The 72089-nt window shown below is 40.2% G+C and overlaps 4 protein-coding genes across 4 annotated transcripts; 1 reads left to right on the top strand and 3 right to left on the bottom strand.

The window, feature by feature from the left end:
- The first annotated feature begins 1141 nt into the window (after positions 1–1141).
- On the top strand, positions 1142–2275 carry LOC128743071 (fork head domain transcription factor slp2-like). The gene has a single exon (XM_053839590.1). The coding sequence runs from the start codon at positions 1142–1144 to the stop codon at positions 2273–2275; it is 1134 nt and encodes a 377-aa protein (XP_053695565.1).
- Positions 2276–30051: 27776 nt separating this feature from the next.
- LOC128740560 (uncharacterized) lies at positions 30052–31071 on the bottom strand. Its single transcript, XM_053836109.1, has one exon. The coding sequence runs from the start codon at positions 31069–31071 to the stop codon at positions 30052–30054; it is 1020 nt and encodes a 339-aa protein (XP_053692084.1).
- Positions 31072–38249: 7178 nt separating this feature from the next.
- On the bottom strand, positions 38250–39269 carry LOC128743711 (probable RNA polymerase II nuclear localization protein SLC7A6OS). The gene has a single exon (XM_053840337.1). The coding sequence runs from the start codon at positions 39267–39269 to the stop codon at positions 38250–38252; it is 1020 nt and encodes a 339-aa protein (XP_053696312.1).
- A 25414-nt stretch (positions 39270–64683) lies between these two features.
- LOC128740556 (probable RNA polymerase II nuclear localization protein SLC7A6OS) lies at positions 64684–65706 on the bottom strand. The gene has a single exon (XM_053836104.1). It carries the CDS (start codon positions 65704–65706, stop codon positions 64684–64686), a length of 1023 nt encoding a protein of 340 aa, XP_053692079.1.
- Between the last annotated feature and the right edge of the window lie 6383 nt (positions 65707–72089).

Genomic DNA, 72089 nt, shown 5'->3' with positions numbered 1-72089 from the left:
GACAGGACCGCGATTAAACAGGGGCGCGCGCGCTCGCTCGTTCGCTTGCTCGCTTCGGTCTAGAATTTCCAGCCGCCACAACGCGTACCGTTCTCCGCTGCAGTAATTCAATCAAAATTTATTTACAAAATATTTATTTCCTCCCTTTCATTTCAATTCGGCACCAAAAAGTCGCCTCCGGATGGGGAATATGATTCCGTTCGACTATCTCGAGAACTCTTCTTGGATGCACCACCAACACCAATCGGAAATTCATGATTCGCCATTCCTGGCTGGCCGCGGCACGCACAACAACATTCGCACCAACACCAACACAACGACGAACCGAACAGGGAAAAAACTTTATTTATTTATATTGAAATTTCTTGTTTGAATCAAAACGTGTAAACAAATTGTACATCTTAACCCCCGACGTTTACAAACTGTGCGACGCATATTTGGCCAACAGCCAGCGTAAAACCGGCCCGGATCGCTTGTTTCGAGGGCGTGGTTTGAAGAAATGCAATGGTAAGCGCTCACTAATACCAGTTTGCACAAGGTAGATCGGAGACTGCGCGAGAGAACAGATCCGCTGGCGACTTTCATGAATGGTATTCTCTCCGACTTCGGAATAATTTGCTCATCTGAGAGACAACAAGCATGTATATGTGTACTGCTCGCTCGAATCAAAGTGCATAGTGTGAAGAATGGGATTGGAAAAACCCACCGCTGATTGGTCGAAAACGGGGGCTGCATTGTACGGTGATTGGCTTTGCGGTTGTATGCTTTTGACTTTGTCGTTCCGATCGGTGGTCGTATAAAAGCTGTCAGGAGGGGAAGTGCATAATCAGTCACGAACCTGTAGCCATTCGAGAAGCATCGTTTCAATCTGTGCGAGACAGACAGTTAACGCAGTCGTATTCGGTTTCGAAGTGAAAACCAGTTTTTAGCATTCGATAGAAACGAGTTTGGATAGTGAGTTTACCAAAACGGAGGAAGATTTGTGTATGCGAAAAGCCTTTTGCAGGCTGTCGTCAGCATCAGTTTCAAACATTTACCTAAAATTCAAACATTTACCTCATGAGTGATCTGAGGAAGTGCAGTTAAACAATATCAAAGACAACGAACGATTTTGATTAGTGTATCAAGCGTGGAGTGAACTATGGTCAAAATTGAATCAGAGATGATGAACGGGCAAACAGTGTTTAGTGTGGCCAGAGCGCCGCTAAAGTCCAGCTTCTCGATCAACTCGATCCTGCCGGAAACTGCCATGCAGACTTCCCCGGCACAAACTCCGTCGCCGTCGCCTCATTCGTGTCATTCACCGATCGGATCAGAAGAGCAGGATCACGATTTCACCGACACTGAGTCGGATCTGGATGTGACCGGAACTCCGCCGCCAATGGATTGCAGCAATAAAGAAAAATCAGATGATACCGAAGAAGGTGCCTCCAGTCCCAAGGATGGTGAGAAGAAAGGCAACGAAAAACCGCCGTACAGTTACAATGCGCTGATTATGATGGCCATTCGGCAAAGTGCTGAAAAACGATTAACGCTAAATGGAATCTACGAGTACATCATGCGTAATTTTCCATACTATCGTGATAACAAACAGGGTTGGCAAAACTCGATTCGCCACAATCTCAGTCTGAACAAGTGCTTTGTGAAAGTGCCTCGCCATTACGACGATCCGGGTAAAGGCAACTACTGGATGTTGGATGCATCGGCGGATGATGTGTTCATCGGAGGATCGACTGGAAAACTGCGCCGCCGAGCAAATGCTACCCGCAATCGGATGGCTGCCTTCAAACGATCCTTTGTGGGTCCAATGTATCCACCGCTCGGCTATCCTCAATTCAATCAGTTCATGTATCCGTCACCAGCCCACGCACAAACGGCTCTGTTAGCGCAAATGTACTCCCGATTTTCCCCGTACGCACCTAGTATAGCACCGAAACCAACGCTACCACTTCCGCTGCCACTTTCCGTCGGTGGTCCCGGTTTTGGCATGGATCGGCTGCTTGCCGCCGGAGTTCCACCTCAGTTGCAGCACCAGCAAATTACGCCTCACCAGCAAGCCCAAGCCGAACTGTACCAAAGAATTCAGTATCAGCAACTCCTTCAGCACCACGCAGCTCAAGCTCAGGCTCAAGCGCAGGCGGCTCACATGCAGCAGCTAAGTCCCACCGAAAGCCACCGCCAGCAACATTCACCGAACCTGCCCAGCCAATCTCAGCAACCGCAAGGTTCCCCGACGGGGCCTACCATCTTCAAGCCGATCCCGAGGCACAGTTGAGAGTCGCCAATCGTCGATGAGGATACCTTCTAGTGCAAATATTTATTTATTAGTTTAAACCAAGTCTACTTAGGATTCTGCTACAGAAGAATGATGGCAAACGCCACACCAGTGATATCTAGCATTGCTGTTTTCAACTTTCCGCGTCAACCCGCGTTTGAAGGAAACTTGGAACGTGCTCCATTATAGTGACTTAATTAGTCCCGCAGATTATGTTTTTTTCCATGAAAAACAATTGTTGAGTAACTATGACTTCTAACGTAGTTGTTAATGCACTGATATTTGTTGCAATTGTATGATATGCATTCGAGATGAGAATTCAAAGCCGAAAAATTGTAAATAATAACCAATTGTACATTCATTTAGTAACGAAAGTATTAGCAATTTTTTAGCAGTTAAGCCTGATCAAGTATATAATTTATATTTTTTCCAAAAAAGATCGAAATCAAATCAAAGTATAAAATATAAAAAAAATCTATTGAAATATTACGACATCCTCTTATCAATCCGAGCGTAAAAAGAAAATTCGTCCACCACAACAAATAAACTGCGCAAACTCAACGTCTGGAAAGCAGCAGAACCACAAAACGGTAAGTCAATTTACTCAATCCATTCCACTTCAGACGGGGGCTGTGCTAATTTTTCCGCCTTGCTTCCTTTCGGAAAACATTTTGCTGGTTGAGCAACTGGTGGCTGCTGGTGGCCACCCTACTGATACGGTGTTGTGATGCTCATTCAACGGGTATTGGTATTGAATTTAGTCAATTCATTATCATTTAAGTATAACGACAACAAAGTCCCTGACTAGCGGGGCGTTGGTGGGGGAACCCTAACTAGTAAATTTTCCGCACCCCAAATATATCGCCAAGGGGGAAAACTCCGTCGGATCGTGGGAAAAGCCTCCCCTGTCTTGTGCTGTGTGTGCAGTCGAAATTCCCGTTTGTTGGCGGATGATGACGACAAGCCGTAAACAGCAAGAAACCAGGAAGAGCTAAAGAGCTATTTGTTTTGCCCAAAATAAAACAATAAAATCGAGGTGAATCCGAATGAGGCAGAAGGGCAACGAACGACGCAGGACACGCAGGAGTGCATTGTTGGATCCTGCCGTGGTGTTGTAGGATACCAAGCAGGAACTGTGCGGATTGTGCGAGCGTCGTAGCTTTTGTGACCGGGACCGGATGGTGAAAAATGACGCGTTTTATTTTGACAGCAAGCACTCAGATTAATTATATGAACTCTCGGTGCATTTTGCCTTGCCGTGGTTCCGGAATGGAGGATCGGAATGGAAATTGAGGCACGAAGTGGGGCTTAGTTTTTTGTTTGGTAATTTTTTCCTCAACAACGACGACGACGATGACGGTTACGAAATTTCTAAGGAGATTTAGGGTACAGTGGGGGAAGCGAATAATAATTCTGATTTGCTGATTTTAATTTCTGTACGATTTATTAATGAAATTACAGTCAGAAAAAATATGCGTAACATTCTTTCTGAACTAAACATACTTCAAACGTGATTTGTAATGATTCATAATGAGCTATTGATTTAATTGCATAATTTGCTCTATTATTTTAACTTTTAGTTTATATACTCTAAGCTAATGGACAAATTATAACTATAGTTTAGGGTGGTGAATGAACATTAAAATTGAAAATATCTCTTTGGTTGTAATACAGTGGGATTTGGCATGGTTCGATTTTGGCATGCCTCGATTTTGGCAACAAAAGTATCCGTCTTTGGCAACACAAAATATTTTACTTCCAAAAATATGATTAAATATCAGTCAGTTTCCGCATACATACTTTAAATTACGAAAAAATATTGCCCTAATCATGTTCATGAAAAAAAGTTTGCGGTTTCGAACAATAATATTTTCATTGCCGTAGGACTACGTCTTACCGCAGGTCACCAAAAACTTACCTGCACCGCACGGATAGCTCTTGATGGATTTTGTAAACATAAAAAGGTTGCAATCGTTGATTAATAACATTTAGTCAATTCATAACGCACCTACATTCAATTTTTTCATATTAAAAAGGGTCTCGATTTTGGCACGGTTTCGATTTTGGCAACATAGGCGACACGCATTTGTTGCCAAATTCGAAATCCAACTGTACTATCCAATCGACGCTCAACACAATGAGTAAATCAATACAAATTGCCACTTGTTTATAAATTCTTGCTTTTGAAAGTAGTGTGCCGATTTAAGCGAAACAAAAAATTATAAAAATTGCTCACAATAAGCCAAAAATACTAATTGAACGGCGATGAAATTACTTAGTGAAAATTATAATAACTACTATCCAAATATTGTTTCAAATTTTCAGCAAATTTAATAAATGAAAATTGTGGCGGTGTTTCGAAAACTTTTTGGCTTTGTTACGTAAGCTGCGGATTGTCCTCCTAGTAAAATTCTAAGCCTGTGTTCTTTGAATAATTCTTTTAAATGATATCCTCGACCAATTCTACCAGCGGAGAAGATTCAGTTATTAGGTTCAAACATATTTTAATATTTCCTTTTTATTTCATACTAAATATTTAATTAGGTAAGCTATTTTAGGAAATTTTCTGGAAAAAAACAAGCTTCCTATGTTACATTCTGGGAATTCCCCAGCATCAACAAATTAACTAGCTGCAAATGAAGCTTCGTTTTTCCCAGTTCTTGAAAGTTGAAGCATTTAATACACCTGACACGCCCTAATTTATGTTTGTAAAGGCAATTATCTTCTAACAAAGCAAGCCGTTACTCTATAGTTCGTTTAACTACCGCCGACCTTACCTGTGACGGACTAGCTAATTCAACTACCCGAGAATGGGCTAAAACGAATCGCTAGTGGAGGTAAACTAAAGGGGTTTCTCATCTCCATTTTAGTATAGCACGTATTTTAGTTTTGGTACTACTAAATTTACATCGGGCAGTTAGTGGTACTACCTAGATGCGAATTGTGGTGAACTTATATTTAGCATTTACTTTATTGACTCCTTTGTCAGATTAAGTCGAAAACTAACATCACAATAAAAACCTATGATCAGGGTTGCCACATGCACAGATTATTCTGTGTTTAACAGATATTTGAAAGAAATCGCCTGTACAGAATCTGTATGCATAGAATACAGATTATCGCCAAATTACACAGATTAAACAGATTTTTGAGCTTTTACAAGAGAGTGAAAGGGACAGAAATAGTCAGCAAAATAACTCTCTATCTCTTTCACTCTCATTGTTTTGTATTGGACAGATTTTTGCACAGATATTTTTCCTCGCCGTGCAGATTGTCAGATTTTTCCAACAAAAAACACAGAATTATATGTGGCATCCCTGCCTATGATAGCAACAATTAATAACTAGAAATAATCTCGGAGAAAAAAATGTGATTTCAGTCATATTAATGGTTGTCCTGCGTACAAAAAGATTGTCATCGTTTCCAAGAGAAATTTGCGATTGAAATAAAAAATTGATGGTTATTTAAAAGTTAATACACGAGTTCTTCACTTTTATTATACTAATTTATACATTATACTAATATTTTTTGATTCAAATACAATATCGTTTTGAAACAACCATACTTTGAGTTTGTTTTGAAAAATTTAGCTATACTTAATACAATTACCAAATTGTTTGCAAAAAAACTGGAATTTTTCTTCTTCGTGATGAAGCAGAACATCGTATCGAACAAAACTGGAGCAGATCGGCTCGTGTCGAAAGAATTCAGGTAGAGTTTGAAACGTGTCATATCGCTTCTCATCTGGTAATAACCACCATAACTTGTCATTGACTTTTCTTGTAAAGTCAATGAGGGCGTTCTTAGTGACAAAAAAACTGCATCGAACAACACTAGTGTACTCCATATGTATACTACGTCTTGGGTAATGGCAGTGAACGAAGTGTTCATAAGCGTAGTATACCGGAGCAAGAATTTGAGTAGGTGTGGTTAGCAATCAACGTGCTCAGCCTTAAGTCTACTGCTTGTAAAAAGGCAGTTGATGACTTTTGAATAGGTATTCAAATTTAAAGGTATCAAAATCAAAATTTAATATTAGGAATCAAGTAAAAGTTCGAGTATTAACTTTAATTTTATAAAATAAAATCAATAAAATAAATTTTTTTAACATTATAATTTAATTTAGTGCAGTCCAGCTTGCAAGACAGTTGCATTCCCCAATCGCAAACCGTACAGCTTTACTGACTGCACTGCTGCAAAAGTCAATTGACAGAAGAAATTGCATCGGGAAATACCTCATCACTATACTAGGAAGGTCAGGTAGCTACTAAGAGAAAAGAACCATTTACATGACACTACAGAAAGTGACTTGGAATTAACTCTGCTTGCTGTCAAAGAAGGCGTCGGTGGTATAGGATAACAGCAAGAAGCATGCTTCTGTTGTATTGCTCCCAACAGGTAGCATGAATAGGTCAGCCTCGCATCGAGCAACATTTTTACTTAACCTTAAATAAAGAAAAAAACCTGAGATGTGTGTTATGTCCTAAGACAATAGTATCACTAGTTCTTATGTTAGCACCAGGGATGGTTCGATCACTTTGACTCAATTTTGATTCATTTGACAGTACCGTCTCAGCCGAGCCAAATATGACAATGTTATATATGGGACATTTGTAGAACAAGTTTTAATCTACAATTTTTCTGAACAAAGTTTTGCTGTATCGTTTGTGGTTACGGTGCTACAACGCTAGTAACTCATCAGTGACTAAATGAACGTTCATTTAGTCACTAATAAGATACTAGCATTGTAGCGTCGTAACTACAAAAGATACAGCAACACTTTATTCAGCAAAATTATAGATATTAAGTTGTTCTACAAATATCCCATACGTAACTTTGTCATATTTGGCCCCGTTAAGACGGTACTGTCAAATGAATCAAAATTGAGTCAAAGTGATCGAACCATCCCTGGTTAGCACTAAAGAAACTGACTAAAGAAGTGACATTGGAACTCATTTTCGGTTCGTCGAAACCAAGTGGACATGAAAATTGATGTAAACTTCTGGATCTTTCGCTCGAAAACTTGTGGAGTATCAGTCGATGATCGCGGGGGAAAATATTAACTGCAAGCAAACGGCAACAAATATCATCGTATCATCACGAAATCGATCCGTGATGCCTAACGAAAACACCAGGCAATCATATTTGTAGCGTACAGTTCATAAAATCGCCCAAATATTGAACTCGAAAAAATATTGTTAGAACTTTTTCTAGCAACTTTGAACAGAGTCACGCACAACAATCATCGTTGAGCAAATTAGATTTAATGATGACAGGTGACCGCGAGTGACTGAACTCCAATGTCATTTCTTTAGTCAGTTTCTTTAGTTAGCACTAAAGAAGCTTTAGTGAAAAAAAGACAGTCGAACTCACGATTACATGCCATCATTAAGGGGAAATGAGCAGGAAAACAAAACTGCAATCAAACGGCGATAAATCTTATATTATTTATTATCGCAAAACCATTTCTGGTTGACTTGTTGTTTTAATTAATTAATTATAGACGCTTTAACCCTAATGGTCATTCGCGTCTTTCGGGTTGACGTAGGAAAGCAGCTACTAATCATATTTGTAACAAATACATAGTTGATAATCATTTGTAGAATTTTTTTCGAGCAGCATTGAATTAAGTCACGCCAAAAAATTTTTGGAGTGCAGAAAGAGTTTTCTTTTCAGTCCATTAGGTTAAAGAAGCTGACTGAAGAAATGACATTGGAACTCAGTCACTCGCCACCACCTGTCATCATTAAACCTAATATGCTCATTGATGATTGTTGTGCGTGACTCTGTTCAATGTTGCTCGAAAAAGTTCTAACCATATTTTTTAGAGCTCAGCATTTAGTCGATTGACGTCGATTTTGAAGTCCACTAGGATTCGACGAACAGTTAATGAATTACATGTCATTTCTTTTACAAGCTTCTTTAGTATTTCTCTTCTGGTAGTAGGTCGTAAAATGAACTGACAACATTGCTGATATTGGTATTTCTCGTGGAGCAACTGCGTTTTGTCAAAGTACCAATGCAGGGAGATCAATATCAGCAAGTTACCATGTTTCTTGTCAAGTAAAATGGTCTATAATGAAGATAATTCAGTGTAAATAGAAAATCTAATAGGTGTCATATGTACACTCTAAAAAATCAATATGCTCGTTCTCATGAAGACACTGCCCAGTTAGCTTCTAGGTACGCTGGTGGTCGAACAAGCCAGTCGCCGTACATTCGAATCTCGCCTTGGCACTTCATGCTAGATAGAGTCAGTAAGACCTTTGCACTAGCCCCGTAATTGTCATGTACTCTAACAACCGGCTGCGAAGATAAAGAACGGCCAAATTTTGGAAAGACGTTCAAGCCATTGCTTTTTTTGCTTCTACGTGAAAAATCATGAAAACTTCTGCATTGCAATTGACATATAGGTACTTCAGTTCCTACTTAACGGTAAAGTTAATGGAATTTTGCTAGGATCGCAGTATGAGTGCAAGTTACTAAGAATTCATGCGAATGTTACATGAAAAGCGCATCTATCTACTCACTGATAACAAACAATACTAGTAAGAATATCATGAAATTTAGTTTGAAACTTCTTCTGAAAAAAAGCTTATAACCTACTCGCGAAAAGTTACAACAACTGCTTGATTAGTTCTGGAGTTATGAGGAAATTCGTATTTCATTTGTATGGGAGCACCCCCTCCTAAAAAAGTAAGAGATCCTAATTCATCATAGAAAAAATTCATGTTTATTATTTTGACATTTGACGATTCATGGTAAGTTTGATCTGTTTTAATATATCGGAAATAATGAATACTAACGTGTTGAGTGTTTAATAACACAATTGTAAATGTATTGTAGTAAGACCACAAACTTTTGTGGTAAGTTTGCGGTAAGACTGTATGGATGCTGGTCTTACCCCAAGTACCGATCTTACCCGCATGACCCCCTACCTTAAAATAATTAAATATCTAAAAAACTACAAGGTATACAGCCCTAAGGGCTGTACGAAAGGGTGACGTAGGACTATATCAGGTCATTAGATCAAAGACTAATGTAAACTGCATTTAAGCATATGTATGTTTATGAGAATCTGTGAATGCCATTGTGTAAGTGAATGTTTAAAAGAGAAGAGCGAAATATTCAGTTTCAATTCTTCATTAAAAGCAATGGTGGTTTTGAAAATACGTGGACGGGGGTTCATAACGTACAACGCCTGCAACCATTGAGATATAGAGATTTCTTTTAAAAATCACTTATGTGCATCATAAAGATTGAAATAGTAATGAATGACCAGCCCATAGATTATTGTATTAAATATGATTATGCGTAGCATGATATGTTTCAATAATCTTACTTTAACTCGTTGTGGCTTTCAAAAGGGCCATTGGTTACAAATAACATTAAAGCCAAAGCACGTTCATCGTAAATATGACGTGCCATTCGAATGTCATTCTCTTTTGACATGAATGGCAACAGGCACGTAAGTTAGCGGCGTCGATTCACTGTCTTTTGTTTCGAGAAGGTTTTACTAATTTACTTTCACACCTTACCGCTTGTTATATAGTAGAAAATATGGCACATACGCAAAAATTTCTGTTTTATTTGTATAAGAGTCCTTATCCTCCTATTCATTTCATCTATCCAACGAATTGTTCAGTTTCACACAGTAGTTCAGTAGTTATTAGCATTTGAAATCTTTCATTCAACGTTACACTTCTATTTTCGTTTTCACAAAGTGCTACCCAGTCCCAGTATAGTAAACAAAGACGTAGTCCTACGTCAAAATGGCAAAGTGGAACCAGATTTTTCGCTTTCACTATCTATACCTTTAAAAATGGATTTCTGTCTGTCTGTCGGGATGTTCCTTGTAGAATCGAAAACTACTGTACCAATCGGCGCGAAAATTTGCATGTAGAGGTTTTTGGGGCCAAAGAAGGTTCTTATGATGCCCCGCCACTAAGAGGAGGGCTCCCATACAAATGAAATACAAATTTCCTCATAACTCGAGAACTAATTAATCAAATGGAACCATATTTGGCATGTGGGTGTTTTGGAGGCATGAATTTTTTCTATGATGAATTAGGATCTCTTACTTTTTTAGGAGGGGGTGCTCCCATACAAATGAAATACGAATTTCCTCATAACTCCAGATAACAAACGGAACCAAATTTAGCATGTGGGTGTTTTTATAGGCATTTTTTTTTCTATGGTGAATTGAGACCCTTCTCCGCTTTAGGAGGGGAATTATATACCCTCCCCCTTCAATAGTGGGGGGCTTCTATACAAATGAAATACAAATATCCTCTTAACTAAAAATTTGGCATGTGGGGGGTTTTGGAGGCAGGATTTTTTTATGATGGTTTGAGACCTCTCACCCCTGTGGTAGGGGGATAAGAACTCTCACAAATAAAACAGAAATTTTTGCGTAACTCAAAAACTAATCGAACTCGAGATATTTTAGACTCTTTCATAAAACATTAGTCAATAACAAGACCACCAGAAACTATCATTAGTAACATTAGATGATTCAGGGCGAGACGGACACAGGCCACGAGTGTTGCCGGCGACCTGCCGTCGAAAGTGCCGGCCACTGCGGGGGCAGTCCCCCGAAGAGATCACCTCTATCTAGGTTTATTTATTTTCCTAGATCTACTGACCTCTATTACTTTCCTTCAGTTGGGTCACCCCTGCGAAATGGTACTTTCCACGAAAAGATTTTCCGTGAAATGGTACATCCCGCGTAAGATTATATGAACTCCTCAGAAATTTACAAATTTACTCGAGCTTGTGATAAAGGTCATCCGAGATTCAGGATTTATGTACTAGACAGTTTAATTTGTGGCAATACGAAGTTTGTCGGGTCAGCTAGTATGATATAAAGTTTGACCCATCTGATGGTGAGTGAAATTTTGCCGGGACATGCTCGGAAGGTTACTGGAACATTGATTAAAATAATAAAATCTTACCACAATTATAATATATATAAAAAATATAACAATCGCATCGTTTGCTAACACCACTATTTCACTATTTTTTATGAAACATTCTTATTTAGAACAGTGAGATACACAGACAATGCTCACGCCATGCGAATTTTTTAAATTTTTTTTTTGCATATTGTAAATTATTCCACATGAATTGACAAATGAATTCTGAAGTGTAAATTAAAAGTCAGATGACTAGCATTATTCCCTTATATGAATATATATTAGATATGAAAATAGCCGGAATCTTCAATCATACCCAACAATAATGTATCCTTTATACACACAATAAACGGTACGTCATCTAAACTATTCTTTATAACCAAAAAAATATGGTTTAAATTGAATTCAAATATGTGTCTCAGTATTCAATGCTTGTTATCTCACTCTTCCAACCTATTATGGAACAGTGAGACAAAAAGACAACTTCACGTTTGGGGCTGTAACTAATTTAGCTTATAACCAACACGACCGAAACTTTTTTCAGACAACTAGAATAATATGCCTTTCAAATGGAGTAAAGAGCTCATTGGTAGCTATCACCAAGTTTTTTTTAATTTTGGAAAAAAGTGTCTCAATGTAGACGTCTCTCCCCTACTGTAAATAAATAAAAATGCATTGCATATTTCGGATTTATGGCCAACTTTTTGGATCAAATATTCCTACGTGCAGCGGTAAAATGGAATTTGAAGAAATATTTCGCTGGTTTTGTTAAGATTTCTTGATTAAAGTTTAATTTTGCATAGCTGCTAAAATAGGTTTTGAATATTTTCTTTTTCTGTTAGGTATTATTTATTTATGAATTTTAGAAATTTAAATCTGTTGAGCATATAAAGTGAGTACGTAATCTCATGCAAACCAGCAGCGTCAGTTTGCAGTTGCAGTTATAGCAGAATGTTAGCCGAAATATATTCCATTCTAAAATGTACTTCAATCTGCTTGAAGACAAAATATAGGTAGGGTATGTTGCTGCTTCGTAATAATTACCTATTCCCGTCCTATCCAACACAAATTATTAAAAATATCAGCATTTTTATGATACACAATGCATTCCCTAATATTTTATATTATTTTATATTATACGCGATCAATCAAAGTGAACAAAGAACTATTTAAATGCTTTTTATCATTAAAGAAGTCCTACCTGTCAAATTTCCTACGTTTTTTCGTGCGACGAAGAAGAAAATATCGACTGTCGTTTTAATTTCCGTCATTCATAAATGAAAATAACTTATGCAAGGCATTGTCGTTATTCTACAGCCAGGAAAATTTGCCTGACCTGCAGAAATTTTGCAGAATAACATTTGTCATGCCGTCCTACACAAATACATTCGCGTTAGCTTCGTAAACATTGTTGTGATTTTTAGTTCGGACGATGAAAAATTTTGATGGACGGATTTTAAAACGGTACGACGAATTTAAGAAATAAAGTCAGTTGCGTAATTTCAATAATATACTTTAATAATCGCTTTTCAGTGATTTCAAAGTTCACGGATCGGTAAGGTAAGTGTGTTTTAGTCAAATCAGCACAAGAACTCTTGGAGTATTCATTAAATCCTCCCAACAAATGATGAAAATTAGAATGGCTTTACTTACTACGACGGGAATTAGAAATAAACCCTATGCAAAAATACAGCTCTGAAAGCTCTAAAATCTGTTGCATGCACTTCTAAATTAGTCTGGGACTGTGTAAAACTACTTCTACAACTATCTAAACACAGCAGGGTAAACCTCTTTTGGGTTCCCGGACACTATGGTAATGAAAGAGCAGACGAGTTAGCTAGATCTGGATCTGCTATGGAATTTATAGGCCCCGAGTCTGTGGGGTATCTAACAGTACGTGCAAGATGGAACTGAAAAAATGGGAAGAAATAAAGCAGGTCAAATCCCAAACAACAATGTAAGTTTTATTGTACCTCTATGGTGGTTTTCATGACCAATTTTGGTCTTGAAAGCCATCATAAGAGTGTTATAAAACCCAAATTGTTACTTGGGATTGAACTGGAATAATACTCTATCAGCCCGCAAAACGGTTTAATCCAAATGCCTCAATCGCGCAAAAGCTATTGAATCTTTGAAAGACAAATTTGAGTACTTTTAGCTGAATGGTTACTGGGCATTGTCCAAGTAAATATCATCTAAAGGTAATAGGAAAGCTTAATGATGATAGATGTTGTTTCTGAATAATGCCGTGCATTCACACAGGATGAGCATTTTCACACTCTAGTGAAAGTGCTCATCCTGTGTAAATGCACGGCATTATTCAATAAAAAGCCCAAATTTTTTGATAAAGGTCTATTGAAGCCTTCAGAAATATGAGCTAGTTCTCCTCAGAAAGTAGTACAATTTATTCTCAACATACTACGATATTGGGATGATGCCTTCAATTAAAATAACAATTGCTAAATTACATAGTAGTCATTCATAAGTAAAGGCATACAGCAAAAGAGGACACACCACAATAGATTAAAGAACTAATCGCAGTGGTCCAAGGTCCCCAACAAAGAAAATAAATATAGGTTCACGATGCCTCCACTCTAGGGACCTCGGTAGGAACCATACCACTACTACAGGCAAACCAATGATGATAGACTTTCTCTTTAACAAAATTCGAATTTTTAATGGTACCAACCGTCGTTTTTAGTAAGATTAAGAATGTTTCAATCATATTATGCGCGTGTGCAGGTATATTTCTTCTCTATCACTGATTTTGACCAAAAATTTGATACTAAATGCGCCACAACTGGTACGCTTACCCAATAAGGTGAATTACACTTATTGATAATGCAGTTTTATGGATGTTTCTTCAAGTCTCCTTCAGTCATACTTCAAAAATGTTAATCAAATAAGATAAAATTCACTTGAGGAATAACATCATAAAACCTGGTAGACTTTGCAATGCTTTGATAATACTACTATAAGAAATAAATAAAACCAATTTGTTATTGGATCATTACTTTGGGTTTCAAGTCAATTTATTATTATTAGTCCAATTTTACTCTAACTTCAATTTTTAACCTGATTTCAAGTTCCACTTCATGTCAGATTTTATTTCGAATCCAAATTCATATCAAATTTTAAGACTTATTTCATGTCAAATTTCCAAAGTTAAATTTGCACTCCAAATTAAAACCCAATTTCAAGTACAATTTTTGGCATAGTTTTAAGCCTGGAAATTAAATAAAAAGAAAACTTATCCAATTTAATTCTACTATGTATACATGGTGAAAAAGTTTTCTTTTTATTTAATTTCCAGGTTTCGTATTCTACTAAGACGCTACAAAAACTTCAGTCAATCATAGTTTTAAGTCCAAATTCTAGTACAGCTGCTAACTAAATTGGTTCAAGCTTAAGTCCGACTTCATGCCATTTTCAAACAAAATTGCCAGTTTAATTTGAAGTCCAAATTTGAGTCCAACTGCCAGCTCAATATGAAGTAAAACTTCAAGTTCCAATTGGTCCAAAATTAAATCCAATTTCATGTCAAATTTAATGCTAATGTTAAGTCTAATTTCATGCCCAATCTGTAGTAAAATTTCAAGTTCAATTTCTAGTCTAATTTAATTTCAATTTCAAGCTCAACTATAAGTCAAAGTCTTATTTCGAGTAAAAATTCCTGTCCCATTTGAAGTCCTTCGGACGTAGTCATAGTCGTACGTCTGATAAAATGTATGCACAAAAGTACTCATACAAATCGTCCTATAAATCTTAAGATACTGATGTAACGGATGGATAATTTTACGTGGAATTACTCCATATCCAACAAACTCATGATAAAACTATATAACGAGTCTATATTTTCTATCAACACTACTGTCTCAACATTGTACGATGTCTAAATGATTTATTTTGATCTCATCATTGCCTTTTCCTGTGGGCTAGTAAAACGAAATTCAGGTGAAAAAGGTTCTTCCGGTTTGAATTCCAGCGAGGAGTAACCTTGAAAGCTTAATCGTAGTTTGAAACCCGCAGTACAAAAAACGTACCTCTCTATTAGCAGTAATCTTTGGCCTATATATGATTCAATTTTCGTTCATAAATCATTCTTCTCAAATTGATAAGCATTATTTACATCCTCCCACTAACAGTGTTATGACTTAAGCTTCATTCAAACACGCTCTGTTTAGGACCACTTCCCGTCATTAGCAGCCCAGGGATGCTGCTGAAATGAATGGAGTGTACGGCAGGAAACAATATAGGTAGGGTGGAAATGAAATTTTAAAGAGAAGATATTAGTTACACAGGCAACTTAATTATTGTTTGTGATGTAGATTCTTTTACTTTTTTCTAAAACCTCGCAGTCAAACAGTATACCTAGTGTGTCTGAAAATAAGAAAATTTTTGAAGTTTGTGTCAAAATCTACGTCAGTTGGTCAATTTTGAATGTACGATGCTAGCTATTAATTCTGCAACATGACGAATGCAAACAAACGTTAGCAAACTTTAACTAGGAATAGTAGACTACAATTCCTTCACCTTTCTATTCGTTAAATTCGATTTATTTGATAAATTTCGCGATTTATATATGATGGAATACATTTCTATTCTAAAATTTTTATTTCTCACTCCCATAAACCTACGCCTCTCTACCGCAATGTGCAACCCATTACTAGTAGCACGACAAAACCACGTTTATCATTGTTACACTTGGCAAAAGCGAATTTATGTTGCAGAATTCCCTATCCCTAGTTCCATGGCCGGAGCCAAAATGCGATAAAATACGAATCGAGCTCTCGTTGTGTGCTCGCGGGACGTGAAGAAACAGTTCAGTAAATTCAACACGCCCACGCAAATGTTGAATTACTGACAGTAGCAGTAATTGCGAAAAGACAACGGCGAAATTGAGCACAACATACAACAAACACAAGCGGCAACGGCAACCTGCAGCGGCCGTTCAATCGTCGTCTGGATCTGGACAGTACGGGGGACGTCGCCGTCATCGTCCGGCGGTCAACTAGCCCGTGTCGTGTTGGTTTGGTCCACCTTAATGTCTACGGCTTAGTTGCGTTCAAGTGGCAAGTGCGTTCAATGGCCCTACTTTGGACACAGGGGAAACGTCTTTCATAATAATCGTCTTCACCGTCGTCATCCTTATTAAGCTTACGACGTACTCGATTATGTAGTTCGCTTGGTAGGGAAGTTTGCTTAAATCAACTAAAGTGAGTCAACGTAGTGTTTCTGCAGAATGCAGAGTCGGATCGGTTGTAGAGAAATTTATAATGATAATGCTGGCGGATTCTCGACCCTGGCAGTCCGGAGTAATCTATTAGGGTACTCATGTCAGTTAAAGCATCGATTTCGTTCCGCGAGCACATCCCTCTTACGCAGTGTGTTTACGTTGTCGTAAATAAGAAAATTGTAAAATAGATTAGACCAGAAATAGCTCTAAATTGAACCTAACAAAAGATGTATCAAAACAGTTCACTTGAAGTGCGCGCGAGAACCATAAAACATATCACAGAGCGCGCATCATTCTTTTCAACATCTTTTATTCGTCGTCGTCGTCGTCGCTAAACTGCTTTGCTATTCGGATGTGCGACTCGCCATGCAACAACGGCGCAGACTGGCAGGTCGCTAAATTGGATAATAAGCTGCTTTATTTACGTTTGTTTGCATACAAAACAAATTATAACAATAATCTCGATTTCTCGTTCGGCAGAAGAAATTCATCATTTCTGCTCTAGGAATGTGTTGATAACAAACTTGAGATTTAAATAAGTAATAGGTAGTTCCGGAGTGATTCGCGATAAGGGCGCAACTAACAAAGTGTGAACAATGAGAAATATCACTGTGATAATTTGCCAGTACATTTTCAAATCTTAATTTAAATAAAAGTTACAAAAATCAAGTTTAAAGACATAAATTGGTGTAAAATAAATCAATCTTATAATTTCACAACAATACTGCATAAAATTTGTGCATTCAAGCTCAAAATCTAAGTTTTATAGTTGAACCCCTTGGAATGAGCCTCAAAGCATTTTGACAATGAGATTCGCCCAGCCCTGTTTCGCCTTGTTTTGATTTTTTTATTTAATTTCGCCTGTTTACAATGCGCCTGTGTTTTGAAAACAACGCAGTTTAGCTCTTTACTATCGCCTGTTTACAAAACAATTTGCAAATAAGCCTGTCACTTCATAACAATGCGAGGGGCTAAACTGCAAACTGTCTTTTGTTTTGGTTAAACATTTCTATCGCCCATTACTAAAAACTTGTTTTAAATCATTCTAACGATTAAAACAGAAGAAAGGGTTCTTGCCAAGGATATTATCAGTCTTTTTAAGGCTGATGGTGTGATAAAACGATTTGTTTACAATTTGTAGTTGAGCCCCAATCGCGAATCACTCCGGAGTTGCTTTCAGTACGCAAACTGAGCGGTGTTGGGCAGCGGTTGTTATGAAACCGAAGAAAAAAATAGGTTAATGGCAAACGACTTAAAAATAACGTAGAGGTGCTTATATATCAACAAAACAAAAAGTTCTATTTGGTATTTAATTTACAAATGCAAAAGTGCATAATGAGTTTAAACGAACTTTAATAGTATGACGCGATAATTAAGAACCGTTGGGCGAGCAAACCTAGTCATAAGCCAATTTTTGCTAACCAAACCGCTACCTTTTTTACACCAATCATTTCTGGGGTTTTTTGGAAGCTATAATTATGAGGATTTAGGCGCTTCTGTGCTTAAGCCGTATCCCGCAAATCTCCAAAAACTACAATGAACTTGCATGTTTGCAACTTGCATGGTTAAAGAGGCATTCGAACACGCTCTGCCGTTGTGCCTGCCAATTTTGTTTTTCGTTTTAACTCGGACGCAGCCAGGAGTCGGAAGGATTATACTTCTGCTCCTGCAGTGATAATTTTACTCTTGAAATGATGATAATTGCCATAGACGACGCAATCGTTGCGCTACCTATGGTTTAGGCAACATCATTTTGAACTGTTGAGTAATTATTTTGGTCTTATCAAACCTAGCATAGTGAATTGGGTTATTGAGTTTTCTTGTTTTCGAATGCTTATTTTTTAGGGGGTTTATAGTCGTAAAATATCATTTACAAGTGAATTACAATTAGGTAGTAACCTGAAAAGCTGCGTTGCAACGCACCGCACACAGGAAGCAGTTTGCGGTACAGCAACTTCGCCGAAACGCAACAAAAGACGACCTTATTGTGCGCATTGTGTGCTTTAAATCTTTTAATCAGAAGTATCCTCAATTTAAAATGATGTCCAACACACCAATTAATCCCGGCTTTTCTTAATTTAAAGCATTTATTCCTTCACCATGCGCTTGTCTGCTGGCGGTTTACCAAGCCATTCAGTGAGGCATCCAGCCCGAAGACCAGACCGGCCGGCTTCAACATCCGTGTCACACGGAGGGAACGGAGAGGATCAACGTTGTACGGCACACTCATGTATCTGCCGCCGAACGGCGAAGACAGCAACGCACAGGCACGGATCTTCATGCTCTTCAATTATTTATTTCGGAAAGAAATGCCCATTTGCATAATTCACCGAGTCAATTCGCCGGAATGGACACTTGACCTTGTACTTCCTTATTAAAAGAAGCAACTTCAAGCGGAATGATGATCGGCTCGGTGGACGGGGTGAACCAAATCAAAACCAATGGCCTCGTTAAGCAGCACCGAAAAGTATTCTTTGTTTACGGTATGAAGCTGCCAAAGCTACCACCAACATGGCAATTAATATAAAAAAAAATTGTTAGGATTAAAATTAGTGAAGCTTTGTGGAATGAATTAGTAGACTTATACTTCGACCAGCTAAAATTATATCTGGTATCACTTCGCACAAGCGAAGAGCGAAACGTAATTCTATTTTTATTGCAGCTACTTTCGACACGGGTAAAAATGGAACACCAAAATTTGCGATTATGCGGAATAGACCGTTTCACATGAAAGATAATTCGTCGTTTTTTGCTCCCTTTATGTTCTAGGTTTCAGTTCTAACCTCACCTTCTCTAGAAGAAAACTAAATAAATGTCCACTCGACAGATATTATGTTATACATTTTTACAATTTTTTATTCTGGTAAAACAAGCCTAATTGAACTATAGAACAATGTACTCCCGGAAAGCATTTCAAGTGCATACTAAAGGTGGAACACGAAAAAAAATTAACTACGGCCTGATAAATGTGTACGCACCGACGAATGACAAACTCGATGACGTAAAAGAGGAGTTTTATGATCTTCTCGAGAGGACATATGGACAAGATAGTCATCGGCAGGCTTGGCATACACTTTTCGCTTTGATTTTGCTCTTTTGATTACTGCTCCTCATCCAAGCAGAATTTGAAAAAGTGGTGTATATCCCAAGTAACATTTTTGTTGTATAATAGATTATTAAACTGTTGTACAGCTAATTCCCGTGGAACAAGTACTTGATAAGCTATTATACAACAAAAATGTTACTTGGGTATGGCATTTGTAGTGCTAGTAATTATCTATATTATTGCTGAAGAAAGTGAAGTTTTATCTTAAGTATTTACGGCGCGGTGGCTGGCAAAGTGTGAACATGTGCATTCCATAACCCCTGTTCATTAATTCCTATTCCTACCTCCTCGAGGTGCCGGCTGGGGTAACTTCGGTTGTCGTATGCTAACAGGAAAGGGGGCACAGTGGCTCCCGCCCACATTAAGATGGCAGCCCCATCAGCGGGATAAGGACCTTAGGTTAACAGCCTACTGTACCGGAACACAAAAAAGTTACCGAAAATGAAATAAGAAATCTCTCTGGATTATTGGCAACGTCCTTTAGCATGAAAACACGGACACGAATCGGAACATGTAATATACTGACCCTTGCCCAGCAGGACAAGCTGGCTCAACTTACAAGGGAAGCTAGCTGCCTGAAGCTTGAAATCCTGGGGCTGAGCGAGGTCCGCTGGCCGGGTAGTGGCGAACACAGGACATCATCCGGGCAAGTCTTGCTCTACTCTGGCATACGAGGTGAAAATGCTACTCGAGAAAGAGGAGTTGAATTCCTACTGAGCCCAGGGGCACATGCGGCCCTGATGAAGTGGCAACCGATAAATGAGCGAATAATCGTTGCCAAGTTCAGAACACGGATTAGGAACCTGATAGCAATCCAGTGCTATGCGTCAACAGATGCTGCCAACCTGCAGGAGAAAGAACGTTTTTACAGCCAGCTGAACAGCGTGGTTGAGAAAATCCCGAAGGGGGACATCCAAATCCACGGGCGACGTGAAGATTGGCTCAAACAACGCGGACCTTGAACGCGTCATGGGACGCCATGGCCTAGGAGAGATGAGCGAAAACGGGGAGCTGTTTACAGAATTCTGTGGTAATAACAACATGGTCATTGGTGGATCGCTCTTCCCCCATAGACCAGTACACAAAGTCACGTAGGTTTCCGCGACGGCCGAACAGAAAACCAAATCGACCACATCTGCATCAGCCGGAAATGGCGAAGGAGCCTTCTTGATGTACGCCAAAGGGCCTTTGTCGAACAACTTGAATCTCGAGCCTCGGAGTTGCCACCTGGTGGAACCGTCGAAGAGCAATGGACCGGTATCAAGAACGCCTTCAAAGCGCGCAGTGGGCGGAGGGAGTGGATTTCGGATGAAACTTGGAGGAAGATCGACGAGCGGAGAGAGGCGAACGCCGGCATTGAGCGAACGCGGACCAGATCGGCTAAGACAGCCGCCCGTTAACGATACGCCGAACTGGAGAGGGCTGTTAAACGCGCTTGTAGGCGGGACAAGAGAGCCTGAACTAACTCCCTGGTCGAACAAGGAGAAACTGCCGCCGCCAATGGTGATATCCGTTTGTTATACGATATTTCTCGCCGCCTTAGTGGTGCCAGGACGAATACAAAGATGCCGCTATAGAACAGAGCTGGTCATCTACTGACTGACCGTACAGAACAGCTTAAGCGATGGACTGAACATTTTGAACAACTCTTCCGTGGTTTTAAATGTCAAAGACCTACAAAACCAGCAGCGTATGACTCTTACAGTTCGTCGAATTAATCGCGTGAACTCGGAGACGCCATCGCTGGATGAAATTGTAGCAGCCATCAAGTGTATGAAATCCAGTAGAGCGCCAGGGATAGACTGTATTTCAGCCGAAATGCTCAAAGCTGACCCATCTTTGTCAGCCCAGTTGATGCATCAGCTGTTCAGCAATATATGGGAAACCGCAACTTTTCCGGTGGACTGGATGCAGGGCATATTGGTCGAAGTTCCTTCGAAAGGAGACCTAACTGAATGCGGTAACTGGCGTGGCATCACGTTGCTCTGTATTACTCTCAAAGTACTCTGTAAGGTAATCCTCAACCGGATCCAGGAGAAGATCGACGCTACTCTCCGGCGGCAGCAAGCTGGATTCCGTGCTGGCCGATCATGTGTAGACCATATCACAACGCTCCGCAATATATTAGAGCAGATCAACGAATTCCAGGGCTCTCTTCTGCTGGAGTTCGTTGGCTTCGAAAAGGCGTTCGACCGACTCAACCACGAAAACATCTGGGGCGCACTTAGGCGTAGAGGAGTTCCATATAAGCTAGTCCATCTCATCGTGTCTCAGTACGAGGCGTTCTCGTGCAAGGTTTTGTCCGTCCGATCCCATAAGAGTTACTGCTTGCGTGAGACAAGGCTGCATTTTGTCAGCGCTTCTGTTTCTCATCGTTATAGAAGAGATATTAGTTGGACGCAATTGACAGTAGACCAAATCGAGGATTGCCTTGGAATCCTCAAACTCTAATGTATAATTTAGTCTTCTTCAGGGATTGAATACTGTCTGATCTTTGTCAAGTATCGGTGTCTCGTAGAAATTACTTGTTGTTAAAATTGTTTTTGTCGCACATCCGTTATTTTGTCTAATTAACTGGAACATTGCACCTGTTTTTCCTGTATGCACACTGACGATCTTACGTTCACTAACTGTAGTGTGTATTTTATGTTGTTTATGATGTTCATGGAGAATGTACCGACAAATGGTAAAGCCGACGATGCTAAGGACGAGTTCTATGATAAATTCGTGAGGACCTATGGAGAGGGCCCAAAACATGACGTGTAGATCATCATCGGAGATGCAAATGCGTAGATCAGGAGCGAGGAACTCTTTCATCCTGTCATTGGAAAACATAGTCTTTATGTGTCGCCATGGCCGGAGGAATGGCCACCTATAGCAGGTACTTTCCATGTCTGAATATTCTGAAATACACCCGTAGGCATCCAAATGAAGACTCTTGGATTCACATCGATTATGTCTGGCTTGATGGTCAACGCTTTTCGGATGTCCTCGATGTATGTTTTTTTTCAGGGACCAAATATCGACCCCTGGCCCCTTTTTCGACGTGTGTAAGATTCGCGCAAGGTTTGTCGACGCGGGGAATGCTCGCACTGAGAGGACGGTACGTTTCGACATCCAGCAATTGACGGTAGAGGGCTTGGCACCGGAATACGTCAGAAAGCGTAATCATCGAATCGCAGAAGAGCAGGAAAAAAGGACAGATTTAGTGAGCTATGGGGGAACCTCCATGATGCCATTGAAACAACTGCGAGAGGGGTGGCAGGTACGACGCGTGGAAGACAGCACAACAGCTGGTTTGATGCCGAATGCCAGGAAGCGACAAATGAGAAGAATCAGGCCAAGTGTCGCATGCTCACTGCGGCTCACGCCAAAACAGAGAACCTACCGTCTAAAAAACGCGAGTACGTGTAGCACATGCTCGCCGCGCAGACAAGAGATTTGCCATCAATGAAACACGAAGCTTCTACAGAACTGTGAGGAGCAAGAATTGTGTCATTGTTGTGATGTACAATGATAGCGGTGGCAACGTGCTTACCGAATGGCGTTTGCAGTTAGGTGGAAGAAGCACTTCTATCGAGATGATGTTAATTGGAGAAGTAAACAAGGAGATCATCAAAATTGTGAATGATGGCCAAACAGTGAAGCCACCAATAAAGGAAGTGGATAAGAAGGTAATCAGTGAACTGAAAAACGGCAAGGCTGCTGGGAATGACGGCATCCCGGTTAAACTTCTAAAAGCGGGAAGCGAGCGGCTCACAAATGCCGGAGGAGTGCTTGGATAACCTCATTTGCTTTATTTTCAAAACCGGACATCGACTCGAGTGTAAAAACTATCGACGCATTATACTGCTCAATTCTGCCTATTAGGTGGTTTCCTGTATCCTGTTTTGTAGACTGAGACCGCTAGCGGAGTTCTTCGTCGGCGAGTACTAAGCTGGTTTTCGTGAGATTGCTCCACGACGGAACAGATTATTAGACAAGTTCCGGGAGTACAATTTGCCGACTCGTCATGACATGTGTTTTTGGATTCTCAGGCGGCGTACGATTTAGTCAAACGAAAAAGGCTGCGGCAAATAAGATTTTCCGACGAAATTAATTACGCTGATTCGTGCGACGCTGGATGGGCCAGAGCCATGCGTCAGAATAGCGGGTGAGACCTCAGCCGCTTTCGTGACGTTGGATGGACTGAAGCAAGGGGATGCACTCTCTAACCTGCTATTCAACATTGCCTTGGAAGGTGTACTACGGAAAGGAATGGGACTATCGTCACGAAGTTTTACATGCTTCTTGGTTTTGCGGATGACGTCGGTATCATAGGAATAGGCTTTTTAAAAGGGAAACAACGAGGTTGGGACTGGTTACTGGCAAAAACATGGGGGTTCCCACGGTGTTGGCACCATAGTGGAGCTGGATAGGAAACGATATGAAGAATACGAGGAATTTATATACCTTGGTACGCTCGTGACAGGTGACAACGATGCAAACCGCGTAAAGCGACGAATTGCAGTCGGATTGCGTAGCCAGCTGAAGCCCGTAATTTGTAAATTCGCACAAGACTACCGCTCTACAGAACACTTATCCTTCCGCTGGCCCTGTACGGACAATAATCATGGACGCTAAAGGATACTGACGGGTGCTTAAAATTCGTAAAATTCTGCGATCAATACTTAGTGGCAAAATTTTAATTTCAGTTGATAGTAATTATATTTTGAGTAAAGTAAGTGAGTATAAGCGCTCAAAACCTGACCACTTTTCCGCTTTATGAAATTACAGTCGGAAACATGATAACCTAAGCAATAAATCGTTTTAACCACGTTGTTATTTCACAGTAGGTGTACAAAGATTTTTCACAATCCATCTTTTGAATGCGTGGTGGAATGGTGGATTTTTTTCCACATAATTACAACCTTAGATTCAAAAGAAACTAGATACGCCGGTCTTTGATTTCCTCATACATCAGTGAAAAGTATTCCATCAGCACTATCTACTGGCGGTAGGGTGAACTAGACTGACACAGTCTTTGAATCGCCTTCTCATTTCACACAAGTGTTAGTGACAGATGATATAGTCAAACGTGTACTTAAGAAAACGCTCTACGAATACTATGACAGGTTAGTGCACCCTGTTGCCGTCAGGGGCCACTTTACTGACGATTGAATCTGCGAAGAGTGGCGTAGCTAAGTTTTTAATCATCTAAGTTACAACGCTATCGATAGTTTCTCGCTACGGCAATTAGAGGCGCTACAGTAACTAAAACGAAGCAATCAAATACTAACTGGAGAAAAGAGGATCACTTCAACAAAGTCCTTGTCGAATTGTTCACACAATACTGAACACTAGCGGAATCAACTTGTCCAGAAAAATTCAGCAAGCACACCCATGCGATCATTGTTCGCTCTCATTGTAATGACACGCTTCATTTGTTTTTAAACTAGTACGAAACATCATGTTCAACTTCACCCCATTGCCGCCACTTTAGTAGATATCATGCTTGAACAAAGGCCACCCATCACGATCGGAGGAGACTAGGTATTGACCATTCTATCCGTTTTAAAGAACATTTTCTGTATAATTTTTCAAGTTTGGGTCGGGTTTAGGTTGACAAAGCTGTGATTTTTATGAAGACGGGTTGAGTTGGCTACTATTTCTGTACAATATTCGAATTTAAACAACTTATGTGAATTTTCAGAAAAAAAATCTTCCGAATTCTTGCATTCCATCATGAAGCTTTTGAGTTTGTATCAAGTCGAGTATTTTATTGAGTTAATTTTTACAAAAAAATATTACAATTCGCGTTGAGATATTTTTAGTTTCTAGTGCTGTATAATTTAACTGATTCACCGTCTTTCTTTGTGATCTCAATGAAATGTTAATACCTAAACATTTAGCAGAAACAACTAATTAAGCACAATATTTGTACCGTCGATGGTTGTAGGAAAATGCCTGTCTCCTACTAATGCTATCTCCTTCTCACCATCTCCATCAGCATGCCAGTCCAGTTCGTTCCTATAGAGCAACGCGTCAACAGTAGCTCTCGCACCGCGGTAATCGGTAGACCCGTAGCGTCAAATGAGGACGGAGTTGAATAAAATCTTATCTATAATTTAATTCAATCGCACCGCCATTACATCACCCACCACCCGCCGTGCCGCACCGTTTAGCACACCACTGGCACCGGGGTACACGGTTTCGCAGTCCGGCAAGGCTAGCCATCACTAGCAACTTTGCCGATCCGCCTAGGGTTGTGCAGGTCGTTCCGAACGGTGCAGGTTGTTGAATCAAACACAACTTTTCTAAGACAGTCCAAATTATTCTACAAAGAAGTTTTGCCACCGGGCACTGGCTGGGGATCCCTTTCAACAACTTTCAACACCGAAGATTACCCTCCCACCTCAGCAAGTGGTTGGTGGGTCTTTCAACGGTTCCCTATCGAAATCGCTTGCTATGTATGGGGCGGCCACTGGCTGAGACATTTCAAAAGCAGCAGATAATAAAATTCATTCTTTATTAATTAGATTATTAGTATACAGTCCGGCGCGGCGGTCCGGGAATGGAATGAGTTCATTTCGAATTCCCCTCTCGGTGTTTCTGGTTCAGTGCAAAAATAGACATTTTTACCGGTTCTTTTGTTGTTTGCACCCCCTCCGAAGAACAGCTCATTTAGTCGATTAAAACAATGATTTGAAGTTTCAAAATATTTCACCGCAAATGGCTTCATTGCTGTTGTTGCTGAGACGCTTAGAGTCATGGCACGGTAGTGCCAACAACAACAACAACAACAACGAGCCGCGCTACCGTTTTGCCTCAGCGCGGCCAGCGGATTTTCACCAGCAACGCCAACATAGGTATGAAATGGCGTAATCGAGCAGCTGGCAGCCAAGTGCCATTAGCAAACTGTCCGATGGTAGAGAAAATTTATCAATTCGCACGGTTATGGTTAGAGCTTGGGGGTGATTTTTATTTGTTGAGAAGATACTGGTAGAAAAGCTAAAAGCTAATTGTGTTAGATTAAAATTTGATTTCATTATCAATCGTCAATCGAAAACATCGTAATTTTATATTAAAAGATTGTAAATAAGGGTTATTGGGTTATTTTTGAGAATAGAGCCATTTTCTGTATTATGTGCATAATTAGAAAGTATAATCTATGCCGCTGTGAAAAATAAACACAAACAATGGTAAGCTGGTTTCCATGTCAAATCATCCATCTTCAGGCCGGACTTCGCCGCTGACTGTTATTTGTCACCTATAATCCATTTCAAGCAATCTCCAATCCATCATCCGCCCATCAACCGGTCTTACATCGGTCTCTTCCCACTCCGATATCGCCGTTTCCAAATTCAAAACGATAATAATAATTTAATTATTCATAGCTCCAGATCGCGAAAGCCCCCGAAACGGCTTACGGTCGCTATCTAGATCCAAGAATCGGTAATCTATTATTTATACTAAAATATGTCATGAACACTGGTTCCGTTGCCGCGGCGGCACATTTAAATATTTATGTTTGACATTTTCATTCCTTGATAAGCCGCACCGCCAAGATTGGCTCCCTATTCTGCGACGCGACGACGACGACGACGTGCGGTTCGACGGTGAACTTCATCGCTCCTTGTGAACCGTGCCGTCCGGTCCGTGGCATGGATTTGGACGAGAATTTGCTTTATTCACCATCCGATCTTTCACTCTTTCTTACTATACTCTTGCTTCGCTGCGCTGCACGCTGCTGGCTGGTGTCGTTTGTCTTTCCCCACAACCGTCAGCTTTATCGTTTCTTAAATACTTCTGGGTTACTTGTCACATCATCGCGGTCCGCCGCCGGATCGCTCCGATTGTCGAGTCAAGCTCGGATGATGCTGCCGCTGGCTGGCTGGCTTGCTGGTGCGCTGGAACCGGGGGCTTTCGCGACATCGGGACCCGTTTAATCTGTGTACCTTACGCTCAAATTGAGTGGATTATAATTCGACTTAATTCCAAGTGACAACGGTGAGCCGATGACAAAAAAAAAATCTATCGTCGATTCCAGCTGTCACCGCTTGATGGATTTAATTATTACTTGTCGTTGACTGTAATGGCTCATTCAGCCGGTGTTTTCTGTCTTGTTGAAACATTGGGCACATGCATTGATTTGAGTAGTACTTGAAGACAAATTTGAGTGTCGTTCTGAGCTTCAGACACATTCAGAAATGTGTTTTGACCATTTCAATGCTGAAATGCAATAAAGAAAAAAACAAGAAAAATCCTTCATGTTAGTTTATTTCGTATCGTATCGTTTTTGTATGATTATACAATAAGATTGAAGTATTTCTCTTGGCCATCGAAGAGTTAATATGTCCAATCATTAAATGCTTGTTAAATTTACAGATTTTGAAACGATTTTGAATGGAATTTACACAAGCAGTGTTTCTCTACAATTACTATTTTCCAAGTTGAGTTGGACCACGAACCTCTATTCTCTAAGTCACGTTTTATTAAATTTTGGCCTTTTTGTAGCCATACATCATTTTAGTTGGTCACTCGTCATACCCGCTTCATGTCCAGTTCAATTTATTCTGTCGTGCTACGCAAATTACACAATATCAGCTTTCTAGAACACTTGACAAATCTCACGATTTACGAAGCTCACAGCTGTCCAGTCCACGTGGAAAATACCGATGTCGTAACATTGTCGATTACAAAATTTAGAAGTATCTATGAACACCTGTCTTCGCAGTTGGCACATTACCTTCCAAACCTACATATATTGAATAGTAATTTCGGGAGCTCGTGACCTTGCTTCAGACCATCTAACGCCAGAAACGAGTTCTATATCTCGACTGCTAACATGACGCATAATGTGGAACCATTAAGGGTTGCCAAAGTAGCTCATTCAGCTGAGTTGAAAAACCATTTTTGAGCATAATTCTCCATAACTTATTCTGCTTAACGAGAAAAGAACAGTCAATTTGTATTAATGATGCAGATTATTGATTTGAGCGTGCTATTAAATTGGCTTTGATAGGTCTTTAATAGCGATTTTTAATACGTCAAGTAAATTGGCTATAATTGATGGTTACATTATTGATAATAAACTGTACATTTGATGTCACCGTCACAGTTACCACAGTATAAGACATGAGCCACACAACATACAACAATCTTAAACGACTTTACTTGTAAATAGGTTGAATTTAACTAAAACTTGGTTAAAGCTACTTAACCCATTAAGCCCCACACTTTTCCCAGCAGGGATAGAAATTTGAAACTTTCAGGAAAATTCTCTTTTAGGTCAACTAAGAAAAAACCGCTGACATGTATTTTTAATTTTGACCCTGTGTCCCGCAACGCTACGTTGCGAAAACGCAACGCTGGGCATTAAGGGTATACCGTTTTTGCATACCTTGATTATTATGCATATAAATGCTTCATACTTTTTTACCGTTAAATCAAATTTGAGATTTTTTTTGTGATTTTGAGTATTAATAAAGATTAAATGAACGACTTAGAGTATTACATATTATGTTTTATGATAGATATCGAAACATTTGGGTTGGAGACCAGCTTTGCACTAGACGCATAGTATGCAATGCAGTTTGAATGCTAAATACATGTCATCACAGATGATTAAATGTCTACCAACACGTTCCGGAAAGGTTGTAACATTAAATTTGGGTCCATGGAACTGTCGTTGCCATCACTCAATTCCTCCAGATATTCCGGAGGCAAAGGTACTTTAACAATTTTATTACGCTCTTATCACGGCTTCTCCATCTGCTATCAGTGTTTGAAGCTTCGAATTCTATGTTATGTTAACTTTTATAATGTTTCCGGGATATTTTAAATAAGCGAAAGATAAGAGATTTACATTCATTTGTTTACTAAAACGCAATGACATTAAATGAAACACCGCAGCGAACGAACGAAAACAAACATTCCCGTTGCAAATTTTGAATATCGTTACTTCCTAGCGTTGCGTTTTCGCAACGCAAAGCTTCAAACCTATCTGAAAATTACAAAAATAATCAAAATTATGAAACAAAGTTTTTATTGGCAAGCAACCGATTCTTACTAACACTGATTGATAGGTCAGGCGTTAATAGAGGTAAAATCGAGTTTTATGAGCATTTTTCCTTAACTGTCTGAAAAATAGCAAAACCTGTTGTTTTATCACAGCTGTAATAATGTTACATGTAACATCTGACCTTTGAGCAAAAACAGGTCGATTAGATTTTGTTCCAATCTTTCTTTGTTTCTCAGGGTCCAAGTTGATATCTTCAACCGGGCCTTCTCTAGAAACGAATGGGAGGAAATGGGTTAAAATGCCCAAACTCAAATTTTTAATCAAATGTATAAAACCAAAAAAATACTTTTATGTAAATTTATAATAAATTTATGTACAGTGAATAAAATAACTTATATCACTTTTTAATTATTTTATTTGAATTACATACAACTCTCAATTATGCACCTTAAAAACTAAACTAGATTACAAATTCAACCAAATAATTTTACTGATCGTGGAACGCTCTTCAGAAAATTAATCATAAAGATCAAAATTCTCACTAAGGCTGCTATCGCCGGCTGATGATCGACCATCGCTATAGTCATTCTCGGAGTCGTACTGATCGGAATCGTTTTGGTCCATTTTCTTCATAACGCGTGCCTTATATTTAGCATAAGCCGTCCACACATTGTCTTGATTTAAACCAGCATTATCCTCTTCACAATATTCGTCATTCTCAGCATCATCATTCGCTGGATAGGCAAACCCACTGCTATTTCCATGGCCAGTGTAGTCATCTTCGTCTGGTGATAATTCTCGATCTCCCTCGAAATCGAAGTCTTTTACAGTTCGTCGTATATCCTTTTCGCCATCACTGTTTGCTTCACCGAAAAAATCGTCATCATCCTCCGGGTAATCATTACGCCAGTTGTCTTCATCGTTGGAATCGTCCGAGTCTTCATCGTGCGTAAAACCACCATGGCCTGATCCGTCGCGGTAACTCGAATAAAGCGGATCGTCGTAAATAGCAACACTGATGTCGTCCAAGTTTTCCGGAATGTAGGTAATGCGCGTCTGCTGCTTATTCTCGTCCGCAACGTACAAATCATACACGTAATTCGGTTCATCCCGAGAAGCCCCTGTTCTGGCTACTGCAGATTGAGAACCAACGGAATCCCTTTCGACATCGACGATTGTAGTTCCTTCGCCACCGTCAGCTTCATGGAGAGAGCGGGTACAATTGACTATCCGGAAACGGTTGTTTCGTGAGTTTCGACGAGCAGCCGCCCGGTTTTGTGACACGATTGTAGGGTGATGAACTCGGGATATGACTTCTTTGGCTTCACTTTTCGTTAGGCGTTGCTGCAGGTGCGATGAAATATTGTCTGCTCTGGCAAACGTTGCGGCGATCTTAAGAACCGTCGATGTTTCACCAGTTGCGGCAGAATTTAACAAACCATTACCGTGTTCCGTTCGCCGTCTTTTACAGTTCAGCACAAATGCATCTAGTGGAGCTTCGTCCGCACGTCGCTTGAGGCGAATAACTGCTGCCATTTTTTATCCAAGCACTGTATAGTATAGTAACCGTAACTGAAATTGTCTACTTCAAGCTTTCGATTCACACTTCGAACGCTAAAGTTGTTTAATTCTGAAGAACTGTCGGGTACGATAATATAGGGTATCCGGATAAACGGTCAACTCTCAATTCGAAAGATTAATGACTGTACTTTAATACTGTCGGAGCTTTTATACACATTTCCCATTTCATTTACCTGGGAAAAATTAATTTTTTCATTATATGCTAACCTCCTAGGTATTAACTCCGTGTACCTAGTGCGTGACCTAGATAGAAGTACTACCTAGCCCTTGGCGAAGATATTTGTACAAAGCTAATTTTTGTTACCTGTACAACGTGTGACAAATTGTACAAATTGTAAAGTTTATTAAAAAATCAAAAAAATTGTGATGGTGATATGGTGATTTCATGTTTACAACTCACAAATGGTTCTAGATTGGATTGGTGATAATATTTATGGTTAAAGCACAGACAAGCAACCATAACACTCATTTTCCATTTTTCGTACCGAGTAAACCGTCATTTCAAATACTTTAATCATGCTTTAACCACAGGAAAACAGAAATAACACTTGAAAGAAAAATCAACAAAAATTATCGTACCACACATTTTACCTGAACACTAGTGCCACAGACAAACAGACATAACACTTGTTTTCCATTCTTCGTACCGATTAAACCGTCATTTCAAATTGGGCTTAGTAGGGAATGTCTCCGTTTTGGTCAAAGTGGCACCTATTGACGAAACAAAGGGAAGTCCCCATGAAAAATACTTCCTACTTCGAGGGATACTCGTGTTGCTATTTGATATTTGGGAATGTCTATCATAGATGGTGCTGATGTTAAGGCTAAATGGTCGGCGATAAGTCAGACCGAATCACGCAACAAAACTCTGATTTCGAGAAAAACGTGTTCAAAGTTTGCTGCTCTCTATGGTTTATAGCTATCAATCGTTCGAAGTCATCTCATAACTCTAGCTGTTTGCAATATTTATGTAATCTGATTAAAGTAAAATGAAACTTTGGTAATCCTTGATCGTTTGTTGTCATTAACGCATTTTTGACGTCTTACTTTAATAGGGTGGCACGTTGGAGAAGCAGAAATGACCGCGACACGACAAAGTGATAGATTTTCAACGCTTATAGCTCAGCCAATTCTGAATTAAGGAATTCGTAGTGATTCAATGTATTCTGAAGTGGGCAATACATCGTTAGATGGTGCATCGCACGAAATAGCTAGTCCCTCCAACGTTGAAGCGTTGCGTGAGGTGACCGCCCCGGTACACGTAGAGGCCAGCGTATCGCCTAACGTAACAGGTGAGTCCTATAGAAACCGAAAAGATGTAAAATGTAGGGTACGGATTCAGTCATCAAACATTTTCGGCTTGTTTATGGATATACCATTCCATGCTTTCAACTTGCCGGATAAAATATTATAAAAAATAATGTAGGTTAAAAATATTAATATGTAAAATATTCGCAATTTGTGCTTTATTATCATTGCTCAAATTTGAAAACGACACCATTGGAAAAGTCTTGCGGGTCAAATCTAAACATGACGTTCTTCAGCCCGATTGGACACCTATTGAAAAGCGATCTGCAAATATTAAGCTAAGTAGTAGCATTAAGTGCAAACGTATACAATTTCCTTTAGTAGGTGCGAATGCTCTTACTGTACACAAGAGTCCAGGCGGCACATTTGCTGAAATCGCGTACGAGTATGGCAAGGGACAGGAACAGCAGTTGGTGTACGTGGTAATGTCAAGAGTTACATCGATTGAAGGATTGTACTTGACGAATAACAGAGGCATATTTAAGTTTTACCATGCCAAGGGAACTGCATCACCGAGAATCCAGGAATTACGGACGGAACTTAGGCGCGTGGAAAACCACAAATTGGTTACTTTAGGTACTGAACTTCTAGAATTTATATCTAACGTAAGCCATTTTGCTGTACTGCTGAGCCTGAATGTACAGAGTCTAAACACACGCACATTCAGCAGATATTTCAACCGATGCTATTCTCAGACAGGTAGATATCCTTGCGCTCAGCGAAACATGTAATGAAGTTATTTCCATATCGACATTAGTGCCAGGAGCTTTTAACTGCTAGTAAGTTTCTGATTAGCCAAATCAATTTTTTTAATAATTGTTACTCTGTAGTGTTAATTCACCACTATCTTAACCAGAGACAATGTGATTTCTTCCCTTGAACCCTTTAAATAATCCAGTTGAAATATTCGGACAAGCGACATCAACTCGATAATGTTGCCACTGGAAATAAGATGTAAGAAAAAGAATGTTTATGATTATACCATACATTACTTTAATTCACACTTTACTTTACTTTACTTTACTTTACTTTACTTTACTTTACTTTACTTTACTTTACTTTACTTTAATTCAAAGAGGAACCCTAAATTATCAGCATTATCATGATGTCTGAATTCGACCCCACGTTGCTCTAAATAACGGTTTAGCATGTGCCAGATTGCTTATAATTTACACGATTTTTTTTGTCGGAAGATTTGTCGCATTCCCAACGTAGCCAAAATTGCCCATTCTAAACGCACCTTTACATTAACTTTGCGTAGTCCTACGTTGAATATGCGTGTTTTATACACAACCCCTCTGATTTTTTTAAATTTTGCGATTTGGTCTGGTCTGATTTAACACCGACCAAATGTGAGGTACGACAATTTTTGTTGACAAACGGACAAACTATCCGAGCATAACAATATTTTTATCAATTGTATGGAAATAAAAAAACACTTTTCTATAAATTTATGGCAATGCGTAATTTCCTTACATACCAATATTCAAATAGGGCAATTTTTCCATTTCTTTCTACCGTATCGTGAATGAAATACCATATGTCGCTTTTTAATTATTTTATTTGAAATACATACAACTCTCAATTATGCACCTTAAAAACTAAACAAGATTACAATTTTAGCCAAACAGTTTTACCGATCGTGGAACTGCTGAGTTCCGAGTCTTCTTGATTTGTGTTAAAACTCGCCTCAATTTGTTGTTCTGTCCGTTCTTGGAACTATGATCTCGGCGTTTGCTCTTCTATTGTGGACAGTTAACTTGGGAATGTTCCGCTAAATCGCACTCCAAGCATCGACGCTTTTCTCGAATCACCTTTTCTGCAGGCATAGCCTTGGAATTCTCCGAAGGGCGCTTCACTACTTTCTCATCGAGTATCATACGGTGTAAGTAATCTAACGGCTTACGCAGTATTATTCCTTCCGGGAGCGTTAGGACGGCGGCTAGTTCTCCGTATGAGACAGGTGTTGATCAGCCTTTCTTAGTTCGCTGCACAGCTTTGAGTGTTGAGATATTAATTTCTTCAAGCAGGACCACTTCCGTTGGTGCAAGAAGTATAGTTGTTTACGGAGATCTATGATGGCCCATTGAACAGGGTGCTCGTATTCTTCAATGAGGGAGTCCACACATTCCTTAGCGTATGTGCAATCTTTAATAATCTGAAGTGGCTCACTAGAAAGCGAAAGACAAATTTCATATAACGCAGCATCGTCTTCTTCACAGCGCCTGTGGTATCGTGTAGATCTGGCCGATTCTTCCGCTTCACTAGCGTTCGGCGATGGCAATGCGTAGAACTCCTCTTTTGGAGTTGATACCAGCGTATGCTGAAGATTCAGTCGCGTCAACTGGTTGATAAGTCGTAATTTCCAAGCCGAGAATTCTGCCTTGTCGCCGTTGAAGACATCAATCACGACATTGCGTCGTTCGGTAAACATCCTGGTCTTTCCTTCCATTATGTAGTAGTTTGGTATTGATTTATGCGAGGATAATTACTAAAAGCTTTAAACACTTTCACTTTGTAGTAAACTTCTCCACACAAAGGCCATTCCAATCAGAGAGATAAAAGAACGCCCCTGAAGAAGGGATTCAGTCAAGATGCAGAATAAAATAAAATTCATCCAGGTGAACCTTCACCACGCCAAGGAAGCAAGCAGCGTCCTATGCAGGAGGTTCATTCACGAAAATTTGGACGTGGCTCTAGTTCAAGAGCCGTGGTTCAACAAGAATAGGATTCTAGGAATTTCTACACAAGCATGTAAGCTTCTTTATGACAGCACGCAGACTACTCCAAGGGCAGCAATTCTAATACGGGAAAACATAAAATTTATTCCTGTTACAGAATTCATCAATAGAGATATTGTAGCAATACAATTGGAGGTTCCAACGACCCGGGGGAAAACGAATATCATCGTAGCTTCGGCCTATTTCCCAGGAGACAACGGTGAAACACCTCCAACAGAAGTTGCAGCGCTAGTTCAACACTGCAAATCGAAGAACAAACAGCTCATTATTGGGTGTGATGCAAATGCCCACCATACAGCTTGGGGCAGCAGCAACATTAATTTTAGAGGTGAGTGCTTGTTTGAATATTTATTATCGCATAATATTAACATATGATCCCACATTTGTTACATCAACTAGACAGGAAGTTCTTGATCTAACACTTTGTAGTTTTAAATTATCAGATTTGATTGTAAATTGGCATGTGTCGAATGAGCAATCGTTATCTGATCATAAACATATAATGTTTAATTACAATTCTGGAGATATTTTAATCGAGCAATTCAGAGACCCCAGGAAAACCAATTGGGATACCTACTTTTCCAAACTTTTGAATGATGATTTCATACCGATGGATAATACAGCTTCCATCGAGCAACTTGAAGCAGTATCGTCAACATTTACCACTAATATCATGGCAGCTTTTGAGGAAAGCTGCCCACTGAAGCGGAAAACTTCAAGCAAAGACGCGTCATGGTGGAATCGAACACTTGAAAAGCTTAGAAAATTGACTAGGAAACTTTTCAACAAAGCCAAGGCTACTTCTGATTGGACTAATTATAGAGAATGTCTAACAGAGTACAATCGAGAAATCCGTAAATCTAAAAGAAGGGATTGGAGGAATACATGCGAGCAAGTTGACAGCTTGCCTGTTGTAGCAAGACTTCACAAAGCTCTTTCAAAAGATCACACTAATGGACTTGGAAGCCTAAAAAATAAACATGGCCAGTTTACAACCGATTCTCAGGAATTGCTTAGTATCATGATAGACACACACTTTCCAGGCTCAATTCAAACGTCTTCCGATGACGCACAGGGCTTCAACGCAGCTCAGTCTAGTTCAATTATGGACGAAGATGGAGTTCAAGAATTAGCCAGTGCTATTTTCACGGAGTCGAGAGTTGAGTGGGCAGTGGATTCCATAAGTCCCTTCAAGTCTCCAGGATTAGATGGAATTTATCCAGTGCTATTACAAAAAAGCAAGGATATCACGGTTCCTCTTCTGACAAAGATGTTTAGGGCAAGTTTGATACTAGGATACATTCCTAAGAAATGGCGAGAAGTCCGGGTTAACTTCATTCCTAAAGCGGGAAAACGTGACAGGACAAATCCCAAAGCATACAGACCAATCAGTCTCACATCGGTGATTTTAAAAACGTTTGAAAAAATCATGGATCTTCATATCAAATTATCATATTTAAAAAGAAGACCTTTGAACAAATTCCAGTTTGCCTACCAAGCAGGAAAATCAACTGGAACTGCACTTCATACGTTGATTTCGAAAATAGAAAAGTCTTTTGACAATAAAGAAATCTCACTTGCAGCTTTTCTTGATATTGAAGTAGCATTTGATAATGCCTCCCACAATTCAATAAATAGAGCCATGGAGAAACGGGGTTTTGACAGGTGCATTTCCAGTTGGATACATGCTATGCTAACCAACCGCACAATAACTACAAAACTGGGAGGATCTACTTTAACGACAAAACCAACCATAGGTTGCCCTCAAGGGGGAGTCCTATCTCCTATGCTGTGGTCCTTAGTAGCCGATGATCTTCTAAATAAATTGGCTGAAAAAGGCTATGAAGTCATAGGATTCGCTGACGATATAACAATGTGAGTAAGGGGAAACTATGAACATACTATTTCCAATAGAATGCAATCTGCCTTGAACTACACGCTTAAATGGTGTGACTTGGAAGGACTAAGTATTAACCCTTCTAAAACAGTCATAACACCATTTACAAGAAGAAGAAAATACAGTATTGCAGATCTGTAGCTGAGGGGAGTCCAATTGCAGCTATCCAAACGCACAAAATACTTGGGTGTTATACTTGACCGTAAGCTAAATTGGAACGATCATCTAGAGTATGCAATCTCAAAAGCAAACAATGCTCTTTGGGCTTGCAGCAATACATTTGGTAAAAAGTGAGGACTTAAACCGAGGATGATTCACTGGATCTATTCGGCAATTGTGAGACCCAGACTAACATATGCTTCGCTATTGTGGTGGCCTAAAACTACATAAATAACAGCTCAAAAAATGCTTGGAAAGCTACAACGTATAACGTGCTCTTCAATAACTGGAGCAATGACCAGCATACGTTACAAAGCTCTAGATGCTCTTTTATAACTCCTACCGTTGCACCAATTCGTACAACTTGAAGCAGAAAAAGGCGCTCTTAGGCTTAGGCGTGTTAAACACTTTCAAGATGGGGATCTCAATGGACACCTACGAATCCTTCGAGATTTTCTGGTCTGCTGAAACAAAAAAGATACTGAAATTCATTAAGGAAGTCATACCTTCTTGGGGGGAAATGCAAATTCACAGGGCGACCAACACTCTGACTCATAGTGATGGAACGAACTGATGCAAACAGCAACTCGGAGTATACCACAATAGATCTAACTAATGGTCGCAGTGGTCCAGGCTCCCATAAAAAAACTACTCCACGAGAGACTGTAGAATGATAATACGTCCTGTACAGTGGCACGCTATTTAAAGGGTGGAGGTTATCCAAGGACTTGATTGTTTTGGAACTACCTGCTAGGTAGTTTTGCTACCTAAACAGGTAATGGCATGCTTCGCTTGTTCAAGCAAAAGACGCAAACTTTAATCAATTGGGTGGAAACAAAGTTTTTATCAAAAAAAAGGGAAATGGAAATAAAAATAAACACTTTTCTGTAAATTTATGGTAATGCGTAATTTCCTTACTTACCAATATTGAAATAGGGCAATTTTTCCATTTCTTTCTACAATATCGTGAATGAAATACCATATGTCGCTTTTTAATGATTTTATTTGAAATACATACAACTCTAAAATTAATCATAAAGATCAAAATTCTCACTAAGGCTGCTATCGCCGGCTGATGATCGACCATCGCTATAGTCATTCTCGGAGTCGTACTGATCGGAATCGTTTTTGTCCATTTTCTTCATAACGCGCGCCTTATATTTAGCATAAGCCGTCCAAACATTGTCTTGATTTAAACCAGCATTATCCTCTTCACAATATTCGTCATTCTCATCATCATCATTCGCTGGATAGGCAAACCCACTGCTATTTCCATGGCCAGTGTAGTCATCTTCGTCTGGTGATAATTCTCGATCTCCCTCGAAATCGAAGTCTTTTACAGTTCGTCGTATATCCTTTTCGCCATCACTGTTTGCTTCACCGAAAAAATCGTCATCATCCTCCGGGTAATCATTACGCCAGTTGTCTTCATCGTTGGAATCGTCCGAGTCTTCATCGTGCGTAAAATCACCATGGCCTGTTCCGTCGCGGTAACTAGAATAAAGCGGATCGTCGTAAATAGCAACACTGATGTCGTCCAAGTTTTCCGGAATGTAGGTAATGTGCGTCTGCTGCTTATTCTCGTCCGCAACGTACAAATCATACACGTAATTCGGTTCATCCCGAGAAGCCCCTGTTCTGGCTACTGCAGATTGAGAACCAACGAAATCCCTTTCTACATCGACGATTGTAGTTCCTTCGCCACCGTCAGCTTCATGGAGAGAGCGGGTACAATTGACTATCCGGAAACGGTTGTTTCGTGAGTTTCGACGAGCAGCCGCCCGGTTTTGTGACACGATTGTAGGGTGATGAACTCGGGATATGACTTCTTTGGCTTCACTTTTCGTTAGGCGTTGCTGCAGGTGCGATGAAATATTGTCTGCTCTGGCAAACGTTGCGGCGATCTTAAGAACCGTCGATGTTTCACCAGTTGCGGCAGAATTTAACAAACCATTACCGTGTTCCGTTCGCCGTCTTTTACAGTTCAGCACAAATGCATCTAGTGGAGCTTCGTCCGCACGTCGCTTGAGGCGAATAACTGCTGCCATTTTTTATCCAAGCACTGTATAGTACAGTAACCGTAACCGTAACTGAAATTGTCTACTTCAAGCTTTCGATTAACACTTCGAACGCTAAAGTTGTTTAATTCTGAAGAACTGTCGGGTACGATAATATAGGGTATCCGGATAAACGGTCAACTCTCAATTCGAAAGATTAATGACTGCACTTTAATACTGTCGGAGCTTTTATACACATTTCCCAATTCATTTACCACATGTTAACCTCCTAGGTATTAACTCCGTATACCTAGTGCGTGACCTAGATAAAAGTACTACCTAGCCCTTGGCGAAGATATTTGTACAAAGCTAATTTTTGTTACCTGTACAACGTGTGACTGAATTGTAAAGTTTATTAAAAAATCAAAAAAATTGTGATGGTGATATGGTGACTTCATGTTTACAACTCACAAATAGTTCTAGATTGGATTGGTGATAATATTTATGGTTAAAGCATAGACAAGCAGCCATAACACTAATTTTCCATTTTTCGTACCGAGTAAACCCTCATTTCAAATACTTTAATCATGCTTTAACCACAGGAAAACAGACATAACACTTGAAAGAAAAATACAAAAAAATTATCGTACCACACATTTTACCTGAACAATAGTACCACAGACATAACACTCGCTTTCCATTCTTCGTACCGATTAAACCGTCATTTCAAATTTGGGCTTAGTAGGGAATGTCTCCATTTTGGTCAAAGTGGCGCCTATTGAAACAAAGGGAATTCCCCATGAAAAATACTTACTACTTCGAGGGATACTCCTGTTGCTATTTGATGTTTGGGAATGTCTATCATAGATGGTGCTGGTGTTAAGGCTAAATGGGGATAAGTCAGACCGAATCACGCAACAAAACTCTGATTTCGAGAAAAACGCGTTCAAAGTTCGCTGCTCTCTATGGTTTATAGCTATCAATCGTTCGAAACTTATAACTCTAGCTGTTTGCAATATTTATGTAATCTGATTAAAGTAAAATGAAACTTTGGTAATCCTTGATCGTTTGTTGTCATTAACGCATTTTTTTAAATTTTGCGATTTGGGCTGGTCTGATTTAACACCGACCAAATGTGAGGTACGACAATTTTTGTTGACAAACGGACAAACTATCCCAGCATAACAAAAAAATTATATCGAAATTTTACTCCTTTTAGGACAAAAGAAGAATAACTACTTGTGTTATGTTGAAAACAATATTTTTATCAATTGTATGGAAATAAAAAAAACACTTTTCTGTAAATTTATGGTAATGCGTAATTTCCTTACTTAGCAATATTGAAATAGGGCAATTTTTCCATTTCTTTCTACCGTATCGTGAATGAAATACCATATGTCGCTTTTTAATTATTTTATTTGAAATACATACAACTCTCAATTATGCACCTTAAAAACTAAACAAGATTGTAATTTCAGCCAAACAGTTTTACCGATCGTGGAACTGCTGAGTTCCGAGTCTTCTTGATTTGTGTTAAAACTCGCCTTAATTTGTTGTTCTGTCCGTTCTTGGAACTCTGATCTCGGCGTTTGCTCTTCCATTGTGGACAGTTAACTTGGGAGTGTTCCGCTGAATCGCACTCCAAGCAGCGACGCTTTTCTCGAATCACCTTTTCTGCGGGCATAGCCTTGGAATTCTCCGAAGGGCGCTTCACTACTTTCTCATCGAGTATCATACGGTGTAAATAATCTAACGGCTTACGCAGTATTATTCCTTCCGGGAGCGTTAGGACGGCGGCTAGTTCGCTACTGAATTGTTCTGAAAGTGCTCCCAAAAAAGTTTGAACCTTCTCCGTATGAGACAGGTGTTGATCAGCCTTTCTTAGTTCGCTGCACAGCTTTGAGTGTTGAGATATTAATTCCTTCAAGCTGGACCACTTCAGTTGGTGCAAGGAGTATAGTTGTTTACGGAGATCTGTGATGGCTCATTGAACAGGGTGCTCGTATTGACGTAGGACTACGTCTTACGGCAAGTTTTGAGATAGGGTGTCATTCCAAAAAATCGAAAAATGCGAGCGTCACGAAAAATGAAAGGTTTTGAGCGCTAATAGCTCAGCGGTTTTCCGATCGATTTTCAATATTCTTACACCAATCGATCGGAAAATCTTCTAAGAATTGACCCAAATGAAGAAAAGTATGGATTCTTGATGTTGAACTATTGAAAATTTGAAAACAATGAACCTATGTTTTACCAGAATTCTCGCTTCGTGATTGGTTGGAAGATTCTTTACGATGATCTAAACCTATATCAATTTGATATCTGTGCTTGGGAAGTAAGCCAAAACAAGTGACAAAGCTTCCTCATTTCAACAAGATTTCTTAACACCGCGCTTCAACCTAAACCATTTTGATGTCCTTGCTTGGGAAGTACGCCAGAGAGAGTGACAAACCCCCTCGTGCCAACAGATTTCTTACGAACGCGATTAAACCTAGTCCAATCTGATGTCTGTGTTAGGGAAGTGTGCCAAAAACATGACACAAGCTCGTTGTCTCAACAGATCGCAAATTCTTTACTACGTGTAGTGATGTCCGTTAATCGTTCGATTAATTCAACTAATCGAATAACTATAAAAATATTTGAATAATTTTTAATCGAATACTGCCAGCACGAGTAGTTGAATTAATCGAATAGTTCAAAGGAAATAACATGAATGCGAATAATGCCCGCTAATCGTTCATAATCGTTCGATTAATCGAATAAATGAAAAAAATATTCGAATATTTCTAATCGAATACCGCTAGCACGAATAGTTGAATTAATCGATTAGTGCAGACAACGCTCACCGATTAATCGGTAATCGAATAATTGAAAATTTCGGACATCACTAACTGCGTGACGATTAAACCTCGGCGAATTTGATATCTGTGTTGGAAAAATGTGCTACAGCTGTAGTGTTCGGTTATAATACGGCTCTGTATGAATACGCATGCTTGTCGTTTCATTAGAAGTGTAGTGAAAAGATGTGCTGTTGATAAAATAGGATTGAATTGGTAAAATCCTTTCAACGTGGGAAACCACGAATAATAAAAACAATCTTTAATTTCAGTAAGGTAGCAGGAAAGTAATAGTTTGTGTTCTTGATTTTGTTAAATTGTTTTCAAATGCACAATCTTTTGAGAATTGAACGTATGCAATGTTACTACTTTGATAAATGTTACATACAATGCATGTAGCATGTATATATGTTGCATATAGCATGTATACATGAAGAATCGAATGATTACAAGTATGAATACATGCTACTATCACTACAAAGAGACTTACGTAGTCCTGCGTTACCTATATATGCGGTCATGTCTTGTACACAACCCCTCTGATTTTTTTTTCAATGAGGGAGTCCACACATTCCTTAGCGTATGTGCAATCTTTAATAATCTGAAGTGACAATTAAGCCTTTATTTGCTCTGCCAACAATACTGACATTATGGACGAAAGTTATAAAACCACTGAACAGCAGCAGCAAAGGGAGTTGAAAGTCAGTAGGCATTCAGATGCCGTATAGTCAGTAGGCATGTAGATGCCAAATCGTGCACGTCGTTCGGTGTGAATAGTGTACGTCATTTTAACTAGTCGCTATGTTAAGATAAGTGTTTGATAAATGTAGACTTTGGACGAATACTCGTGTGTTATCTATTCCGAAGAAACATATCCATAGGCAGCGGCATAGACTCCTCCTCACATCTCCGCGCTGTACTGAGCCACTCGACATAATGGTCCTTCGAACCGGATCCGCGTCGAACTCTGCGGATCGAAAGCATCGTGCTAGCGCAGCCGGAAACCGTCGAACTCCGTAGACCGGCTGCATTTGTTTGGAGTAACCGCCGCTGCTGAAAAATGGGTAACACGTACAGCGAATAGTGAAATGGATGTGGATGCACTCATCCACTGTTCTCATCATCGCGTTGTTATCGACCTGTGTGCCTGCTACGTTCGACGACCACCGCAATTAGACGAGCAGCGTCATCAGCTGCCATTCTACGAACTGTGTGTGCGCAGCAACTACGCGCGCAACAGCAAGTTCACCCATATGATAAGATGTACTAAGCTTATCACCGGTGGGTGAACGACTCACGTAGGAGTATATCAGCCAAAAACCTGGCCAAAATTCAAAAATCAAAATGTGAATGAACCACACACTATTTATCATTGTTGTATTGTTAGATACTTATAGCATTATATGTCGGCCATTTTGATAACATCTCGATTGTTTATAAGACTGTACAGCTGTCAAAACCTTGCTATAAATTGCAGCGTGATTTTTTTGCAAGTGGTCCGGCCAGCAAGGTTGAGTTCCTGCTGTGTTTTTAATATTTTAAAGAAACTGCCACGTAAAAATTCAATATGGATAATCAAGACAAAGGTATGTAGAGTAAATTTGAGCATAAGTTTATTTATACACATTTAGGTGAAGCCCGTAAATCAGGTTTGGAAGTAGCAACTTTTTGCTTTCTTTTTTAAGGCATTTTTTTACAAAAAAGCATTTTTGTTTATGTTCTAAGCATCTCTAAGCAAAAATTTTACCATCATTAGAAAGGTATGGAGTTCCAGAATAATGTTGCGAAAGAAAATCTCACGCATCCCCCCGCTCTCAATTTATTTTTTAATTTGAAGTTGTGACGATTTTTCACGCGTTTTTCAACTTTATCAATTAGTTGTGTTTGTCATGCATTAGTTAAGAAATTTCGATGTATTCTTTCAAATTCTGAGAGAATTGACCGGAAATTTTCTAGAAACCACCTCTTTCAGTTTATACGGCAATGTCCTGATCGCTCAATCGACAAAACGCTTTGGTTTACAGAAAAAACTTATAGAAACTCTTAAATGCCCTCCGAATCACTATCATGTACTGAAACATCAATTGAGTGGTTTTAAAACACAGTTCAATCGCACATGGACGACTTCTTATAACCATAAGGATCGGTTTAAAGAGGTATACAAAACTTGGATGAGTTCTACAATCGAGTCATCTACTTGGTCTGTCCAAGTAAGTGTCCAAGTAAGAAGTTTGTAGACTCTACTGAGAGAAACAAGCGAAGCCTGGACCTGTGAGAAAATGTCCCAGTTGAGATCATAAGTTATGCAACACAAATAAGTCAAAGATCTGTGGGAAATACGACGGTTTCCAGCATCATTAAAGATATCACCTAAAATCCCTCAGAAGCTTCAGAATTAAAAAACGCGCTGACAGCTGTACAGTTAAATGCTGTTCAAAAGCATTCACCAGGACACTCTTTAACTATATTCGTCGTTTCGAAAAAGCAGTATAAAATTATATATTCTTCAAACAAAAACATTTATCCTTATTATTCGCTTTTGAAGAACGCTAAACGAAACTACTTCACCAGAAGTAGAATTTTCAGTAACAGATACCCATGCTGAGGTAAAGTTGCAGTCCTAGTAGCAGCTTCACGCTTAAGTAAATATCTAGATGACTTTTTTTGTCCTTGCCTGATGATGGAAATCTAAATTCTGATTTGATTCGGAGCTGATCAGCAAGTGGGGATGCGATGGTTCTCAACAATATTCAATATAATCAAAAATTTGAGTACCCGTTAGACAGCGATTCCAACATTTTTATAAGCTTCGTCGTTCCTCTTCGGATGATAAGCAACATTACCAGGCAGAAAAAAGTTGTATGGCATAATCCTTAATCGCTGAAGTTTTGCCGTCCAGTCAAAGTCAGATTCGCCCGTGAAACTAATAATATAAGAAAGAAATACTATTGCTGATTAATTCTCGCGCAAAGCCAATAAAATCTACCCAGTCTTTAACAGCCGAAGCGCTTAAACTACTCCTTCCAGGTCAGCCAAACCTGTAACTTGGAGGATGCAACGATGTATCAAACGCGAGTTCAGATGAAAGTGAGAGTGATTCAAATTCGTAGCGGTTTATAAATCGTAAAATTAGGACTTACGATCTAAATTTTGTTATTGTACTGCAGAAAAAATACAACAATGATGTAATTTTGTTTTTAAGTCATGTTTCTCTTGATTCCAATATTTGCTTAACGATAAATGGGAATACTACACTGAAAATGTATGTCAAAAAGGACATATGTCACTGCTAGCTGAAAACAAGTTGTTATTTACTAGTTTTATAGTCTAAAAATAATAAATAATAACTTTTTTGAGCTATTTGATGCATCAAAACACTTAAAATCCATTGAAATAATTTTGGCCACGTTTTTGTTCTACATACTCCTATGTGCGACTCTAAAGTTAGTTCGAGACTGGTCGGACGTCACGCAATTACGAAAGTAAATCAACATTAGTTGGACGGATCGCGCACTGAAATCGTAAAATTAGTGAAAAACTACAAGGTATGCAGCCCTAAGGGTTATCTATACCTATAAAGAAGGATTTCTGTCTGTCTGTCTGTCTGTCTGTCTGTCTGTCTGTCTGTCTGTCTGTCTGTCTGTTTTGTGTTCCTTATAGAATCAAAAACTACTGAACCAATCGGCGTGAAAATTTGCATGTAGAGGTTTTTAGGGCCAGGAAAGGTTTTAGTGATGGTTAGAGACCCCTCCCCCCACTAAGAGGGGGGGCTCCCATACAAATGAAACACAAATTTCTGCATAATTCGAGAACTAATTAAGCAAATAGAACCAAATTTGGCATGTGGGTGTTTTCGGTGACAAGAATTTATTCTAGGGTAATTTGAGACCCCTCCCCTCTTTATAAGGGGAATTATAACTCCTCTCCCCTTTAAGAGGGGGGGTTTCCATACCAATTTCCTCATAACTCGAGAACTAATCAAGCAAATGGAACCAAATTTGGCATGTAAAGGTTTTCGAGGGCAAGAAAATTTTCTATGTTGAATTAGGACCCCTCCTCACTTTAAGAGGGGGGGCTCCTGTACAAATGAAATACCAATTTCCTCATAACTCGAGAACTAATCAAGCAAATGGAACCAAATTTGGCATGTGTGTGTTTTTGAAGACAAAATTTTTTTCTATGATGAATTGGGACCCCTCCCCACTCTAAGAGGGGGGGGGCTCCTATACAAACGAAATACAAATTTCCTTATAACTCGAGAGCTAATCCAGCAAATGGAACCAAATTTGGCATGTAGGTGTTTTTGGAGGCAAGAATGTTTTCTATGATGAATAAGAACCTCTCCCCACTTTAGGAGGGGGGGCTCCTATACAAATGAAATACAAATTTCCTCATAACTCGAGAACTAATCAAGCAAATAGAACCAAATTTGGCATGTGGGTGTTTTCGGTGACAAGAATTTATTCTATGGTAAATTGAGACCCCTCCCTCTTTATAAGAGGAATTGTAACTCCTCTCTCCTTTAAGAGGGGGGGCTGCCATACAAATTTCCTCATAACTCGAGAACTAATCAAGCAAATGGAACCAACTTTGGCATGTGAAGGTTTTCGAGGGCAAGAAAATTTTCTACGGTGAATTAGGACCCCTCCCCACTCTAAGAGGGGGGGCTCCTGTACAAATGAAATACAAATTTCCTCCTAACTCGAGAACTAATCAAGCAAATAGAACAACATTTGGCATTTGGGTGTTTTTTTTGGTGACAAGAATTTATTCTATGGTGAATTGAGACCCCTCCCCTCTTTATAAGAGGAATTATAACTCCTCTCCCCTTTAAGAGGGGGGACTTCCATACAAATTTCCTCATAACTCGAGAACTAATCAAGCAAATGCAACCAAATTTGGCATGTGAAGGTTTTCGAGAGCAAGAAAATTTTCTATGGTGAATTAGGACCCCTCCCCACTTTAAGAGGAGGGGCTCCTGTACAAATGAAATACAAATTTCCTCATAACTCGAGAACTAATTAAGCGAATTGAACCAAATTTGGCATGTGTGTGTTTTTGGAGACAATTTTTTTTTCAATGATGAATTGGGACCCCTCCCCACTTTAGGAGGGGGGGTCCTGTACAAACGAGATACAAATTTCCTCATAACTCGAGAACTAATCCAGCAAATGGAACCAAATTTGGCATGTGAAGGTTTTCGAGGGCAAGAAAATTTTCTACGGTGAATTAGGACCCCTCCCCACTCTAAGAGGGGGGGCTCCTGTACAAATGAAATACAAATTTCCTCCTAACTCGAGAACTAATCAAGCAAATAGAACAACATTTGGCATGTGGGTGTTTTTGGAGGCAACCATTTTTCCCATGATGAATTAGGACTTCTTACCTTTTTAGGAGGGGGGGGGGGCTCCCATTCAAACGAAATACAAATTTGCTCATAACTTCAGAACTAATCAAGTAAATGGAACCAAATTTGGCATGTGAGAGTTTTAGATGGCAGAATTTTTTTTCTGTGGTGTATTACGACCCCTTTCCCTTTTAAGAGGGTGGGCTTCCATACAAATGAAATACAAATTTCCTTATAATTTGAATACTAATCAAGCAAATGGAACCAAATTTAGCATGTAGGAGATTTTTGAGTCTTGAATTTATTTTATGATAGTTAGAGACCTCTCACCCCTGTGATAGGGGGATATGGACTCTCATACAAATAAAACAGAAATTTTGGCGAAACTCAAAAACTAATCCAACTCGAGAAATTCGAGACTCTTCCATAAAACATTAATCAATAACAAGACCACAAAAACTATCTATAGTAACACTAGATCATTCAGGACGAGCCGGTCGCGAGTGTTGCCGGTGACCCGCCGTCGGAAGCGCCGCCCACTGGGGGACTTGCAAAACTCGAGAAGTGATAAAGATCATCCGAGATTCATGATTTATGTACAACACAGGTTAATTTGTGGCAATACGAAGTTTGTCGGGTCAGCTAGTATGTTTATAAGAATCTATGAGTGCCATTGTTTAAAAGAGCGAAATATTCTGTTTCAATTCTTCATTGAATGCAATGGTGGCTTTGAAAATACGTAGACGGGGGCTCATAAGTACAACGCCTGCAGCCATTGAGACATAGATTTCGTTTAAAAATCACTTGTGTGTATCATAAAAGTTGAAATAGTAATGAATGACCAGCCCACAGATTATTGTATTAAATATGATTATGCGTAGCTTGACATGTTTCAATAATCTTACTCTTACTCGCTTGTGGCCTTTAAAAGGGCCATTGGTTACAAATAACATTAAAGCCAAAGCACGTTCATCGCAAATATGGCGTGCCGTTCGAATGTACTTCTCTTTTGACATGAATGGCAAGAGGCATGAAAGTTAACGGCTTCGCTTCACTGTCTTTTGCTCCGAAAAGGTTTTACTAGTTTACTTTCACAAATTACCGCTTGTTACATAGCAGAAAATATGGCACTTACGCAAAAATTTCTGTTTTATTTGTATGAGAGTCCTTATCCTCCTACCACACGGGTGAGGGGTCTCAAACCATCATAAAATAAATCCATACCTCCATAAACCCTTACATGCCAAATTTGTTTCCATTTGCTTGATTAGCTCTCGAGTTATGAGGAAATTTGTATTTCATTTGTATGGGAGCCCCCCCTCTTAGAAGAGGAAGGGGTCTCAGTACACCATAGAAAAAAATCCTACCCTCTAAAACCCCCACATGCCAAATTTGGTTCCATTTGCTTGATTAGTTCTCGAGTTTTGAGAAAATTTGTGCTTCATTTGTATAGGAGCCCCCCCTCTTACGCCGTCCATAAAAATGCTTTCTCGCCCCTCCATAAAATTGCTGGCTATTTTGTCTTTCCAACGACATATAAATTGTTCAGTTTCGTTAAGTAGTTTAGTAGTTATTAGCATTTGAAGTCGTTCATTCCAACGTTAAAAATGGCGCAAGTGGATGCACTCATCCACCATTCTCGATTGTATTGTGTTACCGTTCGAAAACTTTGCCCCATAGAACCCCCTAAGAGCACTCAAAGCCGGAGTAAGAGAGTAACAAGCATACTAGAGTTCGTGGTGATCGAATTGAGATCCACGCTATAATTAGTTAAACTATTGAATCGATGATAAATATGCTATGATTTTAGACTATGATAAGTATGCTATGATAATATTGATTTAAATTGATACGTATATTATGGTTAATAAAACAGAAGCTCAAATGAAAGTAGGGAAAATAAGGAAATAGCTAGATAGAATGATGAGCGGCTAACGGTCATTTCAAATAAAATTGTAAATCTTCTCACACACAAAATTAACGCAACAAATAACACTGATAAGATCTGCCGGAAAATGGGGATATTTGGAGTAGGATGGAAGTATGAAAAGGAAGGAAAAAGGGAAATTAGAGCTGAAAAAGGGTTATAGATAATTAGCCAAGAAGGGCTCAGTCATTTCAAGTTCAATCAGCAAAGGAAAAAGGTTGACGAAAAATATTCTAAAGTTACACGTGCAAGTTTAACCAAACTATTACTAGTGTCTGATAAAATTAAAAGATAGCTTAAGCTATAAGCTTAAGATATACGTCGAAATAATACTGTGCAGAAATCAGGTAAAACTAAATCCAGTTTGTAAAACGATTGATCGAGCCAAAAGCGAATAGCAGCTAAGACCAGCCCTTTCATTCCTTCCGATAGACCCATTAAGTTTAACCCTGAAGAACAATCAGAGGCAGTTACGTGCCGTTTAGGAGGTTCACCGTGGAAAATCCATCTGCATTGGAGATTACGACAACGACGAGCAACCCCTCGCTCCTTGAGTGCGACACGCACGCTGGCAGTGGCACATCTGACAGCCACCTATCCGGAGAGCGGCAATTTTCCCGCAAGCAGCAGCTAAAGCCACAAGCAGTGGCCGGAACAGACAGCAAAGACCGAAGCCGAAGGCAATCGCCTTCCCCGATAGCAGCTGCCAGCCTCAACAGCAGCCGTTCGTACGTCGATAGTTGCCCCTCCGCAGATCTAGCAGCAGCCGGCCGGCAATCACAGTAATACACACCCACACAATCATTGTAAGTTAGGTTAAATAAAATTAATTAACTAAAGTGAGAGTTTTCAGTAGCCGCCGTGTGTCCCTGATCGGTGTCATAAAGCCGACCTCGAGAAGGAGATTCTCTCCCTCTAGATCGAGCTAGCCTAAGAAAAAGAGATCTTGAGTGTCCACCCCGGAAGTCCCCAGTGGTTCGACCAGGGACTTGGGGTAGTAGCGGGAGACCCGTCCGGTCACCGAGTAACAATTGTTAGCGAGCTGTGTGTACTCCGTGTAAGATGTACTCCGTGTGTAAGCTGAGCTTACCCTCGGTGGATAAACGACTCACACTCAGTGAAGCTAAACTAGTCACGTTAAGTGTAAATTAAGCGACTACCGTACGTGCTAGTATTGACCTTAATTCTATATCGTTTTCTGGGTGTGTGCCGCATCTACGCACTCAGTAGCAAGCTCATCCACGCGTAAGATGTACTATGCTTACCAATGGATGATTGAATCTCCAACAATTAAGTGACTGAGTAAGATGCACTAAGCTTACCATCAGTCCGATCGTTGCTCTACGTGAAATGAGAAGATTTGCGCTGTACGTCCTTCGTTACGACTTGGTGAAAGGTCGTTATTCTTGCTATTCACTGCTTGACCATCTCCGTTACAATACAGTGAACAATACATTCAAAACCATTTACTCCGCTCGGCGAAGTCATTCCAATTCGTCGAGAGAACAAACGCACGTCGAAATAGAAGCTGACCACGAGTTCTGTTCCGCCCACTTTACTAACCGCGACTTCACACTTGGCAATCCAATGTGCTTCAGCAGAGTGTTTAAGTTGCACGCTTCATCTTGCTCAACCGCTATATAGGAGAAAGGTTGCAGATGGAGAAGAGTTCGTGGTGATCGATTCGCCTATCAGTCCAAACGCTGCTTTCCGTACGTGAAGAAATTAAGGCAATAGCAACTGTAGTGTCTTCAAACATGTGGTTAAATGAAGCAACTCAACGCATCCAGCATTCCGGTGCCTTGTTACAATCAGCACAGTGTTTCTAACAAATCTCGACGATGTTTCTTGCTGCTTCAGTCATCTCCAGTTTCATCGAGCCACAAGCCAAACGTGGCCAGGCGGTTCCTGCAACCCAAGCAAACAGGGATGGCACGTTTGGTCAACTGTGGCGACCGAACCGCCATCCCACCACCAACTCGAGATAAGTAGCCATCTATGTAAATTCAAATGCAACCAGTTTACGCGGTAGCCATTTCAGTCCTGCTTCAGGCAGTCGATTCTGCACAGTTATTCAACATCTCACCAGCAGTACTTCGTTCAACCTACGAAAAACAATAGTAAACCTTCGTGGAACCTCCTTCCGCCATCTCAACCTGCGCATCGACCAATCAGTAGCACAACGTTCTGTCTACGAGAACCAGCAGCCAGCCTTCGCGGAACCTGCTTCCGCCATCTCAAACTACGCATCGAATATCCAATCACAGTTCAACTTTATCATGCGGAGCGCCGAAGCGTCTTCTATGCCAATTCCTCTCCAGTAAGTCACACGCCAAACGTGACCAGCAGGACCCAGCAACAAAGCATGAGGGGCAGCGCGTTTCGTTCAACCGTGGCGACCGAACTGCTGCCCCACCTCCCACTAAAGCTAAGTAGTTTCTTGTATGCAAAGCGGTAAGATGTAAACTCAGCTTACGTTACAGCTCTACAAAAGAGCGTTTCATCGTTTCGTTCTGCTCGGCTTGAACATTCTATCTCCGTACGTCATCGCTTCCGACTTGCACCGCAGCCTGCAGACACCACCTGACTTGGTCATCGCTTCGAACTTGTGTCCAGAATCGCATTTCATTTCGCATCGCTGCACATCTCAACAAGACTTCGATCACGTCGCTTCGTGCAACTAGTATTCTAACCGGGACATCACTTTCATCGACCTCAGGGGACTCAGCTCAAGCAAATGTTTAACTGCCTCTGCAACAGGGTTCTCAACCGTACCATAGTTATCGTGCCTGTACGATAATTTAGGAGTTTATACCACTGACAAAAAACGTGTACGATAATTATCAGAAACACGATAATCACGTTTATGGGCCCTATTCTGTAAGTCACATCAACCGGCTCGACTCGAATCAAAACAGCAAAACAAATTAAATTGAGACGTCACTTGATGACAGCAGATTCACTAGCTGTCGTTGAGGTCAACGATTTGAAGCAAACAACCTTTAAAAGTACTCTGTAATTGTTCGTTTTCTCAATGCAATTTTTTGCGTGAATCTATGAAGTTTTAAGGGCCGTGCAGAATTGGTACGTTATGGTAGCGGTTGCGGCAAGTTGACAGTTCTCCCATACAATCTGTTAGATTGACGCAACCGCTACCATAACGTACCAATTCTGCGCGGGGCTTTAGGCTTCCATGCACGTACGTACATGTTGGCTGAAAATGTTGGTCCATTCATGTTCGGCCAACACGCTCGTTGAGTGCCACGAACCAAGCTGGCAGAAGAGGATGTTGGGCGCCGCGCTCGACCGGAATGACCCTCCAACATTTTGTTTATCTCCAACCCAACATATGCGTACGTGTAGGGGGCATTTGCGGTTGGAAAAAGGCACGATAATATCGACACAAAACCGACAATATTACAGCCCTGACACGATAACTGTTTTAAAAATAAAAATTAAAAATACACAAACTTTAATCAATTGGATGGAAAACGAAATTTTTATCAACTGTATGGAAATAAAAAAATACTTTTCTGTAAATTTATGGTAATGCGTAATTTCCTTACTTACCAATATTGAAATAGGGCAAATTTTCCATTTCTTTCTACCGTATCGTGAATGGAATACCACATATCGCTTTTTAATTATTTTATTTGAAATACATACAACTCTCAATTATGCACCTTAAAAACTAAACAAGATTGCGATTTCAGCCAAACAGTTTTACCGATCGTGGAACTGTTGAGTTCCGAGTCTTCTTGATTTGTGTTAAAACTCACCTCAATTTGTTGTTCTGTCCGTTCTTGGAACTCTGATCTCGGCGTTTGCTCTTCCATTGTGGACAGTTAACTTGGGAGTGTTCCGCTGAATCGCACTCCAAGCAGCGACGCTTTTCTCGGATCACCTTTTCTGCAGGCATAGCCTTGGAATTCTCCGAAGGGCGCTTCACTACTTTCTCATCGAGTATCATACGGTGTAAGTAATCTAACGGCTTACGCAGTATTATTCCTTCCGGGAGCGTTAGGACGGCGGCGAGTTCGCTACTGAATTGTTCTGAAAGTGCTCCCAACAAAGTTTGAACCTTCTCCGTATGAGACAGGTGTTGATCAGCCTTTCTTAGTTCGCTGAACACCTTTGAATGTTGAGATATTAATTCCTTCAAGCTGGACCACTTCCGTTGGTGCAACAAGTATAGTTGTTTACGGAGATCTATGATGGCCCATTGAACAGGGTGCTCGTATTCTTCAATGAGGGAGTCCACACATTCCTTAGCGTATGTGCAATCTTTAATAATCTGAAGTGGCTCACTAGAAAGCGAAAGACAAATTTCATCTAACGCAGCATCGTCTTCTTCACAGCGCCTGTGGTATCGTGCAGATCTGGCCGATTCTTCCGCTTCACTAGCGTTCGGCGATGGCAATGCGTAGGACTCCTCCTTTGGAGTTGATACCAGCGTATGTTGAAGATTCAGTCGTGTCAACTGATTGATAAGTCGCAATTTCCAAGCCGAGAATTCTGCTTTGTCGCCGTTGAAGACACCAATCATGACATTGCGTCGTTCGGTGAACATCCTGGTCTTTCCTTCCATTATGTAGTAGTTTGCTATTGATTTATGCGAGGATAATTACTAAAAGCTTTAAACACTTTCACTTTGAAGTAAACTTCTCCACGAGAGACTGTAGAATGATAATGCGCCCGTACGGTGGCACGCTATTTAAAGGGTGGAGGTTATCCAAGGACTTGATTGGTTCGGAACCACCTGCTAGGTAGTTTTGCTAGGTACCTAAACAGGTAATGAAATGCTTCGCTTGTTCAAGCAAAATACACAAACTTTAATCAATTGGATGGAAAACGAAATTTTATCAACTGTATGGAAATAAAACAACACTTTTCTATAAATTTATGGTAATGCGTAATTTCCTTACTTACCAATATTGAAATAGGGCAATTTTTCCATTTCTTTCTACCGTATCGTGAATGAAATACCATATGTCGCTTTTTAATTATTTTATTTGAAATACATACAACTCTCAATTATGCACCTTAAAAACTAAACAAGATGGAAATAAGAAAACACTTTTCTGTAAATTTATGGTAATGCGTAATTTCCTTACTTACCAATATTGAAATAGGGCAATTTTTCCATTTCTTTCTACCGTATCGTGAATAAATACCATATGTCGCCTTTTAATTATTTTATTTGAAATACATACAACTCTCAATTATGCACCTTAAAAACTAAACAAAATTACAATTTCAGCCAAACAGTTTTACCGATCGTGGAACTGCTGAGTTCCGAGTCTTCTTGATTTGAGTTAAAACTCGCCTCAATTTGTTGTTCTGTCCGTTCTTGGAACTCTGATCTCGACGTTTGCTCTTCCATTGTGGACAGTTAACTTGGGAGTGTTCCGCTGAATCGCACTCCAAGCAGCGACGCTTTTCTCTAATCACCTTTTCTGCAGGCATAGCCTTGGAATTCTCCAAGGGGCGCTTCACTACTTTGTCATCGAGTATCATACGGTGTAAGTAATCTAACGGCTTACGCAGTATTATTCCTTCCGGGAGCGTTAGGACGGCAGCTAGTTCGCTACTGAATTGTTCTGAAAGTGCTCCCAACAAAGTTTGAACCTTCTCCGTATGAGACAGGTGTTGATCAGCCTTTCTTAGTTCGCTGCACAGCTTTGAATGTTGAGCTATTAATTCCTTCAAGCTGGACCACTTCCGTTGGTGCAACGAGTATAGTTGTTTACGGAGATCTATGATGGCCCATTGAACAGGGTGCTCGTATTCTTCAATGAGGGAGTCCACACATTCCTTAGCGTATGTGCAATCTTTAATAATCTGAAGTGGCTCACTAGAAAGCGAAAAACAAATTTCATCTAACGCAGCATCGTCTTCTTCACAGCGCCTGTGGTATCGTGCAGATCTGGCCGATTCTTCCGCTTCACTAGCGTTCGGCGATGGCAATGCGTAGGACTCCTCCTTTGGAGTTGATACCAGCGTATGTTGAAGATTCAGTCGTGTCAACTGATTGATAAGTCGCAATTTCCAAGCCGAGAATTCTGCTTTGTCGCCGTTGAAGACACCAATCATGACATTGCGTCGTTCGGTGAACATCCTGGTCTTTCCTTCCATTATGTAGTAGTTTGCTATTGATTTATGCGAGGATAATTACTAAAAGCTTTAAACACTTTCACTTTGAAGTAAACTTCTCCACGAGAGACTGTAGAATGATAATGCGCCCGTACGGTGGCACGCTATTTAAAGGGTGGAGGTTATCCAAGGACTTGATTGGTTCGGAACCACCTGCTAGGTAGTTTTGCTAGGTACCTAAACAGGTAATGAAATGCTTCGCTTGTTCAAGCAAAATACACAAACTTTAATCAATTGGATGGAAAACGAAATTTTATCAACTGTATGGAAATAAAACAACACTTTTCTATAAATTTATGGTAATGCGTAATTTCCTTACTTACCAATATTGAAATAGGGCAATTTTTCCATTTCTTTCTACCGTATCGTGAATGAAATACCATATGTCGCTTTTTAATTATTTTATTTGAAATACATACAACTCTCAATTATGCACCTTAAAAACTAAACAAGATGGAAATAAAAAAACACTTTTCTGTAAATTTATGGTAATGCGTAATTTCCTTACTTACCAATATTGAAATAGGGTATTTTTTCCATTTCTTTCTACCGTATCGTGAATGAAATACCATATGTCGCCTTTTAATTATTTTATTTGAAATACATACAACTCTCAATTATGCACCTTAAAAACTAAACAAAATTACAATTTCAGCCAAACAGTTTTACCGATCGTGGAACTGCTGAGTTCCGAGTCTTCTTGATTTGAGTTAAAACTCGCCTCAATTTGTTGTTCTGTCCGTTCTTGGAACTCTGATCTCGACGTTTGCTCTTCCATTGTGGACAGTTAACTTGGGAGTGTTCCGCTGAATCGCACTCCAAGCAGCGACGCTTTTCTCTAATCACCTTTTCTGCAGGCATAGCCTTGGAATTCTCCAAGGGGCGCTTCACTACTTTGTCATCGAGTATCATACGGTGTAAGTAATCTAACGGCTTACGCAGTATTATTCCTTCCGGGAGCGTTAGGACGGCAGCTAGTTCGCTACTGAATTGTTCTGAAAGTGCTCCCAACAAAGTTTGTACCTTCTCCGTATGAGACAGGTGTTGATCAGCCTTTCTTAGTTCGCTGCACAGCTTTGAATGTTGAGATATTAATTCCTTCAAGCTGGACCACTTCCGTTGGTGCAACGAGTATAATTGTTTGCGGAGATCTATGATGGCCCATTGAACAGGGTGCTCGTATTCTTCAATGAGGGAGTCCACACATTCCTTAGCGTATGTGCAATCTTTAATAATCTGAAGTGGCTCACTAGAAAGCGAAAGACAAATTTCATCTAACGCAGCATCGTCTTCTTCACAGCGCCTGTGGTATCGTGCAGATCTGGCCGATTCTTCCGCTTCACTAGCGTTCGGCGATGGCAATGCGTAGGACTCCTCCTTTGGAGTTGATACCAGTGTATGTTGAAGATTCAGTCGTGTCAACTGATTGATAAGTCGCAATTTCCAAGCCGAGAATTCTGCTTTGTCGCCGTTGAAGACACCAATCATGACATTGCGTCGTTCGGTGAACATCCTGGTCTTTCCTTCCATTATGTAGTAGTTTGCTATTGATTTATGCGAGGATAATTACTAAAAGCTTTAAACACTTTCACTTTGAAGTAAACTTCTCCACGAGAGACTGTAGAATGATAATGCGTCCCGTACGGTGGCACGCTATTTAAAGGGTGGAGGTTATCCAAGGACTTGATTGGTTCGGAACTACCTGCTAGGTAGTTTTGCTAGGTACCTAAACAGGTAATGAAATGCTTCGCTTGTTCAAGCAAAATACACAAACTTTAATCAATTGGATGGAAAACGAAATTTTATCAACTGTATGGAAATAAAACAACACTTTTCTATAAATTTATGGTAATGCGTAATTTCCTTACTTACCAATATTGAAATAGGGCAATTTTTCCATTTCTTTCTACCGTATCGTGAATGAAATACCATATGTCGCTTTTTAATTATTTTATTTGAAATACATACAACTCTCAATTATGCACCTTAAAAACTAAACAAGATTACAATTTCAGCCAAACAGTTTCACCGATCGTGGAACTGCTGAGTTTCGAGTCTTCTTGATTTGAGTTAAAACTCGCCTCAATTTGTTGTTCTGTCCGTTCTTGGAACTCTGATCTCGACGTTTGCTCTTCCATTGTGGACAGTTAACTTGGGAGTGTTCCGCTGAATCGCACTCCAAGCAGCGACGCTTTTCTCTAATCACCTTTTCTGCAGGCATAGCCTTGGAATTCTCCAAGGGGCGCTTCACTACTTTGTCATCGAGTATCATACGGTGTAAGTAATCTAACGGCTTACGCAGTATTATTCCTTCCGGGAGCGTTAGGACGGCAGCTAGTTCGCTACTGAATTGTTCTGAAAGTGCTCCCAACAAAGTTTGAACCTTCTCCGTATGAGACAGGTGTTGATCAGCCTTTCTTAGTTCGCTGCACAGCTTTGAATGTTGAGCTATTAATTCCTTCAAGCTGGACCACTTCCGTTGGTGCAACGAGTATAGTTGTTTACGGAGATCTATGATGGCCCATTGAACAGGGTGCTCGTATTCTTCAATGAGGGAGTCCACACATTCCTTAGCGTATGTGCAATCTTTAATAATCTGAAGTGGCTCACTAGAAAGCGAAAGACAAATCTCATCTAACGCAGCATCGTCTTCTTCACAGCGCCTGTGGTATCGTGCAGATCTGGCCGATTCTTCCGCTTCACTAGCGTTCGGCGATGGCAATGCGTAGGACTCCTCCTTTGGAGTTGATACCAGCGTATGTTGAAGATTCAGTCGTGTCAACTGATTGATAAGTCGCAATTTCCAAGCCGAGAATTCTGCTTTGTCGCCGTTGAAGACACCAATCATGACATTGCGTCGTTCGGTGAACATCCTGGTCTTTCCTTCCATTATGTAGTAGTTTGCTATTGATTTATGCGAGGATAATTACTAAAAGCTTTAAACACTTTCACTTTGAAGTAAACTTCTCCACGAGAGACTGTAGAATGATAATGCGCCCGTACGGTGGCACGCTATTTAAAGGGTGGAGGTTATCCAAGGACTTGATTGGTTCGGAACCACCTGCTAGGTAGTTTTGCTAGGTACCTAAACAGGTAATGAAATGCTTCGCTTGTTCAAGCAAAATACACAAACTTTAATCAATTGGATGGAAAACGAAATTTTATCAACTGTATGGAAATAAAACAACACTTTTCTATAAATTTATGGTAATGCGTAATTTCCTTACTTACCAATATTGAAATAGGGCAATTTTTCCATTTCTTTCTACCGTATCGTGAATGAAATACCATATGTCGCTTTTTAATTATTTTATTTGAAATACATACAACTCTCAATTATGCACCTTAAAAACTAAACAAAATTACAATTTCAGCCAAACAGTTTTACCGATCGTGGAACTGCTGAGTTCCGAGTCTTCTTGATTTGAGTTAAAACTCGCCTCAATTTGTTGTTCTGTCCGTTCTTGGAACTCTGATCTCGACGTTTGCTCTTCCATTGTGGACAGTTAACTTGGGAGTGTTCCGCTGAATCGCACTCCAAGCAGCGACGCTTTTCTCTAATCACCTTTTCTGCAGGCATAGCCTTGGAATTTTCCAAGGGGCGCTTCACTACTTTGTCATCGAGTATCATACGGTGTAAGTAATCTAACGGCTTACGCAGTATTATTCCTTCCGGGAGCGTTAGGACGGCAGCTAGTTCGCTACTGAATTGTTCTGAAAGTGCTCCCAACAAAGTTTGAACCTTCTCCGTATGAGACAGGTGTTGATCAGCCTTTCTTAGTTCGCTGAACACCTTTGAATGTTGAGATATTAATTCCTTCAAGCTGGACCACTTCCGTTGGTGCAACAAGTATAGTTGTTTACGGAGATCTATGATGGCCCATTGAACAGGGTGCTCGTATTCTTCAATGAGGGAGTCCACACATTCCTTAGCGTATGTGCAATCTTTAATAATCTGAAGTGGCTCACTAGAAAGCGAAAGACAAATTTCATCTAACGCAGCATCGTCTTCTTCACAGCGCCTGTGGTATCGTGCAGATCTGGCCGATTCTTCCGCTTCACTAGCGTTCGGCGATGGCAATGCGTAGGACTCCTCCTTTGGAGTTGATACCAGCGTATGTTGAAGATTCAGTCGTGTCAACTGATTGATAAGTCGCAATTTCCAAGCCGAGAATTCTGCTTTGTCGCCGTTGAAGACACCAATCATGACATTGCGTCGTTCGGTGAACATCCTGGTCTTTCCTTCCATTATGTAGTAGTTTGCTATTGATTTATGCGAGGATAATTACTAAAAGCTTTAAGCACTATCACTTTGAAGTAAACTTCTCCACGAGAGACTGTAGAATGATAATGCGCCCGTACGGTGGCACGCTATTTAAAGGGTGGAGGTTATCCAAGGACTTGATTGGTTCGGAACCACCTGCTAGGTAGTTTTGCTAGGTACCTAAACAGGTAATGAAATGCTTCGCTTGTTCAAGCAAAATACACAAACTTTAATCAATTGGATGGAAAACGAAATTTTATCAACTGTATGGAAATAAAACAACACTTTTCTATAAATTTATGGTAATGCGTAATTTCCTTACTTACCAATATTGAAATAGGGCAATTTTTCCATTTCTTTCTACCGTATCGTGAATGAAATACCATATGTCGCTTTTTAATTATTTTATTTGAAATACATACAACTCTCAATTATGCACCTTAAAAACTAAACAAGATGGAAATAAAAAAAACACTTTTCTGTAAATTTATGGTAATGCGTAATTTCCTTACTTACCAATATTGAAATAGGGTATTTTTTCCATTTCTTTCTACCGTATCGTGAATGAAATACCATATGTCGCCTTTTAATTATTTTATTTGAAATACATACAACTCTCAATTATGCACCTTAAAAACTAAACAAAATTACAATTTCAGCCAAACAGTTTTACCGATCGTGGAACTGCTGAGTTCCGAGTCTTCTTGATTTGAGTTAAAACTCGCCTCAATTTGTTGTTCTGTCCGTTCTTGGAACTCTGATCTCGACGTTTGCTCTTCCATTGTGGACAGTTAACTTGGGAGTGTTCCGCTGAATCGCACTCCAAGCAGCGACGCTTTTCTCTAATCACCTTTTCTGCAGGCATAGCCTTGGAATTCTCCAAGGGGCGCTTCACTACTTTGTCATCGAGTATCATACGGTGTAAGTAATCTAACGGCTTACGCAGTATTATTCCTTCCGGGAGCGTTAGGACGGCAGCTAGTTCGCTACTGAATTGTTCTGAAAGTGCTCCCAACAAAGTTTGAACCTTCTCCGTATGAGACAGGTGTTGATCAGCCTTTCTTAGTTCGCTGCACAGCTTTGAATGTTGAGCTATTAATTCCTTCAAGCTGGACCACTTCCGTTGGTGCAACGAGTATAGTTGTTTACGGAGATCTATGATGGCCCATTGAACAGGGTGCTCGTATTCTTCAATGAGGGAGTCCACACATTCCTTAGCGTATGTGCAATCTTTAATAATCTGAAGTGGCTCACTAGAAAGCGAAAGACAAATTTCATCTAACGCAGCATCGTCTTCTTCACAGCGCCTGTGGTATCGTGCAGATCTGGCCGATTCTTCCGCTTCACTAGCGTTCGGCGATGGCAATGCGTAGGACTCCTCCTTTGGAGTTGATACCAGCGTATGTTGAAGATTCAGTCGTGTCAACTGATTGATAAGTCGCAATTTCCAAGCCGAGAATTCTGCTTTGTCGCCGTTGAAGACACCAATCATGACATTGCGTCGTTCGGTGAACATCCTGGTCTTTCCTTCCATTATGTAGTAGTTTGCTATTGATTTATGCGAGGATAATTACTAAAAGCTTTAAACACTTTCACTTTGAAGTAAACTTCTCCACGAGAGACTGTAGAATGATAATGCGCCCGTACGGTGGCACGCTATTTAAAGGGTGGAGGTTATCCAAGGACTTGATTGGTTCGGAACCACCTGCTAGGTAGTTTTGCTAGGTACCTAAACAGGTAATGAAATGCTTCGCTTGTTCAAGCAAAATACACAAACTTTAATCAATTGGATGGAAAACGAAATTTTATCAACTGTATGGAAATAAAACAACACTTTTCTATAAATTTATGGTAATGCGTAATTTCCTTACTTACCAATATTGAAATAGGGCAATTTTTCCATTTCTTTCTACCGTATCGTGAATGAAATACCATATGTCGCTTTTTAATTATTTTATTTGAAATACATACAACTCTCAATTATGCACCTTAAAAACTAAACAAGATGGAAATAAAAAAAACACTTTTCTGTAAATTTATGGTAATGCGTAATTTCCTTACTTACCAATATTGAAATAGGGTATTTTTTCCATTTCTTTCTACCGTATCGTGAATGAAATACCATATGTCGCCTTTTAATTATTTTATTTGAAATACATACAACTCTCAATTATGCACCTTAAAAACTAAACAAAATTACAATTTCAGCCAAACAGTTTTACCGATCGTGGAACTGCTGAGTTCCGAGTCTTCTTGATTTGAGTTAAAACTCGCCTCAATTTGTTGTTCTGTCCGTTCTTGGAACTCTGATCTCGACGTTTGCTCTTCCATTGTGGACAGTTAACTTGGGAGTGTTCCGCTGAATCGCACTCCAAGCAGCGACGCTTTTCTCTAATCACCTTTTCTGCAGGCATAGCCTTGGAATTCTCCAAGGGGCGCTTCACTACTTTGTCATCGAGTATCATACGGTGTAAGTAATCTAACGGCTTACGCAGTATTATTCCTTCCGGGAGCGTTAGGACGGCAGCTAGTTCGCTACTGAATTGTTCTGAAAGTGCTCCCAACAAAGTTTGTACCTTCTCCGTATGAGACAGGTGTTGATCAGCCTTTCTTAGTTCGCTGCACAGCTTTGAATGTTGAGATATTAATTCCTTCAAGCTGGACCACTTCCGTTGGTGCAACGAGTATAATTGTTTGCGGAGATCTATGATGGCCCATTGAACAGGGTGCTCGTATTCTTCAATGAGGGAGTCCACACATTCCTTAGCGTATGTGCAATCTTTAATAATCTGAAGTGGCTCACTAGAAAGCGAAAGACAAATTTCATCTAACGCAGCATCGTCTTCTTCACAGCGCCTGTGGTATCGTGCAGATCTGGCCGATTCTTCCGCTTCACTAGCGTTCGGCGATGGCAATGCGTAGGACTCCTCCTTTGGAGTTGATACCAGCGTATGTTGAAGATTCAGTCGTGTCAACTGATTGATAAGTCGCAATTTCCAAGCCGAGAATTCTGCTTTGTCGCCGTTGAAGACACCAATCATGACATTGCGTCGTTCGGTGAACATCCTGGTCTTTCCTTCCATTATGTAGTAGTTTGCTATTGATTTATGCGAGGATAATTACTAAAAGCTTTAAGCACTATCACTTTGAAGTAAACTTCTCCACGAGAGACTGTAGAATGATAATGCGTCCCGTACGGTGGCACGCTATTTAAAGGGTGGAGGTTATCCAAGGACTTGATTGGTTTGGAACTACCTGCTAGGTAGTTTTGCTAGGTACCTAAACAGGTAATGAAATGCTTCGCTTGTTCAAGCAAAATACACAAACTTTAATCCATTGGATGGAAAACGAAATTTTATCAACTGTATGGAAATAAAAAAAAAACACTTTTCTGTAAATTTATGGTAATGCGTAATTTCCTTACTTACCAATATTGAAATAGGGCAATTTTTCCATTTCTTTCTACCGTATCGTGAATGAAATACCATATGTCGCTTTTTAATTATTTTATTTCAAATACATACAACTCTCAATTATGCACCTTAAAAACTAAACAAGATGGAAATAAAAAAACACTTTTCTGTAAATTTATGGTAATGCGTAATTTCCTTACTTACCAATATTGAAATAGGGTATTTTTTCCATTTCTTTCTACCGTATCGTGAATGAAATACCATATGTCGCCTTTTAATTATTTTATTTGAAATACATACAACTCTCAATTATGCACCTTAAAAACTAAACAAAATTACAATTTCAGCCAAACAGTTTTACCGATCGTGGAACTGCTGAGTTCCGAGTCTTCTTGATTTGAGTTAAAACTCGCCTCAATTTGTTGTTCTGTCCGTTCTTGGAACTCTGATCTCGACGTTTGCTCTTCCATTGTGGACAGTTAACTTGGGAGTGTTCCGCTGAATCGCACTCCAAGCAGCGACGCTTTTCTCTAATCACCTTTTCTGCAGGCATAGCCTTGGAATTCTCCAAGGGGCGCTTCACTACTTTGTCATCGAGTATCATACGGTGTAAGTAATCTAACGGCTTACGCAGTATTATTCCTTCCGGGAGCGTTAGGACGGCGGCGAGTTCGCTACTGAATTGTTCTGAAAGTGCTCCCAACAAAGTTTGAACCTTCTCCGTATGAGACAGGTGTTGATCAGCCTTTCTTAGTTCGCTGCACAGCTTTGAATGTTGAGATATTAATTCCTTCAAGCTGGACCACTTTCGTTGGTGCAACGAGTATAATTGTTTGCGGAGATCTATGATGGCCCATTGAACAGGGTGCTCGTATTCTTCAATGAGGGAGTCCACACATTCCTTAGCGTATGTGCAATCTTTAATAATCTGAAGTGGCTCACTAGAAAGCGAAAGACAAATTTCATCTAACGCAGCATCGTCTTCTTCACAGCGCCTGTGGTATCGTGCAGATCTGGCCGATTCTTCCGCTTCACTAGCGTTCGGCGATGGCAATGCGTAGGACTCCTCCTTTGGAGTTGATACCAGCGTATGTTGAAGATTCAGTCGTGTCAACTGATTGATAAGTCGCAATTTCCAAGCCGAGAATTCTGCTTTGTCGCCGTTGAAGACACCAATCATGACATTGCGTCGTTCGGTGAACATCCTGGTCTTTCCTTCCATTATGTAGTAGTTTGCTATTGATTTATGCGAGGATAATTACTAAAAGCTTTAAACACTTTCACTTTGAAGTAAACTTCTCCACGAGAGACTGTAGAATGTGTAATGTGTAATTTCCTTACTTACCAGTATTGAAATAGGGCAATTTTTCCATTTCTTTCTACCGTATCGTGAATGAAATACCATATGTCGCTTTTTAATTATTTTATTTGAATTAATTACAACTCTCAATTATACACCTTAAAAACTAAAAAAGATTACAAATTCAACCAAATAATTTTACTGATCGTGGAACGCTCTTCAGAAAATTAATCATAAAGATCAAAATTCTCGCTAAGGCTGCTATCGCCGGCTGATGATCGACCATCGCTATAGTCATTCTCGGAGTCGTACTGATCGGAATCGTTTTTGTCCATTTTCTTCATAACGCGCGCCTTATATTTAGCATAAGCCGTCCAAACATTGTCTTGATTTAAACCAGCATTATCCTCTTCACAATATTCGTCATTCTCATCATCATCATCATTCGCTGGATAGGCAAACCCACTGCTATTTCCATGGCCAGTGTAGTCATCTTCGTCTGGTGATAATTCTCGATCTCCCTCGAAATCGAAGTCTTTTACAGTTCGTCGTATATCCTTTTCGCCATCACTGTTTGCTTCACCGAAAAAATCGTCATCATCCTCAGGGTAATCATTACGCCAGTTGTCTTCATCGTTGGAATCGTCCGAGTCTTCGTCGTGCGTAAAACCACCATGGCCTGATCCGTCGCGGTAACTCGAATAAAGTTGATCGTCGTAAATAGCAACACTGATGTCGTCCAAGTTTTCTGGAATGTAGGTAATGTGCGTCTGCTGCTTATTCTCGTCCGCAACGTACAAATCATATACGTAATTCGGTTCATCCCGAGAAGCCCCTGTTCTGGCTACTGCAGATTGAGAACCAACGAAATCTCTTTCGACATCGACGATTGTAGTTCCTTCGCCACCGTCAGCTTCATGGAGAGAGCGGGTACAATTGACTATCCGGAAACGGTTGTTTCGTGAGTTTCGACGAGCAGCCGCCCGGTTTTGTGACACGATTGTAGGGTGATGAACTCGGGATATGGCTTCTTTGGCTTCACTTTTCGTTAGGCGTTGCTGCAGGTGCGATGAAATATTGTCTGCTCTGGCAAACGTTGCGGCGATCTTAAGAACCGTCGATGTTTCACCAGTTGCGGCAGGATTTAACAAACCATTACCGTGTTCCGTTCGCCGCCTTTTACAGTTCAGCACAAATGCATCTAGTGGAGCTTCGTCCGCACGTCGTTTAAGGCGAATAACTGCTGCCATTTTTTATCCAAGCACTGTATAGTATAGTAACCGTATAACTGAAATTGTCTACTTCAAGCTTTCGAACGCTAAAGTTGTTTAATTGTGAAGAACTGTCGGGCACGATAATATAGGGTATCCGGATAAGCGATCCACTCTCAATTCGAAAGACTAATGACTATATTTTAATACTGTCGGAGCTTTTATACAAATTTCCCATTGTGTTTACCTGGGAAATGATTATTATATGCTAACCTCCTATGTATTAACTTCGTATACCTAGTGCGTGACCTAGATAGAAGTACTACCTAGCCCTTGGCGAAGATATTTGTACAAAGCTAATTTTTGTTGCCTGTACAACGTGTGACTGAATTGTAAAGTTTATTAAAAATCAAAAAAAAAAATATGGTGATGGTGATATGGTGACTTCATGTTTACAACTCACAAATGGTTCTAGATTGGATTGGTGATAATATTTATGGTTAAAGCACAGACAAGCAGACATAACACTCGTTTTCCATTTTTCGTACCGAGTAAAACAGGAAGTAGCGTCACTGCTAGGGGGATTGATCAATCGGCGCAGAACTTTGGGAAATTGGTTGTGGGGTCGAAATAAACAATTATGCCATACCATACCATAGATCAAAATAATGGTCGCAGTGGTCAAATCGTCCGACAAAAAAAAACAATTATGCCAACTTTGGTTGAAATCGCTGATGGTCGAATCCAAACCTTGCGTATGTTTGAGGTGGAATGACCCATATATATATTTTTTGGAAAGCAACTGGGGGTTAGAAATCATAAATCAACGATTAACATAATTTTGATCAGTCACAAACGGTACGGGTACAAACTTGCAAATCTTTTCTCATTTTTTGAAACTGAGCTGCATGGTTTTTGGTAAAGTTCAATCTAGAGCGGAATTACAAACATTTTCTATGAAAATGGCCACTCTCACCGACTTTGCAGACAACAAATACCAACAAATAAAAACAATTTGGTAAAAAAGGCAAAAGAACTTCTCCAGATGGCCGATGATAAATAGAGTTAGGTACCCTGAATTCTAACTTCGAATTTGTTACATAATCCTAGAGCACTTTTCTAAGAAGGGCACTAATTTAATTTTCTGAGCGCAAAATCTACTCTTGTCATCTCGAATTACATCAACTTTTTTTATTTAATAAAAACTGAACAAATTTGGAAGTTCAGGTTTGTCTAAAAGTAAAACTAAAAAATCGTATTGAGCACGTGACATTTTGTTATATTTTTTTCATCAAGGAGTGTAATATCGGCAGGGAGAAAAAAAACACGAGTTAGATCGAAAGCACACTTTCCTGTCCCATGCTCGATTAGAAAGGAAAAATTTTAAACTTACCTACCGATCAGATCTAGATCACCCACACCGACCACACTCGGAGCTGGAGCCCGATGACACCCTCGCTCAACCCGGAGTAAACAGCACATCGATAAGAATGATTAGATACCAAACATAAGCAATAATCAGCGGGCGCAGGCTTGTATGAGCATGAGGAGCCGTCGCAGCGGTCAACCACAATCTGCAAAACGGCCGTTGATGGGCACACGCGGTACCATGTGAGAAATTCGATACTTTTTCGATAGCCAGCACACAAAAATATTTGTTTTTTTTTCGGACTCCCAAACTTCATTCTACCGCACGCCGATTATTATACAGAAGGTGATCAGAGAGTGAATCTAGCCGTAGGCATTTTTCAACTCCGCTTGTCAATCAACTGTTGTTTTGAAAAGTCAGACAGGTAGTGCTCAACCTGCCTCGGCGGTACTGCGAACCCTTTCGGATATGTATTTCCAGAATGGTATTGGGCCTGGTGGTGAATCCAGGGAAGCGTACCCGCTGCGAAATCAGAGTTTGACAAGATGAAGAAAGAAGGAGCAACATCAGTCAACTGGAATTATGATGTATCGTTTATCGAACTGCAATTTGCTGTTTTCGAAATTGAAACCGTTTTAACGTTAGTGGGTTGCAGCTAGCGTGACTGTCGTTTATCAAACGCGCTTAGTTTCAGACTTTGAGAGCACGCCCATTACGGTTACCAGAGTCAAATTGCTATGAAATGATGATTTCGGACAATGAAATGAAGATCACCACACTTTATCATCCACATGGAATTGTTAATCACGACTAACATGAATCAGTGAGTCCCGAACAGAAAAGAGTATTAAAACAAGAACTTTTAGTTTACATTTGGTCGAATTGCATTGATCTATAACACTAACTGTTCGAGCGAACATCTACTTGAACAACAGAGGTATATAATTAAAAGCAGATCACAAACGCAAAAAGGAGAACATATCCCTTCGGTCGAGTCCAATCGTCAAGATACGCGAGAAAGTTGAAAAGTCCCGCTGAGCCAAGGTAAAGTTTTCGAGCAGCGTCAGTCGGTTAGTCAGTTAGTCGGAGTTGGACCGTCGTCGCCACGGCTTCCCTTCGCTCACGAATTTGATCTTTTTAATTTAGCCTTTTGGTCCCGCGACAGTTGGTTCACAAATTTAACGCCGCTGAATTGCGGCGTTCGTTCGGGGCAAAAGAAGCCCAAATGCGTGAGCAGAGTGCGCCCAGTGATGTCCTATCCAGCTGGAATCGGAGGCCAAGGCGGCCGGCAGCGGCGACCCGTCATAAAGTTCTCTCGTTATTAATTGATGATCGTGTTAAATCATCTCATTTTCGATGAGAAATGGCATGTTTCGGAAAAATATTAGCCTTTACGCTCGAGCGAAGCAGGGTCCGGTCCGAGAATCCGATTCCGCTTGAGGTCAGAATGTTTGATCGAGCGGCATTCGTCGTGGTAAAGCAATTTACCATCGTCTATTTTTTTGTTTTATGAAGTGGCAGTGGATTATGAAAAATAGAATTCCGATTAGCTTTCAACAGGTATAAGAAGGTCACGAAAAAAATCGTGACAATAAAGATTGGTAAAACTGATTAATGACTTCATGGAATTAAACAAATGTGGCGCGAGTGTTGTTACGAAATTGGTTAATATCGAAAACAGAAAAAAATCATTACCTAACCTAATTTAGCGGCATTATTGCTGTACCTTATAGTTTTTGTCGAGATCTCTGTGCAATTCGTAGAAGTGTACAATGAGCTCGCGAAATGCTTTTTGTTTTGACGCCATTTTGAGCAAAATTTGGCAAGCTTGAACAAAACAAAAATTACTGGCAGAAAGAGGAGAGAGAACTAACACATGCACACTCTCATTTCTTTCTGAGTTCGTTTGTTGTTGTGCATAGGGGCCTCGAAAAAATTCCAAAATTTTAGTTGTCACTCGTTACAAGGAGTTCTCCCTTGTAACCCCTTGTAACGGGGGTTCTCACAAGGGGTACTTCCTGGGCCCTGTAGCCGCAAGGTTACCGAGTCTGCCAAGCGAGTGGCCGTGGGTTCGAATCTTAGTAGAATCAGGCCATTCGATGTTAAGTGACTTTGTCCCTTGCCGTGTCCTATACCGATTGTTCCGTCCTGAATTTCTTTGTTCGTTGTTCGTGGTAATTGAGTTTTCGGTATACTACCTCACCGGGGTCGCGATACCTACATCCCGCTGATGGGTCTGCCATCTTAGGTATAGCTTGCGGGATACAGCATTTCATATTCAGCCGCCCGTTACGAGACAGACGCTGTGTGAGCCGCCCCTCACCTGGAGAACAGGCGCTCTAGTTCGCACCTCCTAGCTTAGCTGCTTCAGTAAGTACGTGAAGCATTTCCGGGTAAGGCCATCGACCGTCATCATTTGACTTAGATCTGCGTGGAGGCGCCAGGTGGGAGCTTGAGAGAGCCAGACCCAAGTAACAATTTGGGTTTTATTAGAATCTTATGATGGCATTTAAGACCAAAATTGGTCATTAAAACCGCCATAAGAGTATAATAAAGCTCATATTGTTGCCTGGGAGAGCTATGTTTGACGCTCCTTCCAGGTAACTCTCTCCATTTCATACCCGTTAAGTGACTTTAGCATGGGTTTATTCTCAGGCCCTTCCACATCGTTTCTACTAAACTCTGCATTTACTAACAATGGTAATAAGAATGGTACTTACTTAACGTGCGAATGAAGCCTCTTGTTCAAGGACAAATTACAACTAGTCTCCGCACTTCCTGGCTCTAGAGCTAGATTGATTGAAAAGTACTAAGAAGCGGTGAAAATACCGACACTTTAAGCACGGATAATAAGCAGTTCGCTCACTCTATAACGATACTGCAAAACTAACGAAGTGCGGAACAACAACACCTGGATAATATCACAATAGATCAAAATGCTGGTCGTAGTGATAATATCTTTACAAAAAAGGGGTTCTTCGAGATTTTGTTGCGTAGTCTATCCCCAATAGCAAGAGAATTCATAGGGCAATATCAGGCGAGCTCCATGAAAGCCCGTGCTTCATGAAATGTCGGGAATATACAACGTGCTTTCAAGGCAGCATGCGATACAGTTGAACGCAAACAGCTATGGCAGATAATGCACGAGTATGGATTTTTGCACAAACTGACATGGCTCAAAGCTACCCTCTGAGCGAGTGATGTGCTACGTGTGTGTTTCGGGGACACTCTAGGTCGCAAACCAAATATTTGGTAGGAAACGGCTCCAGAAAAAACAACGTTGCCTCACACGAACAGTGGCTATTGACGGCGATGAGCTGGAAGTGGTTGAAGAATTCGTATATTTGCGATCTCTGGTCACCGCCTACAATAATACGAGTAAGGAGACTCAACAACGCATTTAAGTTGGAAATCGAGCCTACTCAGACGGTATACAAAACGCTAATCAGACCGGTAATCCTCTACGGACTTATGACAGCAGTTTTGCAGACGGAAGACATGCTATGTTTGGCGGAGTACAAATAGATAGCGGAGAGTAGCGTAGACGTATGACCCACGAATGGCAGGCACTACTTAGGAGAGATTTCCATCGTACACCTGGCGAAAGTTGGGAGACTACGGTGGGCCGGCCACATCGACTGTGCAGTGAAATCCGTTCACTTCAAGAACCCCACCGGCACCAGGAATAGAGGGGCCCAATGTGCTAGATGCATGGGCGTAGCGACGGGGGGGGGTTTTGGGGGTTCAAACCCCCCCCAGGAGAAAATTTGTTATATACTTTCAAGCTTGAAATTTCACAGCCAGCTGTTGTTTAAAGTACAGGAAAATGTACGGGGCTGATTGTACGATCTCCGTCGGCGTCGTGAACTTAGAGCCGTGGTGGTTTGTGCTGTTTTAAGCCCCATTTAATGCGACCTTGGGTTACTCGTCGCCCATTTTCCAGGTATCTCTGAAGTCGCAGTTTTTTACTTAAAAAATAAAAAATGTCGCTTTAGAACTGGACGAGCCATCTCGCACGTTGAGTCGCTATGTGCCGGTGTCGGTGGGGTTGTTGTATAGAACCCTTTTCCTTACGACGTGACTGGTTCACTGTACTTTACTGACTTTCGCCAAATGTACGTTGGTAATCTTTCCGAGCAGTGTATGTTACCCTTGATTCATACACCTCCGTTACTCTTCGCTTTCAGCTTGTACTTCGTCAAATGTCGTCCGCAAAGGCGCGTAAGTCTTCCGTGAGCATGGTCTGTCGGTCTAATAGGGGGTTTGTGCATTGTCAGGTTCCTAAGGTGGCTTATGCCTCTTAATCGCAGCGTTTGGCGAAGCTCAAAGTAGGCCCGTTGTCCTGCTTGAATATGCCGCTGGATCTCCTTATTTGTGTTGTTATCCGAGGCTACCAGCGATCCCACATACATGAGCTCATATACGACTTCTGGTTCGTCACCGTCAACGATTACCGTCCGCGAAAAAAGCACGTTCGTCTCATTTGGTCCGCATTAAATCAGACCAGACTAAATCGCAAAATTTAAAAGAATGAGTTAATGACGAATTAAAGAATTTTCTGAGCTACATTTTACTCTAATAAGACTACATAAATGTTGCAAACAGTCAGTGTTATGAGATGATTTCGAACAATTGATAGCTACAAACCATACAGAACAGCAAATTTTGAACGCGTTTTTCTCGAAATAAGATTTTTGTCACTTGGCTTGGTCTGACTTAACAGCGAACGTTTGAGCTATTATCATTCATGTATTTGGTCTACGACGCGTTGATTTAAAGCCCAATCCTGCTAGGTTCCGCCTTCAGTCTAGCACAGATGGTCGGTGTTAAGTCAGACCGAACCAAGTGACAAAAATTTGATTTCGTGAAAAACGAAGTCAAAGTTTGCTGCTGCTGTGTAGTTTAAAGCTATCGATCGTTCGAAACCATTTCATATCTCTGGCTGTTTGCAACATTTGTTTGATCTTATTAGAGTAAAATGTAGCTTACGAAATTCTTAATCGTTTGCTGTCATTAACTTATTATTTTAAATTTTGCGCCTTGGTCCGGTCTG

This window comes from Sabethes cyaneus, chromosome 3 (genome assembly GCF_943734655.1).
Source record: "Sabethes cyaneus chromosome 3, idSabCyanKW18_F2, whole genome shotgun sequence".
Lineage (NCBI taxonomy): Eukaryota > Metazoa > Arthropoda > Insecta > Diptera > Culicidae > Sabethes > Sabethes cyaneus.
The sequence above is the reverse complement of the archived record's forward strand: the minus strand, read 5'-3'. Positions and strand labels throughout refer to the sequence as shown.

Bases quoted from the DNA above. Each gene is read 5' to 3' on its own strand.
- LOC128740556 (XM_053836104.1), bottom strand. From the start codon at position 65,706: ATGGCAGCAGTTATTCGCCTTAAACGACGTGCGGACGAAGCTCCACTA.
- LOC128743711 (XM_053840337.1), bottom strand. From the start codon at position 39,269: ATGGCAGCAGTTATTCGCCTCAAGCGACGTGCGGACGAAGCTCCACTA.
- LOC128743071 (XM_053839590.1), top strand. From the start codon at position 1,142: ATGGTCAAAATTGAATCAGAGATGATGAACGGGCAAACAGTGTTTAGT.
- LOC128740560 (XM_053836109.1), bottom strand. From the start codon at position 31,071: ATGGCAGCAGTTATTCGCCTCAAGCGACGTGCGGACGAAGCTCCACTA.